Source organism: Typopeltis vanoorti, chromosome 11 (assembly GCF_054136105.1).
Source record: "Typopeltis vanoorti isolate ZY-2024b chromosome 11, IOZ_Tvanoo_1.0, whole genome shotgun sequence".
NCBI lineage: Eukaryota > Metazoa > Arthropoda > Arachnida > Uropygi > Thelyphonidae > Typopeltis > Typopeltis vanoorti.
In genome coordinates this window covers 47,819,816-47,891,904 of record NC_143559.1, presented here as the reverse complement: position 1 = coordinate 47,891,904, position 72,089 = coordinate 47,819,816, and the positions used below count along the sequence as shown (strand labels likewise).

The 72,089-nt window shown below is 34.6% G+C and overlaps 3 protein-coding genes across 3 annotated transcripts in view; 1 reads left to right on the top strand and 2 right to left on the bottom strand.

Annotated features, from left to right (window-relative positions):
- Window positions 1–2,008, top strand: part of LOC150101545 (cytochrome P450 2J4-like) — a 23,812-nt gene extending 21,804 nt beyond the window's left edge. Inside the window, exon 8 of the mRNA XM_090400645.1 lies at window positions 1,671–2,008. Coding sequence (XP_090256771.1) covers window positions 1,671–1,879 — 209 coding nt within the window. The 3' untranslated portion in view covers window positions 1,880–2,008. The remainder of the gene's footprint in view (window positions 1–1,670) is intronic.
- A 16,814-nt stretch (window positions 2,009–18,822) lies between these two features.
- LOC150101544 (vitamin D 25-hydroxylase-like) lies at window positions 18,823–36,976 on the bottom strand. Its single transcript, XM_090400834.1, has 8 exons — window positions 36,735–36,976; window positions 31,850–31,977; window positions 28,111–28,208; window positions 21,821–22,122; window positions 21,429–21,544; window positions 19,966–20,221; window positions 19,442–19,629; window positions 18,823–19,013 (listed from the first exon to the last, which is right to left on the bottom strand). Exons 1-8 carry the CDS (start codon window positions 36,962–36,964, stop codon window positions 18,823–18,825), a joined length of 1,509 nt encoding a protein of 502 aa, XP_090256960.1. The 5' UTR covers window positions 36,965–36,976.
- Window positions 36,977–59,789: 22,813 nt separating this feature from the next.
- Window positions 59,790–72,089, bottom strand: part of LOC150101543 (cytochrome P450 2J5-like) — a 16,905-nt gene continuing 4,605 nt past the window's right edge. Inside the window, exons 3-8 of the mRNA XM_090400771.1 lie at window positions 68,568–68,665; window positions 66,467–66,768; window positions 61,904–62,019; window positions 60,913–61,168; window positions 60,426–60,613; window positions 59,790–60,034 (exon numbers count right to left, since the gene is read on the bottom strand). Coding sequence (XP_090256897.1) covers window positions 59,844–60,034; window positions 60,426–60,613; window positions 60,913–61,168; window positions 61,904–62,019; window positions 66,467–66,768; window positions 68,568–68,665 — 1,151 coding nt within the window. The 3' untranslated portion in view covers window positions 59,790–59,843. The remainder of the gene's footprint in view (window positions 60,035–60,425; window positions 60,614–60,912; window positions 61,169–61,903; window positions 62,020–66,466; window positions 66,769–68,567; window positions 68,666–72,089) is intronic.

Below are 72,089 nucleotides of genomic sequence, written 5' to 3'. Positions count from 1 at the left end.
GTGTCATGGGCTTCCACTAGGTGCAAAAGATTGCAATCTGAAGGTAACACGTCCTGGCTCCAATGCATCTTGCAGTTGCATTGGTGGAATGTCTACTAAAACTGTGCATTGCAATTCATCTTAACAAATGTTTCATTAGGTTGAGAGGTACTGTTTTCGTTGAATGACAAAGTATGGTAACTCCATTCTTATATCCATCGACCACTCCCACACGATATGCAGCATTCGAATAGGTCTTCGAAACCCGATATTGTTTCACCGATATCAGCAGACCTGAACTGGGACAAAAATGTTCCGCACCAACTGAATTATAGAGTTGTCATCTGGCTCAATGTGTCTGTTGAGGGCATGTTGGGGTATTCATATTGTGTTCATATTGTCAGCGTGGAAAAAATGAAAAACAGAAATTCTTGCACCAAGCGATCTTTTCTTTTCCTCCAATGATGGCGTTCATGTGCCCCAGTGACCCGTATCTGATAACAGTGGAAAAATGTTTTTTTTTTTTTTTTCTGTATCCATTCACAGTCCGATATGAAACTTTAACACTATTAACATTTCACCTATTCTTGCCTATCTGTAAGACGGGCATTTCTCTTTTTTTTTGCATAACCTAAGGTTGACGCATCAAAGCAAACACCTTTTGCTAAGAAACCCGCTTTGCTGGATGTTGACTGTTGTGAGTGAACATCTTAGCACGACGGTAGCCTCTCTTATATACCCACCGACACATGTGACTCTAAGTTATAGCATAGAATTACTTAGGTCTATCACATTATTGTGATATGTCGTGATTCAAAACCGAGGGATAACAATACAGAAAAAAATATTACTTTGAACGAACGATTAGTTTGGTCTTTCTAGAAGATTCCATCTAGTTCATAACATGGAAATCAAAAAAGAGAAATACAAAATACACATCAGTAGAGAACAACAGGCTATAAATTGAGTAAATGTTGGACTGCTGACATTTGAAGGCGTTCTGGATCCCACAATATTGTTGGGCATGTCCAACTGAGAAGACACCATTAGAAAGATTATAGATAAGGTTTGTATTAACGTGAACCAGACTGAGGACAATCTGTTGATTCAATAATCCCTCTCTCGAGCTCATCATAGCATCTTAAAATGTTTTCTGATTTATCCAGATCCCAGATTTATCCTAGTAAGTTGTTATAAATCGTACTAGAATAGTTAACTGACCTTCAAATGAAGAGCCATGATAAAGATCCTTCGCATCTTAGACAAGGATTCGAACCCAGTTCTTTCTATCCGAAGGGCATCATCAAAACCGATTCAAGTACTTAGGATTTCGTTTTCAGAAAATAGATATTGTAATGTTACTATGCATCATCTATCGCTATTAATATTGCAAACGTATAGCATAGAGAATATGACAAACCAGAAATATGATAGATCAGATTATGAACACTAACTTTCCTCACGTGAACATGTTCACAATCTAATCTAGTCTATCTCTAGCATAAAATATAGTTATAACAACATACAATAGACACATTAAATATACAATTAAAGGATTCCATTTATTTAACAATTACCATAAAATGCATTTCAAGGAACTGTGGCATTTTATCTAACATTGTGTGATGAAATAAAAGCTATTTGAATGTAAGTTATGTACGTTTTAAAATATGTTTTTCTGTTCGATTCAGGTAAAAGAAACTGTCCCGGCGAATTGTTTGCAACGAAGACAATATTCCTTTTTATGACTGCAGTGATACAAAGATATGAAATAAAGCTTCCAGTAGGAAAGACAGTAAAGGACTTTGAAAAGATCATTGAAGGGGAATTAGTTTTAACATTTAAACCAAAGCCTTTTAAACTACGATTTATTACAAGGGATGATCTGGGAAGCAGTTAAATAGAAAATACAGAAATTGGTAACCTTTACTGTATAGTAAATTGAGAAGCTTATGTAGTAAATGGCTTTCATGCCTTTACATTTTGTAAAAATATTTCATAAATATAATAAATATGTTTCTAAAGTCGGCAGGGTGTTATTTTGTTTATATTGAGAGTATTCTTATTTTCCCGTGTACATTTTATAATTTACTTGTCTTTTTATTCTTTATCTGATTTCTTTGAGTAAGTCAGATTGGGAACAAAATTTATCATGACGAATACTAGAAACTGAATCCACATTATTTGAATAGCTGATACCACACTATACACTCTATACCTGATATTTACTGAACAGTCATTTGTTTATCCTGGTATGAGAAATAGTATTAACCGAGTATCTTGAAAACGTCTTTCAGACGAATATTTTAAATGAAAAAAAAATCTTATTTCTAAATAGAAAAGCGAACTTTGTTTATTGCATTAAAGATTTGTAATACATGGTTATATATATCAAAAAACTCAACATGAATCAGGAATGTCACAACAAGTTTTCCCACTAGACGGATAGTGTTATATACTTCACTTGAAATATGATATTTTTACACTTATTTATATCCTTATGTTATATAATATAAATACAGGATGGTCATAATTAAACTACTCCTATTCAGAGCCTTATGTAACTCGATCTAACAATTGGAATCCCACTAAAATTGGTAGAGAAACCAAGAATGGGAAGAAGGATTCCCGAAAACAAATTTAGTTCGAAAAGTCGTCAATTAAGGAACATGGTGCAACTGTAGCCCAAGAAGGAAAAAATTGCATAAAACGAGGTTTTAACACCTATGTTGCTGGCATCATAAGAGCTAGAAAGTAAATGGAAAGCTCCACAAACTCATTCGTATTGATAATCGTGTTTAAGACGCGCTTCACTTTATTTTATCGCGTTTTGGTTGTAAAGTTATTTTACCTTAACATGTGCAGTGCATCAGCCGCTCTTCATGAGTTTAGAACCAGTCAGAACTTGGATAAAGGGATCCTCTGTTAGTTAACGCAGTTAGATGGATGATTCAGAAGTTTGAAGAAACAAGATCTTTGGAAGTTCAACGTAGCCGAGAACGGAAACCAGTGTTTCCACAGGTAATTGAAGAAATCGCACAGCGATTGTCAACAGTAGTAATAATATGGCATATCAGTTGTCGCACCACTCTACGTGAGTACGACAATTGATATGCCATATTACTTATTATGGAAATTGTTTTCCGAAAAATTGTTACATTATATCAATACAAGATCAGCCGTGATTAGCAGCTGCTACACGATGATTATGATAAGCGATTGACATTTGCTCTGACGTTTCTGGTTAGATTGGAAGTCAGCGATGCTTGACCATGGAATTATATATAGAGTGGAGAGGAATGGAGTCGAAGTGAAATTGAATCGTTTAGCTGTAAGGCGGAGATACTCTCTCTCTCTCTCTCTCTCTCTCTCTCTCTCTCTCTCTCTCTCTCTCCTGGTGAGATACACGGCCGGAGAATTATAAAAGATTTATTAATAATAGATATTGCTCATAATTTTGAGAATTCTCTCACGCTATAATGATTTTTTTTCTGCTAATAATTGCCGTGGGAAATGAATAATGAATTAAACTGAAATTTAATTTGAAGCTTTGATTGCTTTATTCTAACATAGATACAAGTGTGCCCTCAAAGCATAAATATGACTCGGTTTGTATCTAGATTTTGTTGAAAAAAAGAAATTTGCAATCTAGCCTCAAATAGTCTTCCTATGTAGAGTTAAATTTGCATTTGTACACCCAAATGCAGATTGGATAATTCGTGCATGTAAGTTTCCATACTAATTATAGAAATATTGTATTAAATAAATTTCTTTTTTACGAGAAAACAATAATTAAAAATGATTTATAAAAATATTATCCTAGAAAAACTAATTATACACTACTTCTTAAGAAGTCGACGGACACTCCAATGAGAAAGAAATGTCATGCTATGTAACGAGTCACGTATTTTTAGCGGTATAAATTGGAGGAATATGATGCTCCCCAGTCAGTGAAACTGCGTCTGGATGAAATGACTCTGAGAAGGGAACTGACAGAATTTGAAAGAAGCGTTGTGATAGGATGATGCCATGTTGCAGACCTATCTGTTCCGCAAACTGTTCACAAATTTGGCCATTCCAGTTCAAGTGATCAGTGATACCATACTGAGATGGAAGTGGAGGGAGTCAAGTTCATTTGTTATCCGCAGTAGACGACCCACCATAATCACAGACCGTGACGTAGAGTGGTACGAAGAATAATATGTAACCATTCGTCGTCCGACCCTCTGAATGCAGAGTTAGGGCATGGGGAACACGAATCTGCGCAAAAACATTCACAACTGAGACTCAAAAGATGAGTTTCCATGGTAGGACCAGAATATGCAAGCCTCGCATTACTCGAAACAACATCCAGCGTCGTCTTCAGTTGTGCAAACAGTGTGTACAGTGGGACGTGGAAACATGGAACGCTGTGTTATGGAGCGAGGAATCACGCTATACCCTCTACTCAGCAGATGGAACGGTGTATGTTAATGACTGATTCCGATGTGATGGTATGGTCCTGTTTTGCCTTGTTTTGCCTCGGATCTCTGTTTGTGATGCCACAAACATTGAACTCCGAGAGGTATCTGGACATTCTGTAATTCAATGAGTCCTACTCTGTGACGTTTCTACGTAACTGACTATTGTCTCTTTCAGCAAGACAATGTATGTTGTCATTAGGCTGATGCTGCTCTAGTTGCGTGGTTTACATGAATGTCACAACAATTAACTGGCTTCCACAGCGTCCAGATCACAACGCTTTGGAACATGTATAGAATGAACTGGAGCGTCGGGTGAGGTCAAGAGACGATGAGCGAAAACAGCCCAAGCCCCATTATATGCCTACAGGAAGAATGTTGCTAAATTCCCATTGATTGTTATTGTATGATTGTGGAAAGTATGCCCCCGTAGCTCCAGTCATCGCCGCCAAAGGAGGTCCTACCACTTATTAAAGTGGGCCCCATCTGTTTGTTCTTCTGACTATAGTTTCCGAAGAATTTCTTTCCAAACAGTGTATTTTATCTGTCAAAGGTATCTAGCTATCGGAACGTGTTATCTGTCCTTCCAGTAAAAACACGTGTGCATTGGAAACTGTTAAGAATTCTGAAAACAGGATTATTATTGACATTTAAATTTCTGTAAGTTAGTCATAATTTTAAAAGGTTATAACATTAGTTTTAATTAATTTATTGGTTACTTTCATAAATATTTAGTTCTTCATTTCACTTTTGTCTTGTTATTTTTTTTTTTTTCGTTAATAAAACGTGAGACGTGAAAGAATTGAAAAATTAATGATTCATAAAAATAATATTAAAAAAATTAGCCTGTCTCCGTTAGGATTGTCAGAAAATTTCTTCTCGAATTCAATCGCTTATATAAAGCGAAAATTAATCAGAAGTATAATCAGGGGTAGCCTATGAGAGGCTCTCTAGAACCAGCTAAAAACAAAGCATGAAATTAAGTTTAAAAATATAGTTGCTAGAATTTTAAAAAGTATATAGTGCATAAAAACATAAGTATTGAATGAAAGATACGGAAAAAAAGTGGTTGTTGACGTTAATATCTGGTCATTAAAATGAAAAAATTAATGAAGATAAAAAAACAGAACTGGTCAATTTAACCTGTTACTTAGGACAGCCCGTCCTGATCTATTGTACCAAGCTATAACACTTGACAGCATGTATTGATGATGTTACTATTATAGCCAGCCATGTTAAGGATTTCTTTAACATAGAAACACCATACCAATAATATCAAACAGCCTCAGGAGACAAATTATCACATATAAAATAACAGGACTCTGGGGTGGAAAATGGAGAAGGCGAACCGACATCCCTATGTCTGAACACTTTAATGGCCCAGAAGCATGCGAAGAACTCAACAAAAACTGACTTTGTAATTTTTACCATTTTTTAATATTACATTTAATAACCAATGACAAGAATGATTTCTTGAAAGGTGGTTGAAAACCTGGAACAAATTAATTCAAAGTCATTGTTTAGAGACCAAGCATAGCATTGCATGGAAGTTTTCGTTAATTCCATTGGGAGCTTGTACTGGAACGGTCAAGTCCCTTCACTAAGTAAACTGTCGTTATGAAATTTTTTCAATGAAAAATCAAAAGAAAATATATTTTAAATCCAAAATATTTTTTCACTTCCCACACTGGAAGCATGGGGAAGGGGAATATCCTTTCTGTTCTATCCCAGACTATTAACTTGGCCTCAGTTATGGTTTAATGGGGGCTCATTATCTAACAGCTCTACTCAGCATATATAAGATCTAGGGTTAATTACCTTTTATTTTCAAATTAATCAACTTAAAAGTAATTTATTTTTTCTTTTGTATTGGGACGGTGGATAGATTGTTGTTAACCTTCGCTCGTAAAGAAATAAACTGATAAACAGATTATTTCATTGCAACATTGCCTCGTATACCGATAAAGCAAGTAAACACACATAATACACTGACCTCATAGTCTGTTTTATTTGGCCGTAGTAGTAAATATATGCTGGCTAACAGTTGCATCTTTATCCTCGTTGGTTCTGGCATGTTAGGCTTAATACTTGCTCCAGTGTCATTCGATGTATTTTTGGTGTTATTGTATTTCTGTGTCATTGAGCTGAGTGCTATTGAAAGGCAGTTTTGCTGTCGGTATAATTCACGTATAGGTGATTAAATAAATTAATTAGATTTAGAATGATTCAGCTTTTCCCACTAATCAATAAGAATACAATCACATACAAGTACAGAAAAGGACAAATCTGAGCGTCGATGTATCTAGTGAATGATTCAGTAACAAACAATTTTCCCAAGTTAAAACCATAGGGTATGGCCTTAAAAATCGTATTCGCGAATCATGTCATACACGCATGCTCAATGCGTGCGTGTATGACATGATTTAATCTCTGGTCATCTCATAGAACATTTTAGATCCTCTGGATAAACAGCATGAAAAATAACTGATTACTGTGCGCAACAGGAGCCTTGCTGCTGTATTTTATATCAGTTCCATTTGACAACTACAAATGTATTTAGAACATCAGCATATAATTATTTCAATTTAAACCTAATTAAAGAAATCTTTAAAAAATTATTCGAAATTTGCGAGGGTTGTAGTTTTCAATTTTGTTTAACAATTGTGAATTTGTTTTAAAAAATCGACTCGATTGCATTACAGAATCGAGTTTGAGGTTTCACTAAGAATTCAGATTTATGCAATACTTCAGCCATTTTATAATCTACAACCACAACAGTGAATCTGTGTTCGTGGCAGAGCGTAAAATGAAAGAAAAAATGTACATTTGCATAACTTTTTATGCATAGTTGGGAAACATTGTTTTATTGCTTAGACTATAAAATTGTATTACATTATAAAATGTAAGGCAGTTTTATAGCCTAAATATTTATTTTTAAGTCATATAGATAAATATTTTAAGTCTCACGTCTCCAATTACTATAACTCATGTATTTTCTAAAGGTCAAAACCCGATGATAGGGAGAAGCCCTACATATAATCTAGAAACAATGTGAAAAACCGACTGAAATTTCTGATTAAATGCCCAATTTCACTTTTCCTTAGTGCATTTTGTTGCTAAAAGTCCGCTCGGATGGACACACACACACACACACACACACACACACACACACACACACACACACACACACACACACACACACACACACACACACACACACACACACACACACACACACACACACACACACACACGCACGCACGCACGCACGCACGCACGCACGCACACACACACACACACACACACACACACACACACACACACACACACACACACACACACACACACACACACACACACACACACACACACACACACACAGAAAGGACCTTGTAATATTTACCAAAATAATAACAAATAAATATAAGCACATACCACTGATAGGCTGTTTTTCATAAGGACTATTTCATCTCCCAATCGTCGTTTATATATCGACGCACAAATTTGTAAGGGCCTCTGCTACTAATGATAAGTACACGACTAATATCAACTCAACTGCATCGCATTACTATTTTATTGGAAAAATAGAACAAAAATAAATCAACAAGAAAATAGATCGAGTACAAAAATCAGGTCGTATCGTAAACAACTGTGCAAAGTTTATAGCTATCTTGAATAGCAAGGACAACATGGAAGACAAACATGTTTAGATACATAAACAAGCGCATATAGCCAGATAGAAAAACAAAAATAAACTATGACAATTAATCGATAACAATAAGAAGCAAAACTATATGTCATTAGCTTAAAATTATTTTATTAATTTTAATAAATTAATTGTTGAATATATGAATTTCAATATCTTAAGTGGACCTTGAAAAGAAAACTGAAACGGCCACTATCAATTTCTATATAATCAAAGAAATTCAAGTTCAAAAATTCGAGAATAAAATCGATGTTATATCCAAACATGTATCTAAACGCACCACCTACCATACTTATTTTTGAATTCATTCACACTAACTGCACTCACCACATCCCATAGAAATCCAATCCAATCACGTACCCCACTGTGACAGAGAAATCTAGATCTCACCCCCTTTTTGATTGCATTCGTTCTCCCTTTCTAAGGAAGACATTTAGTCTTTTTCCCACCCTCCTTAAAATGAGAAATTCCATCAACTGAAATTCTGTATGACCCTTTCAGAATGTTGTAAGTCTCAATCATATCATCCTTCTTTCCACTGTTTGCCAGTGTCTTCAGTTTACTAATTCTCAATCTGTCTTCATAATCAGTATTTCACAATCCTGATATCATTTTCAAAACTCTCATTTGTACTCTCTCCAACAGATCAGAATCACAACGAAATCAAAAGCTACCAGACCTGATCATAATAGTTCTAGTGAGGTCTTATCAAGGCCTTCTAAAGAGGCAAAATGACTTTCTTTCTTTCTCAGGTTGACATCATGTTTATGATGTCAAAGCAATCCAAGAAATAATGTTTTAACTATACCAGTATTCTTTATTCTAAATTTAAAATTATGTGTGAACCATGGATTTTGGGATTTCCTTTGCAAACTTGGGGGAGAGAAATTCTTCTTAAAGAAAATATGGAATAAACTTAGTCATTCCATCCCAACACAGGATTAAACACGTGCGATGGGAGTTAAATAAAATCAGACCGGATCATTATACACCTTAAAAATATACCGCTGTTACTCTTTCATTTTTGTATTTGAATTTCTTCTTGTATGTTTAAAGATAGAAAGTTTTCAAATTAGAAGACTAATGCATTTTTAAGAAGTGCAATGCTATGGATTAATGTTAAGAAGAAATTACTATTTGATCAACCTTTCATGCGATGAAATATAATTTAGTTAATATAACTACTGAAGCTACTTGTAAGTTGGTGATAATTGGCGTCATTGTTCAGTATTCGTTTGAAAGGGTTTGAATAAAGTACACTGGGAATTCATCACAGCAGAGTTCCCCTACGTAGTTCAAGTCCTTCTCAATTAGTTTTTTTTTGTTTCCATTTTTTAAGAAACTGACACACTACCCTTCATCATCTGCATTTCAGCAAAGACCCTCTTTATTATAAAGAAGGCATAATTTATGACATTAAATGGTTTTCTATGGATCGGCTGGAAACAGCAACAACATAGTTCTTTCTTATGAAGATATAAATACCAGAAAAGTCGATAATTCTTCGATTTTTCTCCTGTTTATATCTTCATAAATTCTAATGTAATATAAAATGATCACAGTTGTTACCAATATGAAAAATAGCAAATTACTAAACATATGAACAGTTCTGCGAAGTGATCTTTTCGAACAAAAATATATTTCACTTGTATTCGTCTAGTGAAAAGGGAAATGACCTCCAATTATATTTCTAAGAGCAAATATTGCTCCTTGATATGTTAATCGATGTTCCTCCATACGTATGCTTGCATTCTGCATTTTGAAGTGAATGCCGCATCCCATACTGCTATAAATGCACTTTTCTTGGTAAGTTGTAATGTTGCACATAAACAAATGATTAAATTCAGCTTTTAATTCAAAGGAAATAAAATATTTCAGACTAAAGGAATCAAGACACAAAAACGTTTGGGAAGGATTGATGTTTTATACAAATTAATATATTCATATGGAAAAGCAATAATATAATATAAAAAAGTAAAAAAATAACTCAAAAAAGTAACAAAATTGTAAATGAAAATAACAAGAAATTCCGAAAATCTATAGTACACAAGGATAGCCATAATCGAAATATTAGAAGAAATAGCCAATAATACATGCATAGCCATTTCTGACATATTCATGAGTTATGCAGAGTAAAAACAAAAATAATTATAGAGGTTAGTCTTAGTTTGAGGCTAAACAAGAATTATGCTATATAATTGCCGGTAATGCGTTTCAATGTTGAATTTTACCCTTCTCTGCAGTTTAATGTAATACGTCCTTCCTTTTCCATATAATCATATGAATGGTTTTGCACGTTTTTCATTTTATACATTTTATATTGTCTTATAGACTCATGACTGTGTTTATTGATAAAGATATGTCAAAACATAATTTCTTAAAATTTCTTAAAAATTAATAACTTAAAACATGCATTAGACAAGTCATTATCTTTCCACTAAAGAGCTTTCAATAAGTGTGTTTACAGTCAGCATTGAAGTTAATGATAAAATTTAATTAGCTAATTTCCTAATTGAATTTGTAGTCTTGAGGGTTGATACGAATGAGGTCAGTTTATATATATAAACTGACCTCATTCTTAGGTTCTCACTCATTCCTCATTCTTAGATGATATATAATTAGATATATAACTAAGATTGCCTTTGGTCTTTTGTATTTGAAGAAGTCCGTTTCATCGTAGTTTGCTGCTTGTTGAACTAATTCATTTCGGTGTGTGAACGATTTTGAAAAGAACTTTACTGCTAAAGATTGAAGGAAAGAGTAGATATAAGTGATATTGGTGCCCCCCAATGAATTTTTGTGGAAGTGTGGCTCCAGGCAGGAGACGCATAAGTAGTTATTATCTCCTGCCTGGGGGGGATCATCAACCGGTAAAGAAGCAATTTGATTTTGGTGTCTAATTTGCTGTTCCTGTTGATTAGAAGGTAGAGCTGTGCGAATACTTTGGATGAGGCGTTGATATGTGGGCTGAAGGTCAATCTTCTATCCAGCAGTACACCGAGATATTTGGCTTCTGATTTACAGGGAATGTGATATTAAATAGGGAGACGTCTTCTTTATGAGACATTGAATTTTTAGTGAAAAACATGGCAGTACTCTTTTGAATATTCACTTGTATTCTTCAATTAGAGAACCGTTGCTCTAATTTTAGCAGGTTTTCTTGAAGTTTCTTGGTGACAAGATGAGGTTGAAGAGATCTGGCTAGTATTGCTGTATCGTCAGCGTAGAAGGCTACGATGGACGATATTGAATTGTGCGGGATGTCCGCCATGTATATCGAGAAGAGTATCGGTGTCAGCACTGATTCTTGAGGCACTCCTGCCAAGATTTTTGTCACTAGGTTGATATTGTGGCATTTAATTTGACTTGCATTTGCCTGCCACAAAGAAATAACTTTATGAGATGGACCAATTCCAATGGAATGCCAGCTAAAATGAGTTCGTATAGTAATCCAAAGTGCCCTCATTTGCAAATGCCTCTGCAATGTCAAAAAAAACTGCTCCGGTGTATTGATGCCAATTGTAGTTGGTGGCAATTACCTCAATCAGTCTATGGATCTAATAATTAAGGGGATACAAATCCCTTGTTGTTCAACTGCCAGTAAGGAAAACTCTAAGATCGAGAACTACAAATCTATGAGTTTCATATATACCGAAAAACTATCGGCGAATCCAACTGTAAATGACCACTTGGTAGTACAACACCAAGGCAACTCGAAGCAAAGATGGAGCAGGCTCCCTCACCATCCTTGATATTTTCTCATAATGTAAAAACACAGCCCCTAGGGGATGTAATACTGTAATTACATTATGAGGAGAGGTCACTACCCAGACCGGTTTCAACCTCTTTTGAGGTCTCATCAGTGAGTAGGTAGACCTGGAAGATAACAAGGTTTAAGTGAAAAGAACTTACCTACCTTTACTATATGAGTGCCATAAAGGTGTGTTTGTATATTATAAAATAAATTGAAAGTCTATGGATCTGTTTCGTAGTGTGAAACTGACGAAAGCCAAATTGTTCTTTTCGGAAGATATTTAACTCCTATACCTGTTTACAGAGACTTGAATTCCGGAGAGGATAACGTTTTCCCCAATTTTGCCCAAATTAGAAATCAGACTGATGGGACGAAAACTTTGAGGCAGCTGTAGATCCTTAGCAGGCTTATCAACAGGGACTACATCTGCTAATTTCCATGCAGAGGGAAAGTATTTGAATCTAAACATTGCATTTTATTATTGTAAGATGAACGATAGTCTTTTGTTTCAGCAGTTTAATAACTTTATTAGGAATGCCGTTAGGACCTGGAGCTTTTTTATTCTTTAAATTCTGAATAATGTCATACATTTCAGCTGGAGAAGTAGGTGTGAGTTGGCTGGTACAGGAAGCAGACAGTTTTAGCGCGTACCTAACGTGGCGGTGAATTTTATAAATATGATTGAAGTTTAAGTTTTCATGAAGGGCTGCTAAATTTTTAGCTATGGTTTCAGCTTTTTCAGCATCTGAGTGAACAATACCTAGATCAGATTTGAAAGGGGGAAGTGACTGGTTTTTGTTTTTAATATTTCTCAACACTTTTCAGATGGTTTGACTACTGGGTGATATGGAAGATAGCTTGTCTTCCCATAATTTATTTCTGTGGTCTTTAAGTGCATCTCTAACTGCGCTATTTAGTTTGTTGAGAAATTTTTTGTCTTGCGGTGCCCGTGTTTTATTGTATTTTTTTCTTGCTTTATTTGTTTCCCTGATTAAGTTCATGATATTTTCTGGTAATCGGTTAGGCTTAGAAGCAGTTGTATATGAGGTGATAGGCGATAAGGCTGCGTTGATTTGTTGAGTAAGTTTATTGACTGCATTTTCGACTTCCTTCTTGGAGTTTATACAAGGAACAGAGCCAGTGCAGTCTGGGAGCACTTTGGATAATTTTTTCCAAGATATGAAGGTGTGAACGGAAGGGGAAAATGCCTTCTCATTTCCTAGTTGGAGCAGAACAGGGTTGTGGTTAGAAGTCAATTCGTTTAGTGACTGCAGGTTGTACCGTAATTTAACATTCTGGAGGCCAACTATATCTACGACATCGGAGGAGCCAATCGGACTGTGATGAGTTGGTTCTCTAGAGCCAGTCACAGCTGCGCAGTTGGAACTTGAGTAGTTAAACAGGATGCGGCCATTCTTATTGGTAGAGGTACAGCTCCAGGCAAGATGCTTTGCATTAAATTCTCTGGCGATAATGATCGGCTCTTTAACTACGAGGATGGCGTCCAGATCTGAAGTCAGCAATGTTTTAATGGTGGATTGTAGGTTGCATAGATTTTTAGGTTTCCAGCTGAGTTTGTGATGACTTCAATACCTGTGATTTCAAGGTTAGTGATTGAAGGATTGGCTACTGAATGGTGATTAATATAGTTTTTGATAAGAATGGCGGTACCGCCACATCCACAGTCGAGTATAACATTTCCACAGAGCTGGTATATTTTGATTTTGGGATTATCAGCAGACCTCAAGTGCGTTTCGTTAATTAATAAAATTTCTGGATTACATCTAGCAGTGAATTCTTGGATTTATAGTACTTTGTTTTAAAGACTGTTTCCTTTCCACCCAATAATCTTTAGAGAATCTGGGGTGAGTGTTTTCCTATACATCCAAGAGTGCAGATAAAATGGAATCTGGTTCGTGTAAAAATCATTTTGTAGAATTTAATGAAATGTTAGAATTGCTGAAATCCTGCATCATATTTGGAAGAGAAGAAGTGATGACAGCTGATAGATTTGAATGTGATTTAGGCAGTTTCGGATTCTGAACTGTCTTTTTTTTGTGCGGGCCACGTCTGCATAAGATCTTGTTTGTTGTTGAAAGTTCATTTTCTTGGTAATCTCAGTTGGTGGAGGATGGGCACCTGTCGCCCTGTTCGTACTAGTGGGGGACTGAGGAGCTTGAGTTTCTGGAACTTGCATTTCGGATAACGAGGTGTATTGTCTGTTAGGTTCACTCTACCTGTTTTTTGGGGTGATGAATACACCCTCTGTAGTTAGCAGGGTGGCGACCGCCTCAATTAGCACACTTAGCCGGGGTGGTTTTCGGTTCGATGCAAGTTTTTGGCAGGTGGGTTTCACCACATTTTAAGCATTTGTACAGAGCTTTGAACAACTTCTAGGTATGGCCAAAGTTTTGCACGTGTGCCATTGCCCAGAAGATGCCCTTTTCCTCAGTGGTTCTGGCGTAATTTTGAGCACAGAGATTGATTTTAAATTATAGATATTTTTATAAATATTGTGTATCTCCACAAGAATTAAAGGCATAGGGGTTTTCTCTGATCTGTACATTCTGCTGACCTTTATAGGAGGTGGATCTTGTAAATTGAGATGTGTAGCTATTTCATCTGGGTTAATGTCTTTGGAGACACCTTGGAGCAAAACTTTCAATTTTTTTTCCCGAGGTAAGTGAAAAGGTATGGTATTGAATACGTCTGGCATCCATTTCCTTTGTTAATTTTCTGCAGTCTCTCACCATGGCGGGCTGAATTTTGATGCCCTCGTCTACATTTTTGGTCATAGAGTAGTTTATCTGTAGATTAGCCATGGTGGATTTTAAGACTGTACATCTCTGCTTTACCTTATGATGATCGGTGGCACATCTCATTGGGCGAAGAAGAGAAGTCTGAATTGGGAGCATCTTCATTCATCCTCATTTGGTGGCTCCAAGGTGTGTTTTTTTTCCTTATTGGGCATCTGGAGCTCTCCATGATCAGAGGGAACTGGAGCGGAGACTGCTAAATTTAGTTTTTCCTCCATTTGCGGAGTGTTTTCATTCTCATCATTATTACCGGATAAAGAATACAAATTGAGGAAGCCAGGCCATTCAAGCTCGAACTTTTAGAAGCTTTTTTAAGAAGGTGAGTACTAGTTCTTTATAGAGCGAGTCTAAGATGATGTCTGCGTCGACCTCACTCATGTAACCATACTAGTAATAGCTTTTGTGAGACAGCAAACATCTGAGTGCTTTAACTGCTGTTGGACTTAGCAGAACTTATCCTATGTTACATTTTACGTTCTACGTTTCCTTGAAATCTATCCGCATCTTACCGAGTTATTTCTAGAGTGGAATTTTGTAGACGGTAGAGCCTGAAGCTGATGTACAGCAACACGATCGTCTATTCCATCTTATCATGCATTTATATGATAATAGTCCTAGTACTTTCTCATAACAAGTTTCAATTGATTTCAGTGTTTCTCTTTTATAGTGGACTATTAGGCTTTAAATACTAATTACTTTATCTCCCAATTCACTGGCTGCTATTGATAACGATTTCTTCGAGCTGTTTTTGTGTCTCACTGAGTAATTCGATATGGCAATGTCATCATCCTCGCATACCACCTGCATCGAGATTCAATTCATTTTAAGCAAGGCATTTAAGCAGGACGTAAATCAGTTCATATTGAATCATGTGATTTCCCGATTCATGAGTTCAGACAGTATAATCTGTGTACCAAAACAGTACCATTTGGGTACCAAAACAAAACTATTTATTTTGCAATTGCTATGAGAAAAGATTTTTTCCTGAGCCTTTCAAATACATATCTGATTAAGCAAAAAAGTAATCAGTATGAGAAATAAGGTGCAATCAGTATGACTCGAAACAAAAAAGCAGTTAAAGCAATATCCAGAGATCAAGATATTTTCCGACGAAAGTACGAATGTAGAAAAAATTCGAGTGGGTCTTGGCGTTCCCCGATGTTGTTTTACCGGTAGTAGTGGAACAGCGTCTGACCTAATTAAACTCTGTCCAGGTAAACAAATTCCAGTTGTGGTGGAATACTCCACACTAACTGAACATTAAGATAGCAGCCACTACAGTGCGTTATGTATTGATACAGCATGAAGCTGTAGCCATACTGTTGTTCTGTTGCCAGCTTGGTAAAATGCAAAACCCCAATTCTCGCACCAAGCGATCTTTTCCCTTCCTTCAGTGTTGGCGTTTCTGTGCCCGAAGACCCGTATCTTATTCGAGCGATTCTGAGTTCTTTTCTTCTTCTTCTTCTGATGTATTCCGTTCAACGTAGGGTCAGATTTAGAATTTTGATGTCCGCTATTGACGTTTCACATTTTCTTGTTTGTCTGTGAGGGAAACAACTCATTATAAATCGAAAAATTCATTAGTTATTTTTTCCCGTACAATACTATATCAGTGATCTTTCCGATACGATAAAGTTAGTTGTTATTAAACAGAAACATCTCTATTAAATCGCATTATTTCTTTTGCAAAAAATAAATTAATTAATTAAAAAAAAAAGAAAGAAGATATGTCGTTCATCACAAGTAAATGTCGGAATGCAATCGCTCTTCTGAGCAATTGCTTCTTATGGCACGTTCCATAAAAATTGTTGTTTACCAAATATAACTCATTGATAGTACTCTTGTTATTATTAGCCAATTATTATGAATGCTTCTGTAAACTTAATAATAGGATAAGGTGGTCAATTTTATGTCTAAATACACTATCTGATCAAACGTATCGGGACACCTACTTGAAACTGTAAATCAGACTTTTCCTGTGATACATTTTCCAGTAGTGGACATTAATACAGGTGAGTCCAACCTTTGCTTCTATGACAACTCTAACTGTGCCGTGGAAACTTTCTACTAGGTGTCGGAACGTCTCTAGAGGAATGGCAGCCCATTCTTCCTGAGGAGCAGTTCGTGATGTGGGTCTGTTGGGGTCTAATTCATCCCAAAGATCTTCTGTGAGATTCAGGTCAGGGCTCTAGGCAGGCCAGTCCATTTCTGGAACGTTATTGTCCACAAAGCATTCCCTCACAGACCTTGCTTTATGGCAGGTAGCATTGTCATACTGATGCAGACAATAGTCATCACCGAATTGATCTTCTGTCGTAGACTGTACGCAACGGATCAAGTTGTCCTTGTACCCTTCCGCATTTAGACTTCTTTGTAGTTTTACGAGAGGACCAAGTCCATTCCATGAAAAACACCCCCACACTGTAACGCAAACTCCTCCAAATTTCACAGTTGGCACTGCACACGCTTGCAGGAATCGTTCTCCAGGCATTCGTCATACCCTGACCCTCCCATCGGACTGCCACATGGAAAAACGTGATTCATCACTCCAAATCACACTTTTCCAGTTGTCCAATGTCCAGTGGCGTCGCTCTTTACACCACTACAGGCGGCGCTTATCGTTCACAGTAGAAATGTTTGATTTATGGACAGCTGCTCGATCATGGAACCCCATTCCCCTTAACTCTCGACGCACGGTCATGTGCTGGCTGAACAGTTAATAGCATTACTGAACTCCCGGATGATTGTTTCACTCGATGTCTGGAAATTTCCACGAACCACCTTCAATGCTCCACGATTCCTGTCTGTCATTAAACGTGACCTACCGGACCGTGGGTTTGTTGTGCTTTTATGTTTCCACTTAACAATCACGTCACTAACTGTTGAACTGGGCAACTTGAAGAGGGATTGAAAATGTCTGACATTTCAACCCCCCTCTTCAACCTCAATAACTAGCCCACGTTCGAAGTCGCTGAGCTCACTTGACCTACCCATTCTTCTAGTACTTCTTATCACCGAATAATACGCAGCTCCGTGCCTCCTTTTATACCTGTAAGTGAGGTATAAAAGGAGTATTATACCTGTAAGTGAGGTATAATACCTGCGTATTATACGAATAATACGCAGCAACATATAGACGTCAGTTTACAAATTACAGAGTGGGGTGTTCGGATACTTTTGATCAGATAGTGTATATTATTGAATGTAAACTGAACGTGGCCAGCACATCTGCTTTCGGGATTCAGAATATTCATTGCAGAATATTTTCCTACAATGCACTATGCTACACCTGTCGACAAGATTCAATATCTTGTCGACAGATATTGAATCATAGATGCGATAAGTATTTGATCCAATATCTGATAATTTTTGCTCTTGAATTTGAGTCTCCAGTTTCAGACATCATACAATGGTGTTGAATTTTCGTAAACCAATTCATTCCTCTTCAGGCTTGCTCGAGATTTGTACAAAAGAATTAATACTTTCACTGTATAGTTTCTATACAATTTTATACTATTCTTACACTATTATTCATGGAAGAAAGCATGTATTTAGTCTATTTCCTATATAGAAAAATCTGTAGTCCAATTTTTCTCATTGTCATACACTCAGTTTTTTTTGAAAATAACGTAGAAGGTCATCGGTACTCAACCTCTTCACCAATTTCTCAATTCGTAAATGTGGAAATAACATCAAAACATCAGTATAGTTTAAACATTTAATTAGGTTTCAAGCAGATTATCTTTATTGAATTTTGAATTATGGACATTAATATTCGTATTAAAGATGTTGATTCTGGCTTTACACTGCATCACTCATGGAAGTTACAATAGCCGAATGAGGATGTAGAAAATGAAGTCAACAAAAAAAATACACAAAATATAATCATTACGGATTATTTTTATGTACATTTATATATGCAAATAATTGGTTTAAAAGTTATTATAAATGAAAACAACGTGTGATTTAATAACTAGTGTAAAAACAAATATGTAACTATCGATATTTGCACAATTGGCAATATGAAATCACACCTTTATTTCAATACAGTTGGATACATTTGCATATTCTCATGATTATGTTCTAATAATTACTTTATTTCTTGTATTACATGCATTTTTCTCTTGGAATAAAACATAATTTGAACGGTGTTGGTTTATATGTAAGGTCCATGTCAGCATCCTCGAAATCTGGTTGTGTCCCTTCCGGCACTCGAATTTCAAACATTTTAACGATGGATGTCAGAAACAAAAACACGACGATATTTGCGACATTTTCACCAGGACACTTTCTCTTACCTGAAGAAAGTAATGCAAACTGTATTTCATAAAATATTCAAAAAAAGTATGTTTCACAAAAAATTTGATTATCGTATAATTAGATGAAATTCTACGGAGAATATTTTTCAATACGTCACTCGATCAATTTATTAAAATCGACTGAATACGTTTCTCAGTTTTATTAATTTTCATAAATCTGATTGGTGGTCAACTTTATCCAGTTTGATAAAAAATTCGAAACATCAGTTCATCCTTTTTCGTCATAATGACGTCACAATGAGGCGTATTGCTTAAAACAAAAACTGCATTAATATTAACCTTAATTATATTAGAACTGCTTTTGGCAGGCTTATGTTATGCCAAACTGGAATATTTTCATTTATTTTTTTATTTTTGTAATTCATTCCTAATTAAAATAAATATATAAAATTATATTAGAAACATACCTTGTGTGAAAGGGATGAAATGTGTATTTTTCTCTACTGCTTTACCGTCAGTACTTAGAAACCTTTCTGGGTGAAATTCATATGGCTTTTCCCAATATTCCGTATCATGAAGTATTTTCCAAATATTAATGATAATTGTTGTGTCCTTTGGAATGTCATAACCGCAGGAAGTGATATCATGAAAAGTGCTGTAGGAAACAACAGTACATTTTACATTTCGTAAAAAAAATATTGAAAAACTCTTACATTTTTAAATTAAATTACTGATATTATTATATAGAATAAAGGCTTTATCTCGTTAAAAGATAAAATCAAGTTTCGTAATATTGAAACTTTTAAAGTAACGAAATGTGGAGTTTATGTTTAGTACAGTTTATTTTTAGGTCTACGTGCCGTTTTTAACAAGAACAACCTAATAGAAGAAGTTTTCTAATATAATATAAGTGATTTATATTTTATTCGTTTATATTTGGTTTATATTTTATTTGTTTTTTATTTTATTTTATTTATAAAATAGTACTCACTATCTGAAACCTCCTGTCGGAACTACTGGGGTCATTCGTAATACTTCCAATTGAGTGGCATGAGTAAAGGGCATGTCTTTGCGGTCTGCAAAATTCACTTCTCGATTTTTGCCTACCACATCGTGTATCTCCTTTAGAATTCTTTCCTGGACGTCGAGCCTTGTAGATAGAAACATAATGGTCCAGGATATATATGAAACGGTAGTGTCTGTTCCGCCCAATAACAAAGCTTGTGCGTTGGACACAGTTAAGTATTCTGAAAATAATATTAAATTATTAGCCTTTGAATTACTCTAATTTAATTATAATTTTAAATGGCTATAATTTTATTTTTAAATTTCACTTTACTGGTTATTTTTACAATAGCTCTTCATTTCCCTTTTATCTCTCTTATTCTAAAAATGTTATTAATGCTAGTTCTTTTTTTTTCGCTTATAAGGCATTTTAATCAGAATGATTTATAAACTTATGTCTCATAAATTTATCACAAAACGTTTCTATTGTATGTTTTCGCTTACATAAGCGCAAAAAATAATCAGAAATATAATCAGTAGTTATCTAGTTTCGGTTCTATAGAACTAGCTAGTTGAATTTATAAATGCTTTTCGGAGTCGTTTTTAAAGTTAAAAAAATATAAAACGCTAAAATCTGGTTGTTAAAAGTTAAAACAAAAATTGGTCATTAAAAAAGAGAAAGTTGATAAAGATAAAAAATAAAGACTTAGTTGTGAAATTTAAAAATGAGAACTGAATATTAAAAAAAATTAAAAATGTTCAATCTTAAAATAAAAAATTTAAATATATTAAATTAAATTAAAAATCAATTCGAAATAAAATAAATTAAAGAGGATTACGAACATTTTAATCTGGAGTATGCACTGGAGTATAAATCACAAAATGCACCATTTTGTGATTTATATAGCAAAATATAGCTTCTCTGTTCATTAGCACTTTCGTCGGTAGGATGTGGTAAAGTTATTTTATCTCAGCTGAATCAATCGACCGTGAGATGCGGTGATTGATTCATTCAATCCAATACCCTTGAAGGGTAATGGATGGCAATGCTGTAGCCAATGAAGTTCTGACTGAGGCTTGGCTATTGCTGTTACCCTCCTACCATGATCAGAGCTTTAATTGCTCAATAACACCTTATCCTACACTGTCCTCTACAGATAACGGGGAATATGAAAAGCATTCTAGCTTCGCCCCTTTAAGCCAGTCCTTATAAGGACTTTCGTCGGTATTATATATTATATATTATATATATATTTATATATAAGAAACATGAGTAAAAACAAATATAATTTGCTTTCATTTCAAGGGGAGAAATTTGATACAATGAACGTAATAAACTCAGTCTGTGAAGTGATCAATTAAGTCATTTCATAACTATAAATTCCGACAAATAATCTTTTATTTCTTATAAAGAAAAAAAAACAGAATTTCAATTTCAAGAATACCAACCGTTGGATAATTTAATTTCGTTGGTAATAGTTCTGTGTCCGGCTTCGTTTAAGAACTGTTCCAGAAATTTACTGGCTGCTTCAAATGCTGTAGCTTTAAGTGCCTTAAGTTGGTTCCTTTATAAAAGATATTTAAGAAGATAATAAAAATGTTAAAACTAATAATATTGACATTGTGTTAATTTGGTAAGGAAATCTTATGCATAATTTGTTAAGAAAGATACTTTTCTAAGCAGAATGCACTAAAATATTGATTACTATACCATTATATTCATAATGGTGAAGTGAGAATGTTTATTACTTTTAGGGTTATATTAAAGCAATATGTTTTACATTATTGAACTGAATATTTGTATAATTGAATTAATTATTAAATAGCTCATTTATACATACCAAAGCTCTTTGTTAAGTTGTACAACACATGGATCAAACTGTGTCGGCGCACCAATCTTAAAGAGATTGGAGAGCTTTAAGAGCATGGGCATGAAACCAAGAGGACTTCCCTGAATGCATATTTTTGTCATTGATGAAATACCTTCATCAAGAAACGATCGTTTTGGATCGTTATAGTTGAACCTCTCTCCACATATTGAGTACCAAACAATGTTATTCATAGTTTGGGACAAATATGCTTGAAAGTCAAGGGGTTGACCATTGTATTCTGCAATCTTTTCCGTCAAAGCTGATATTTCATCCTGCAAGAAAAAACAGGTGCAAAAGAACTTCTTAAAGTAATATACCATATACAGTACATAAAAAAAGAGGATTATTGTACTTCTAACAATAATACAAAAGTATTCAGAGTGACATAATTGGACAGCATATAAGTTTTTTTTTTTTTTTTTTTTGAATGTGAGTATCATTGATTTAAGATGTTGGCGTCCACAATTCATTCAGTATAATTTCCACATATAGATAATGTCCCAATGAAACAATCCCCTATATTGAAAGAAATTAAATAATTTATTAAATGATTTGACGTTTGATATTTTAAAATTAAACCACGTCAAGACTCATACCATTCTTACAAGATTTACCAGTGCACTTAATATTTCTTTGTTACTAAGAATATCACAACTTATATTTGTTTAACATTTTTTATCTTTTAAGGGAAATATTTAAAAAATTCTTAAATATTAAATACACCTTTAAATGTTTCATATCATAATAATACTAATTAAGTATAACAAGTTAATTTTATTTATGAAAACATTTGAACATGGAATATGGTGGAATAATTTATGGCGTTTTGCCTAGTGCTCATACATATGATTCGCGATTCTGATATTTGATATAAAATGTGATCTAATGAACTCAACAAATATTTTTACTGGCAGTGAATAGTCCTACTGGTATAGTCAACCGGTTTGGTTCTTGAATAGGCTCATAAAAACTAATTCAGTAGGTAAGTTAACCTTATTTCGAAACAACGGCGATACGCTAGGCTTACTGCCATCAGCATCGCCATTGTTTCATTGCATCAGTTATTGTTTTAGAAACTATCTATTATCACAATACGGTGGAAATGGAAAGCATGTCCTGTTCTCCAGAACAAAATGTGGGTCCAACCGCAGATCTACCGTACGAGGAACTCACCTTCAAACAGCTCCTGGCTATTTTTAAGCATATTGGAAATCTGCTACACACAAAATGGCCAGGTAAGGTAGTAGTTAATGAAATTCAAGAAGTTGATACGGACGACGCTCAACTTCTTGAACTACTCCAAGACAACGCTACTGAAAAAACAACACCGGCTGAAGATCATTCCCGTACTGACCACACTGATTTTCAGGAGGTTCGCGCAAGCAAAAAGCGCAAAACTGCGACCTCCGAATCACCAATTATAGATGTCATGGAAGAAGATGGCTCTGCCCCAGACTCACTTACCTCCGCAAGGGAAAAGATCCCCCCGATTATTCTGCGTGAGAAGAACAAATGGATGATACTAAAGAACATAATGAACAACTTAAAGATTTCATATAACAACGCTAAGAATATCACAGATGGTGTCAAAATTCACCCTAAAACTGTCACAGACTATCGTAGGTTAACAACAGAATTAAATTCCAGAGGAATTCAGTACCATACTTTTTCACTTGGTTCTGAAAAAAATCTCAAGGTAGTGATTAGAGGTGTACCTGAGGATGTCTCCACCGACGAAATCATTACAGACCTGCACTCAAGTGATTTACCACCAATCAAGGTCAGCAGGATGACCAGGAGGGACAAGACTCCAATGCCATTAGTGCTGATCGAGATCAGTCAAACCTATAAACACATATATGACTTGACAACCATCTGTGGATTGAAAATCTCGGTAGACCCGTTAAGGAAGAGAGCTTCTACTGGGCAATGCCATAGATGTCAAAAGTTTGGGCATGCCCAGAAAATGTGTAGGGCCGAATTTAAATGTTTGAAGTGTGGGGTTGGTCACCCAACGAACACCTGTTCTAAACCAAAATCTACCCCGGCCAAATGTGCCAATTGTGGCGGTCCTATCACATCCAACTACAGAGGATGCTTGTACAATCCACGTAACAGGAAATCTGAAGAGGGAACATTCTCTCCTTCCATCAGTTCACCTACATCTGCGGCTACTTCACAGCCTCCTAAAGTTCAGAATAAAGACTCAGAAGCCCATCTGCTGAAAACTGAGGTCCCTCCAAAAACGACTCTAAATTGGCAGTCCAGGACATATGCGGATGTGTAACCCGCCCTAAACAGACATCTCTAGAACAGTCACCATCACGCCCAAATTTGACAGCTATCATAACCGCGTCCCTGGCAAATATGCTATTAGATTTCAGCAGATCTAATCCTTCACAAAGTTCTATTAACAGATTTCTAAAAGACACTCAAGTCATCATTTCAGCGCTCACTAATGAACGGTAAAAAATTAAAACCAGAAGCCCTAGAGATAATAGCCTGGAATGCAAACGGCTTAAGAAATAAGATCCTAGAACTCCAAAATTTTGCCCACAGACATCGGCCAGATCTTCTACTAATAAATGAAACGCATCTAAGACCAGCAGACAGTCCCAAAATCTATGGATATCAGTCGTATAGAACTGACAGATCAACCCACAGAGGTGGAGGCACGGCAATTTTCATCAAGAATTTTATCTCTCATCACTCCATAAACATTCCTACCTCCAATCTCGAGGTCACTGGCATCGAGATTCTCACGAGCTCAGTAGGCAAATTAAAAATTTTTGCACCATACCATCCACCTCAAAAATCATTACTACCTTCTGATTTGAACGCCATATTTGATACTGGAGAGCCTACCATTGTGGCAGGTGATTTAAATGCCAAGCATTCTACCTGGAATAGCCACTCCACTAACAAAAATGGACAGATACTACAGAACTATGCTGATTTCAACAACCTTCACGTAATAGGCCATGCTGATCCCACCCATCACAACACCTATGGCAGGGCTGATGTATTGGACATAGCTATACTGCAGCACATCAGACTCCAATACAATTTAATGACAATCAATGATTTATCATCAGATCATAATCCAATACGGTTAAAATTAGGAAATCTTTAAAAATTATTCCCACCCCCTCACTCATTTATTCCTTGGGAAAGGCTCTCCAAGGTGCTTCCAAAATATATTGGTCCTGTTCCCATCATTAAATCAAAAGAGGAAATTGACATAGCTGTCAAAAATCTAACAGAACAGATTACAGCAGCCTGTGCAGCAGTTACTACCCCTGCAACCACCCACAAATCCAACCACCTGCCTGAAGATACTATGAATCTGATTAGGGAAAAAATAGGGCTAGAAAAAGATACCATAACACTAGGGCGCCACAAGATAAACGGATCTTAAATAGGTTAAACTCTGCAGCGAGAGATGCACTCGCAGCTCATAGAACTCAACTCTGGGAAGAAAAACTGACCTCCATCTCCACTGACAGCCACTCTGTATGGAATCTTATCCGAAAGATCAAGAACAAAAATGAACCTCTTCCCCCTTTGCAAACAGATTCAGGTCTCATCCACACTGATGCTGATAAAGCTGAGGCAATAGCTAATCACCTTGAAAATCAATGCAAACCCGCATACGATCACCTTGCCATTAGTCATATCTACAAGATACACCGTAATGTCAGATATTCGCTCAAGTCTGCTCCCACACATTCTACTCAAATTAAACCCACCTCACCTGCTGAAATATATGCTATTATTCAGAAATTCAAAAATAAAAAGGCTCCTGGACCCGACTGTATCTCCAACAAAGTTATAAAACTTCTACCTCGCAAAGCTATTGTTCATTTGGCAAACATAATCAACTCCATACTTCACTACAAGTATTTCCCTTCCTACTGGAAATTGGCGTACATTGTTCCAATTCATAAACCTGGAAAGGATCCCACTTTGCCACAGAATTACAGACCAATCAGTCTCATCTCTAATCTCGGAAAAATTGCTGAGAAGGTAATTCTTACTAGGCTTCAAGATTCTGTACTCCGGTTAAACATCCTGCCTGAGGAGCAGTTTGGCTTCAGACAGTTGCATAGTACCACACAACAAATACACAGATTGGTGGAACATATCATTACAGGTTTTAACTGGCGTCAATGCACTGGGGCTGTTTTCCTAGACTTAGCCAGTGCATTTGACAAGGTTTGGCATTATAGCTTGCTATACAAGCTTATATCATCCGGTGTTCTAATCGGAATCATTCAACTCATCAAGACGTACCTCTGCGATAGACGCATGCAAGTGAGATTAAGTGGAGTAGTGTCCTCACAGAAACACATCTTGGCTGGAGTTCCACAAGGGTCCTTACTAGCACCAATCCTATTCTCCTTATACCTGCATGATATACCACACAACCCATTATCTTCAATTAAAGCACTTTACGCTGATGACACAGCGATATTGGCCAGATCATTAAAGCCTCACTTAGCCATCAAGAAACTGCAAGAAAACCTACTGCAAATAGAACAATATTTTGCCAAATGGCGACCCCAGGTGAATCCTCAGAAGAGCGTAGCCGTCTTATTCTCTAGAAGATCAGTGCTTCCCAAAGAAGATATTCTCCTCCTTAACACAAAAATTCAGTGGAAAACAGAGATCAAGAGTCTCGGTGTAGTAATGGACAGTAAACTGACTTTCAACTCCCATATCAAGACTCTCTGTGCAAACACATCAAAAACCATAGCCCAGCTCTATCCGCTAATAAACAGAAACAGTAAACTGAGCACCAGAATCAAACTTCTCATATACAAACTGATGGTTCGTCCAATACTCACCTATGCCTCACCGGCCTGGAGCCATACTTCAAACTCAAATATCATTAAATTACAACGCATTCAGAACAAGTGTCTTAGAATGATCTTGGCGCTCCATGGTTCATCCGAACTGTCCATCTGCATCGCGACACGGAGGTCCCCTATATCTACACCTTCATGCAGACTATAGCAACCAAATTCTTTTCAAAAGCAACTGTGCATCCTAACAGACTGATCCAACTGGCCGCTGACTATGATGCAATGGACTATTCTAAGCACAAAAGACCTAAAGCCATCCTCAACCCCCCCCCTCACTGAGGATTAATCTCCTAGCCCACTCAGGGCTAGCAATATAGCTCATAAACTCTTTCTACTCACAGTCTCAATTAAGATAGCCGGGAATACGAAAAGCTTTTGCTTCACCCGTTAAGTCAGTAATGTTACTCGTTGTTACTAGTTAATTTTATTTATTTATTTATTTATTCATATGGAGTTTCCTCCCTTTTCTCCTCCGTCCCTATTGTAGCGAGTGGAGCCCTCTCATGGGGGGTTAAGTAGATTTTTATGGCTGTAGATTCGTGTGTGTGTTCACGGGGCCGGTTAGCCTGCTTGCGGGATGAAAAACCCCAGATAAACTAAGGGGGACCCTGCTGCCCACGCCCAAGACCGGCTAACTTGGCTATGGCTGAGGAAGATCCTTAAGCTCCTCACGTCGGTGACGGGAATCGAACCCAGGACACTCCTTCCCCAGGCATATGGTTGCGAAGCGCAAAGCCACTAGGCTAACCGCGCGGACATATTTTATTTATTGATTTAATGAGACCGGTGAAAAAGAAAAACAACGATAGCCTTTGGCTATATGATGACATAAAAGAACTCAGGTCGATTTTTGCATATTTCTCATACTTTCCACCTATCTCTTATTTCTCCTAATAGTATCAGGATTTCTTGCATCCCTATACTAACTGTTCTAGGCTGGTGATGAACACCCTTTAGTTTCTCACCTCTTAAATTTAAAATGAGAAATACTGAATGATCGAGATTTGAATTTACGTTAACTAAAGGTAAGAACGGTAAATACAGGATTACATCCTTTAGGTAACAACATTTTCGCATGCAGCCAAAGCTCAAGAAGAGAAGAAATTTTCAATGAATGGTGGAACTTCTCTTTGGTTTTGTTTAATCCTGAAGCTATGAGTTTATTGGAGATTCTCTTCACTTTTGATAGAATTCTAGACAAACGATATGAAAAAGATGAAGTAATAACCTTGTTAAAACTATAACAAATGTAAAATTTTGATATCACATACGCAAAAAGAAAAAAAAAATGGATTTTGTATTTTCTCATAGTACACGTACATTTTTTTTTCTTTGAAAATTACATATTACAGATAATCGCAGGGGGACATTAATCTATTTAAATAGACTACTTACTCGAACACGCTCATTTAATGTGGATGTCAACTTCATCAGACTGTAATTAAAAATCTTACGTTGATCATGCCAGGCTTGTCCATTGAACGATGCAACTCCTACATAAGGAAAAACAAATTCTATATTAATTTTATTCTTATTGCTATTGTTTTTACAGTAGATACTATTCTCAACATTTTTATCCATAGCGGAAGCATTAAAATAATTTTGCCTATATTTTTAGTAACTGAAAAATCACTAGCAGTAACTTGGCTTCACCACAATACCAAACGAAGACACTACAGTGAAAATTAAGCCAGCAAGAAACATTAATTTAAGGTATTAATTTTGTGTATTACTAATTTCTTTTTTTTGTTGTTGTTGTTGTACTGGGGTCGAAGCTTCGGCACATTTGTTGCTAATAATTGTCCCTAATGAAATAAACACAATCTCATTTAAAGTGAAACCACACTCAGTAAACACATAATATACGTACTTCATAGCCTTAGATTTCTTTTGGAGGTAATTACTACAAAACAAACACTGCCAACTAAGAGTTTGACGATTCTTGATTTTTTGCAACTGAATAGCATCAAACAGCTTCACGTATAGATGAGTACGACCAAATAATTCATCGTCTATCAGTGATTTATTGACGGCAATCGAAACTGCTAATCTCTCCTAAAAATATAATTCTCTTAATAGGAATTGGCACTAACTATAGTTTTTTTTTTTTCACATGATTCACCAAACTCTGCATTTTCGTAATGGTGATTGAGTATCATTAACTATGTTTTTTCTAACATGAATAAAAATATACTCTGGATATCATTCTTTAAGGAATTAAGGGGATATTAAATCCCACATTATTTCAAAGCCGAATAAGAAACTCAAAGATAGAAATCATCAAAGAGTTTCATGCCGAATATACAGAAAACTATAAAAGTTTCGGCGGATTGTAGCGTAAGCTAAAACACATGGTTCAGTACTAGGGCAACTCGTAGCAAAGGTATAGGTAGACCTAGATAATACTGAGTAATTTATTGGTGCACCTTTTTGACAACTCGTATAGAAAATTATTTAAGTTCTCTTCACTATAATCTCAATATTATCTAGGTGTCTACCTAGTCACTAATGAGACCTCAATAAAGGTCGAAACCGGTCTGGGTAGTGACCTTCCACCACAATGCATAACATTATACATCTCCTAGGAGATGTGTTTTACATTATGGGAAATTCTAAGAATAGTGAGCAGAACTTTAGCCACCTTTGCTACGAGTTGCCCTAGTATTGAATCATGTGTTTTAGCTTACGCTACAATCCGCCGAAACTTTTATAGTTTGCTATATATTCGGCATGAAACTCTTTGATGATTTCTATCTTTGAGTTTTTTCTTATTCGGCTTTGAAATAATGTGGGATATAATATCCCCTTAATTTAAATAATTTTACATCGCCGAAGTGAAGCCTTTCAGCTCTTTATTTCAGTAATGCTTTAAGGATTCTACATCTGGAAGCCTGTTTCGGTCCCATCTTTTCATTCAACCTTTTCTTAGGTTTTTCTTAACCAGTAGCAGAGCATAAGAGGCAAGGATAAGCTATGGATCATAATCGAAAATTAAACGTTCAAAATCTGTTGCTTTAAGCACTATGCAGTATTTGTATATTTAATCTAAATCGGAGTTGTATTTTTTTGTCTGTGCATGTAATACGTGTGTGTCACATATTTCTGTGTTTCTTTTTTTTTTCTCAGATTGTGTAGCCTGTTATCTCAACATCATTTCTCATTTTTATTTGTTTATTTTTTCTGGCTGCCATTTTCATGGTCGATATCCATCCACTTTCACACAATTGATAAGGTCTTGGCAGAACGAATAAATTTATGAATTTGGTAGGTTTTAAAATATTATTGATCATTATAAGTTTGAAATTTTGGTATATCAATGGCAACTACTTTCATATATGATATAGAAAATCCAAACCATTGTAAGCCAATGATTTTCTATATATTTTATTTTCAATCATGATTTCACTTGGAACTGCAGACAGTCCTTTAAAACCTGTGATATCGCCAGTTCTTGCGATGGTCATTTCATCGTCTGTAAATAAGACGATATCATGCTTCGTAATCCAGTTAAATGCTGGTTTCATTTTCCCCCCATTAATTTATTATTTCATCTGAATAGATATCAAATAAGAATGATGTCTTTGGGCATCCCTGAAGGACTCTGTTTATTTTTTTCCATTCTGTAACTGATTCAATGGTTCTTATATTAATTACTGCTCAGAGCAACTGATTTTGAACGTATATCTTCTTGATTGTGGTCCATAGATTATCCCCCATGACTTTTTATCCAAAATGTTTTCAGCATTATACTAATGTAATGCATATTTCTATGTTGAATTGGCAATGAACTGTTAATGCTTTACATTAGCAACATTAATGTAAAACCTGGGTTAAATTCATGATTGCTGTTTTTCGGAAACTATTTTGATGCATGTTGGCAGTTCGTGTTGAGGTTTTTACTAAGATGATGATAATTGACTGAATTTTTTTTCCCGAATTTACCCAAGTGTATGGGCAAAGATATGACCCCAGTTTAATGCATTGACGGCTTCTTCATTTAAAAAAATCTGTTTACTTTAAAAAGTATATTAAAAACCATACTCTAAAAAGTTCAGACATAATGATTAGTTTCGATATTACTTCACTGATTTATTAATATACCATTAAATGAGAGTTAATTAACATGGAATGGAAAATGTAGAAAAATAAATGGATGGGGCAATGATGGGTTCGACCATCGTACCCGAGTTTAGCTAATTTCTTCGCAAAACACTTAAAAAAATCAAATGCGCAACAGAGCTGGGCTCAAGCAACCGGTGGTGTGATTGTAATCTGCAGTGATGTGTTTGCTATTTGGCTACATGGTACAGATACGTTAAATACATTATAGCGCTTTCAAATATCCAACATCATAAAATCAACTACACAGTGGAAATTAATTAACTATCCTTTGTCTTTTTCTATTTATAGAAAGACTAAACGTACTGGAAGACATTTGTACACACAATCACACAATCATTCAATCAAACAGTAACCTTAAAACACTAACACACTAGAGATAGACCTTCCAGTGATAATGCTCTTACAAATACATTCCTTTCTCTAATATACAAGACCATAGCAAAACTGTTATTACTATCCCGTATATTCAGGGCACATCAAAGACATCCAGAGGGCTTAATAAATCTATGCTCTATGCCACATTTAAACCTTAAAGCTGCAACCTCCATTCATCTAAGAGAAGAAAAAAAAAAGATCTTCCTGCCTGTCCAAGTAACATGTACGGGACACACACTTCATAGTATACTATTTATACTTTTTGTTTTTATTATTGTCTTGTGTTGAAATCAAAATCGTCAAAATCATTAAAATATTCAACACATTCGTTGTAGAAGACGATGAACAAATTAATCTATTATAGCAAGAGACAAGAGTGTTATTTCAGATTTAAAACTGGATAATCGGAATTACCAGAATTTGTTTGCATTTTTTATATTTCATTTTATAAAGTCCTTGAAAGATGGACTGAAAAAATAATCTCTACCATTAAATGTCATAGATGGTTGCATTTAAGAAATATATAAATTTCCACAGTTACAATAAATTATTGCAAACTGACCAGTGGGATAATTTACTAAACCAAAATTTTATAAAGTTTTTTTGTTTTTGTTTTAAATTCTTTCTCTCTACTTACCAACTAAACCTGTGACTACATTAAAAAGTCGGTTTGGAGGTTTGGACAAGACTTCAGATTTATGTAATAATTCTTTAGCAGTATCATAATCTCCAACCACAACCGTGTATTTTTGTCCAAGATAAAGCCTAGAAAGGAAGAGAAAACTAAATGAAAATTTACGTGATCCCTTCAAAACGTTTTATCGTTGCAATGGCAAACATTCTTTGGATAGGCTATAAAATTAACAACATTATGCATTACCTTTTTACTTTAATAGTTTAATTTGTAATGTCATCAAGATAAATTCTTTATGGCATTCTTATTCAATGACTATAATTGATGATTTTCTAAAAGATCGAAACTAGATTAACAGGGAGAAGACCTTCATGTAGCTTAATAGGAATATCGAGAATCGATTGTACTTTCTGATTCTCTTTCCAATCCCACTTTTCCGTGGTGAATGTTGTTGCTAAGAATCAACTCTGATATTGAACGAACAAGAACAAGCTGATAGTTTGAGATTTAAGAGACTAAATTAAATTTTATTCTTCGTTTGAAACGTGCATTATGATAGGATATATAATAACCGATCTGGTTTGCCGAGTGAATAGCTCTTCGCTTTTCAACCAACGAGCTATGGATTTGAATGCTACCTAAGGCATAGGTAGCATTCGAACTGTATGTGAATGTTTTAAGTGGGAGCTGAAGTTGCTCGTTGATATGACACCATCAGCTAGTCTATTGGAGAGTTACTCCAACAGTCACGATGATCCAAACATTACTCCACCGACGGTATCATACAGGTATTTAATAGGGATAGGATTCATATTAAAAATGGTTTCCTGCTGTTTACCGTCAGGGGAGGCTCTAAAGTGAACCGTTGAAAGTGAGTTACTAGTTACTGGAACTATTTCAACCTTCCCTGGCAGTATTTAACCCTGTCGATATTATACCCGGGTAATATGCCGACACGTTTCCGAAGTAAAACGAAAACCACGGATTACAGTAAACATTTGTATTTATACTTTCTGAAAAAAAGTTTCCCTATGTATGCTAAATACATATTTAGAAAAACAAGATACAGATTCTCAAAGTTAACATTGTAGTTCATTGAAATTAAAATATCCTTATGAATAATTACGGCAAAAGTAATGTAATACGTAATTTTTTTTTTAAAAAAAACTTAAAATATTTGCATTTTTTCTTAAAATAATGAAAATATTTAATATTGTACATTTATTATATTATGATTTAAATATATATTAGTAGATGAAGTGGTAATATATATTTAAATTATAATATAATATATATAATATATTATATTAATATAAAACTAATCTACTAATATAAATATATATTAGTAGATGAAGTGGTAACTTGTAAGCTGACAGAAAAAGATAATCGGATTGAATCTATGGGAAACGACCCTGGAATGGAAAAGGGAAAACGAAAATGGAAACGACAAAATATAATACACATAGCAAACTGGAATGTAAGAGGAATAGCATATAAAGAAATAGAATTAGACCAGTTATTAAATGAAAGAAATTTTAAAATAGCAGTAATCACTGAAACAAAAAAGAAATTAAAAGGAACTATGAGAACTGAAAATTTTAATGTGATATACAGTGGAGTCGACAGAGACCAAAGAGCACAAGCAGGAGTGATGATTTGATTCATAACTCCCTTTCAAAGAGTTAAAAAATTATAAATTATGGAATGAAAGAATAATAGAAGCTAGAATAAAAATAGACAGAGGCTATTTAACAATAATTGGTTTATATGCCCCAGAAGAAGGAAGAAAACAGGATAATATTGATTTTTATAATCAGCTACAAAACATATATAATAAAATGAATAAAAATGATTACATAATTTTAGCAGGAGACTTAAATGCAAGAATTGGAAACACGAAAATTAATAATAATATAGGAATACATGGAGAACACACTCTAAACAGAAATGGTAAAAAATTGATTGACTTTGTAGTTTATAATAACCTAAAACTAATGAATTCCTTCTATAAACATAAGGACATACATAAATACACTTGGGCAGCAAGAGGATGGAAATCAATATTAGATTACTTCATATTAAATGAAAAGACATCAAAATTTTCACTAGATGTTAGAGTTCGCAGAGGATATGAAATAAGCAGTGACCACTTCCTTGTTAAAATAAAATTAAGATTACCACCTAAATGGCTACAAGTAACAAGAACAGAAAGAAAAATTGAAACATTTGTTTATAAAACTAGACTATTGAATGACACAAATGTACAATCGCTATATGAACAAAGAATTAACCAGTATCTAGATAAAATAAAACAAATTGAAGAAAGAGAAATAGAATGGCTTAATATAAAAACGATATAAATTTCAGCAGCAAATGAAAGCTTAGAAAAGACCACAAAATTCAATAAAAGGAAAAGAAAACTGAAGATCTGGGATGATACAATCAAAGAAATAATCAAAACGAAAAACGAAGCCTATCACAAATGGTTAAGCAGTAAAAGATTAGAAGATGAAATAGAATATAAAAGAATAAGAGCCATAGCTAAAAGAGAAGTCAGAAAAAGACATAGGGAATCATGGAATAAATTTGTTTCTAATTTAGAACATGATTTATATAAAATAAGACCCAATGTATATACGATTTTGAAACACCTAAATGCAGATACCAAAGAAAACATAAAATTAAACACTGAATTGAAATTAGAAGAATTTCTAAATTACTACACAGAACTGTGGACAGACAAATATTTTAAAAAAGACAACTGGCAAACAATTAACGAAAATGAAAAGGAAATAACTGAAGAAGAATTAGAAATCAGCCTGAAAGAAACAAGAAGCGGAAAATCACCTGGAGAAGATAAGCTAGGTTCAGAACTATATAAATACGCAGGAACAAGATTCAAAGGAAGACTCTTATTATTTTGAAATAAAATTTACTCAACTGGTATCCCCCCAATAGAATGGAAAAAAGCAATTGTGATTCCTATCTTTAAGAAAGGTAATAGAGATGACCCTAAAAACTATAGAGGTATCAGTATACTAAATTCATGTTACAAAATATACAGCAGAATCTTAAATAACAAACTAATGAAATATTCCGAAAACTTTATTCTAGAGGTACAAAATGGATTTAGAAAAGGACGATCATGTATAGACCCAGCCTTCTGCCTAAAAGTAATAATAGAGAAAAGAAGAGAATATAATTTAGAAACACATATTGCATTTTGAAAAAAGCATTTGACAAAGTTAAAAGAAACATATCATTTAACATATTAAAAGAACGACAACTACCAAATAATATCCTAAAAGCTGTCACAAGTATATATGAAAATAATCCAATACAAATAAGATTAAATCATGAGCTATCATACACAAGAGAGAAAAACCAAGGGGTCCGACAGGGATGTCCCCTCTCAGCAACTCTTTTTAATAACTACTTAAATGAAATAATAATAAAATGGAGTAAACATTTACATCAAGGAATTAAACTTTCACCTACAGTTAACTTAAACACTCTCCTCTTTGCAGACGATCAAATAATAATTACAAATTCTGAAGATAACTTACAGAAAGCTATTTTAAATCTAAATGAGATATCCAAAGATTATAGTATGATAATATCAACGGAAAAATCAAAAACTATGGCCTTTAAAGGACAAGATCCAGCAAGAACTAAAATAGTATTAGATAACAAACAAGATCTTAGAACAGGTGAATTCATTTAACTACCTAGGATGTATGATCACTTATGAAAATGAAAAAGATATAAACATAAAAATTGCAAAATATTTAAAAATAACAGGAGTAATTAACTCTATATTTAAACCAAACCTAGTTCAAAAACAAACCAGGGTAAATGTATACAATACATTAGCCCTACCGGTCTTAATGTATGGAAGCGAAATCTGGACAATAAAACAAAAAGACAAACAAAGATTAACAACAGCAGAAATGAAGTTTATGAGAAAAACTGCAAAGTATACCCTATTTGATCACAAAAGAAACGAAGATATAATGAAAGAATTAAACCAAGAACCAGTAATTGAAAAAATTAAAAAATATAAACATAGATGGATGGAACACGTTCAAAGAATGAAAACAGAAAGATTACCAATACAAGCCTTAAAGTACAAGCCATTAGGAAAAAGAAAACCAGGACGTCCTCTTAAACGATTCAACGATGACTTCTAAGGCCGGAACAGGCCATAGAAGTCATCTAGGCCTAATCCTTGAAACGTATGATGATGATGAGATGAAGTGGTAGATGAATTCTAACCCCGTGTGGTGGCCGGGATAACCGCACTGTAGCCCATGCATGTCGTAGTGGATGCTTTTCCCTGGAATATGAGCTGCTCTGATCAGTGGTGGTGATGGTGTTGGGGGGGGGCGTCACTGACTGGAACCAATGCTGAGTTGGATGATCTTTCGGCTACTCATAGGGAGTGGTCCGGGGGATCGTCTTAATTTTTAGAGAGGGCTTTACTTAAAACTTGCCCCACTGTAGTCCATGCATGTCGTACGAGGCGACTAAAATGGGCATCCCAGGGAGGGTAATGGATGGCAATGCTGTAGCCAATGAAGTTTTAACTGAGGCTTGGCTATTGCTGCTACCCTCCTGCCATGATCACTGCTATAAGCTGTATATTATCCCATCCATACATTTTCTTCTACAGATAACGGGAAATATGAAAAGCATTCTTGCTTCATCCATCTAGCCAAAATAAAAAATAAAAAAGATGGATTTGATTTTTAATGTAATTTCGTGCAATGCCTTGATTTGTATAAACATTACTTTCACAAAATTTGAAAAAAAAAGTGCTATTTTGCTTAGAATTGGCACGGATACTTCATGCGTTTTGGACAGTATTATATAAATAGGTCATACTTACGAGAATACTTTTCCGTATTTTTCCGAGAGTTTATCGAAATCTCGATGTAGAATCTTACTGAGAAAAGGCATATAACCCACAAAAGGTAATCCCCATGGGCCTCTTGGAAGGTTTTTGTAAGTCTTACGATTTAAAAAAGTATACAAGAACTTTATAACAATTACTAAAATTACACTTAAACATGCTGATAAGCACGTGTCACTAATAGGCAGTTTTTCATAAAAGGCCATTTTCAATTTCTAGTCATAAACTATTATGTTTCCGGACAAACTTGCTCGAGCCTCTGCTACTAATGACAAGCACACAGCTAATATTATCAAGTACGTCGCGATAATCTTTTATTGAAAAAAAAAAAAAACGAACGAAAATAATAAATCAGCAGTAAAATGAACAACCGAGTACAAAAATCATGTTCTTATCAGATGAAAAATTGTTTCGAGTTCAATGTTTCCATGTTGCAATGGGAATTGCAACATGGAAACATTGAACTCGAAAGTATTCGAAAGTAAACATAAATAAATAAAGTAATAAAAAATGGGCACAAGCATGCATTTCATTCAACTGTGTCATTTCCCTAATAGGAATGAGAATTCCTTGGATTTCTCCTGACAGTAAGAAAGTCACTAAAGAATTTGGCATCTAATCTCGTTATTAAACATATTCTATGTTCCATTCTGAAAACAGTGTTGATTTTTACCGATGAGTGGCATCACATCGGTATTAGATGCCCTTGTACTAAATTCAAATAGTTTTTCAGTTAAAATACAAAGTAACCTCTGCCATCATCCGAGTTCAGATATGCTCCTATTAATAGGACGTAAAGTTCACTTATTCTGTTATGATATTTTCACATTCAAAGCTGATGACATATCTTCAATAGGATGCACAATGATTGCCTTCCTTTCAATTCTGTTTGTATGGTTTGTTTTTGAACTGTATAATAGATGTAAAATGCCGTTAAGGGAAGAACAAATATTCGTTTTCAATCCAGGAATTGACCACTCATGGGATATTTTAGATCACGAAATAAAGAAAGCAGTCCAATATGAACAACCATCCAAAGTCTATGAAAGTGTTTACAGGTAAGTAGGTCAATTAAAAAATGTTCCTTAAAACGAAAGAGGGAATTAATGATTACTTTGATACTGATTTGATAATGATTACTTTGATACTGATTTGATAATGATTACTTTGATACTGATTTGATAATGATTACTTTGATACTGATTTGTTAATGATTACTTTGATAAAGGATTACTAAATTTGAAACTGCAGCTTGTTAGTTCGAGAATTAATATACTAACCACTCGGCCAACAAGGACGGAAAGTGTACTAACTAATGATTCCTATAGCAAAAACCAACAGGCGTATCATGAAATTCGCCATCTTTGTAGAGATTGGCTTGCATTTAATCACCTATACGCTATCTTCTCCCCTTCATACTATCGAACTCCTTTTTTATTTTTTGAATATATTATTATTATTAGCTGGTGATATATTTTCTTCTCACACACTACACCGTCTCACACTCCTGTCCATAATAGAAATTCAGTGTATCATCGATCTCATATTCTATTTATTCCGTGATAAATAATAATAGTTCCACTCTTTTCTATATTCGATAGTTTCTGATAACATTAGCATTATGCACTTGAAATACCTACTGCATCCTCGTAAGCTAAGACTCGGCAATCCCAAAAATAAGGGTTGCAATTTCTCCAGTTGACAATTAAAGGAAAAGCGCAGTGCCGGCTTATTCATCATCATCATCATCATCATGCGTATCAAAGATTTAGGCCTAGCGTGGCCTGTTTCGGCCTTAGAAGTTATCGTTGAATCGTTTAAGAGGACGTCCTGGTTTTCTTTTTCCTAATGGCTTGTAACTTAAGGCTTGTATTGGTAAACTTTCTGTTTTCACTCTTTGAACGTGTTCCATCCATTTATATTTATATTTTTTAATTTTTTCTATTACTGGTTCTTGGTTTAATTCTTTCATAATTTCTTCGTTTCTTTTGTGATCAAATAGGGTATACTTTGCAGTTTTTCTCATAAACTTCATTTCTGCTGTTGTTAATTTTTGTTTGTCTTTTTGTTTTATTGTCCAGATTTCGCTTCCATACATTAAGACTGGTAGGGCTAATGTATTGTATCGTTTTAGTCTGGTTTGTTTTTGAACTAGATTTGGTTTAAATATAGAGTTAATTACACCTGTTATTTTTAAATATTTTCAATTTTTACGTTCATATCTTTTTCATTTTCATATGTGATCATAAATCCTAGGTAGTTAAATGAATTCACCTGTTCTATCTTGTTATCCATTACTATTTTAGTTCTTGCTGGATCTTGTCCTTTAAAGGCCATAGTTTTGGATTTGTTTTGTTGATATTATCACACCACAATCTTTGGCTATCTCATTTAGATCTAAAATAGCTTTTTGTAAGTTATCTTGAGAATTTGTGATTAATATTTGGTGGTCGGCAAAGAGGAAGGTGTTTAGGTTTACTGAAGGGGAAAGTTTAATTCCTTGATGTAAATTTTTATTCCATTTTATTATTATTTCATTTAAGTAGATATTAAAGAGCGTTGCTGAGAGGGGACATCCTTTTCGGACCTTTTGGTTTATCTCTCTCGTATATGATAGCTCGTGATTTAATCTTATTTGTATTTGATTATTTTCATATATACTTGTGACAGCTTTTAGGATATTATTTGGTATTTGTCTTTCTTTTAATATGTTAAATAATATGTTTCTTTTAACTTTGTCAAATGCTTTTTCAAAGTCAATAAATGCAATATGTGTTTCTAAATTGTATTCTCTTCTTTTCTCTATTATTAATTTTTGGCAAAGGCCGGGTCTATACATGATCATCCTTTTCTAAATCCATTCTGTACTTGTAAACTAAAGTTTTCGGAATATCTTATTAGTTTGCTCTTTAAGATTCTGCTATATATTTTGTAACAAGAAATTAGTATACTGATACCTCTATAGTTTTTATGGTCATCTCTATTACCTTGTTTAAAGAAAAGAATCACAATTGCTTTTTTTCATTCTATTGAGGGATACCAGTTGAATAAATGTTATTTAAACATAATAAGAGTCTTTCTTTGAATCTTGTTCCTGCGTATTTATATAGTTCTGAACCTAGTTTATCTTCTCCAGGTGATTTTCCGTTTCTTGTTTCTTTCAGGCTGATTTTTAATTCTTCTTTAGTTATTTCTTTTTCATTTTCGTTAATTGTTTGCCAGTTGTATTTTTTAAAATATTGGTCTATCCACAATTCTATGTAGTAATTTAGAAATTCCTCTAATTTCAATCCAGTGTTTAATTTTATGTTTTTTTTTGTATCTGCATTTAAGTTTCAAAATCTTATATACATTGGGTCTTATTTTATATAAATCATGTTCTAAATTAGAAACAAATTTGTTCCATGATTCTCTGTGTTTTTCTGACTTCTCTTTTAGGTATGGCTCTTATTCTTTTATATTCTATTTCATCTTCTAATCTTTTGCTGCTTAACCATTTGTGACAGGCTTCTTTTTTTCGTTTTGATTATTTCTTTGATTGTATCATCCCAGATCTTTAGTTTTTTTTCCTTTTATTGAATTTTGTGGTCTTTTCTAAGCTTTCATTTGCTGCTGAAATATATTTCGTTTTTATATTAAGCCATTCTATTTCTCTTTCTTCATTTTGTTTTATTTTATCTAGATATTGGTTAATTTTTTGTTCATATAACCATTGTACATTTGTGTCATTCAATAGACATGTTTTATAAACAAATGTTTCAATTTTTCTTTCTGTTCTTGTTACCTGTAGCCATTTAGGTGGTAATCGTAATTTTATTTTAACAAGGAAGTGGTCACTGCTTATTTCATATCCTCTGTGAAGTCTAACATCTAGTGAAAATTTTGATGTCTTTTCATTTAATATGAAGTAATCTAATATTGATTTCCATCCTCTTGCTGTCCAAGTATATTTATGTATGTCTTTATGTTTATAGAAAGAATTCATTATTTTTAGGTTATTATAAACTAGAAAGTCAAACAATTTTTTACCATTCCTGTTTAGAGTATGTTCTCCATGTATTCCTATATTATTATTAATTTTCAGGTATCCAATTCTTGCATTTAAGTCTCCTGCAAAAATTACGTAAAAACATATATAAATTATTATATATGTTTTGTAGCTGATTCTAAAAATTATAATCCCACATTATTTAGCACATTATTATTATTCTTATTTCTATCCATACACCTACTACAAATACTTCCTGAACTTAAACTCGAGATGAGTCTGATTTAAGGAAGAACTACAGAAGTAGCAATTTCTCTCACTGCACATTCCTGCTATATATTTCCATCTAATCAAGCTTACGATCAAACGTATAAAGTCTCTCACAAACAATAACAGTGAAACTGCGACAAAAGTGAATCTCGCTCACAAATCAATCCATCAAAAAAGTCACAACATACAGACCAAGTCAGAATCTCTTCATAAAAACTCACTTTTACGTCCAATTTACTAACATCCGAGACATTAACATAAACGACGTCTACCATCACTTACAGTTTGCCAAACTAGAATCCTATTTCTGACAGAAACCCAGATCGCAGCCATATCTATTAATGTTCGCCTCCAGTGACTCAACTACACACTTCACGATTCTTTTCCCCACAAGGGAGGCACCTGTGCCTTTGTGAAATCCAACAGAGCCTGATAGAGAATGACTAATTTAGAATCCACTGCTTTTGACATTCTCTGGCTGAAGGTTTCCTTGCTCCATTTTTTAACATTCATTTGTTGCATTCACCGGTCTTCACTGACACTGACAACCACTCAGATCTCTTCATGTTCCTTTCCGTGGAACTCGACCACTGAAATCCAGCTATTCAAATAGTGAGGTCACCTTCCAGGGCATCCCTACTCCGACACCACCAATCAAGCAGGAGGAGAAACAGAAGACTTTGGTATACGTAATGTCCTAACACAAACTGTAGATCTACCGACTTGAATCCCAGATAGCATGTTCACTTTCCAAATACTATGGATCTCTTTCTGACCACTTCTCTTCACAGATACACTGTAGATGTCACCTATCCTCTCGGCAACTCAGACCACAATCTCCTTGTACGAGATTCATGCCTCATTCAATGCATGATCTACATTCACTTTCTAAGTCCTGGTTCAACCGAAAATGTGTCGAAGAAGTCAAAGAAACAAACTTCAGCTTAACACATGTGGCTCGCAAGAAGCACTTCAGCTTTATTACTTTGCCTATACCAAAGTACGCAACATTTGGATCAACTGATGACTGATTGATCAGTCATCAGTTGATCCAAATCCGATTTCATAAAGGCCACCAGCAGAAGACTCGCCTGCTGTCGAAATCGTAGCCGAGCATTCTGTTCGCTTGCTAAGAACGTCGGACGTAACTTCTGCACTCCTACACTTCCGTCTCTCTCTCTCTCTCTTATTCAAATTGCACCACTGTTACATTACCCAAAGATATAGCTGAGATCATTCGTTTCGCTGAACTCCTGCATAGATAATCAACGAAAATCACCTTCTAACATACCGGAATCCAATAACCGTATGCCCACTATAAATGTTAGAGAAAAAGACATTAGAAAACCTCTAAATGACTTGGATACTAAAAAGTCTTCTCGTCCTAATGGCATCTCTCCAATCGTTCTCAAACATTGTGCTTCAGAGCTAATACCGTCCTGCATCGTCTCTATAATTTATTATACATATCTGGTATTTGTCCCAATGTATTTAAGAAATTTAACAACCAAAAAATTCTAAAAAAAAGAATGATAGATGTCACCTTTCAAACTACCAGCCAATTGTCATCATCTCTATCCTCTCAAAAATAGTGGTAACAGTCTTCAATAACCAACCCCCCTCCTCGAATTAATCAGCGACCACCAGTACCGATTCTGCCATTAGAGATCGACAGCTGATCTTGTAGCTTACAGAATCCACCACTTGCCATGAAAAGGTTTTGAGAAACTTGAGCTGTCGCCCTTGACACTTCCAAAGTCATCGACCCTATGTAGCATCGAGACCTACTAAAGAACTTGTCATCTTATGGTCACCCTGGCACCATCTGTAATTGGGTAGCCAGCTTTCTCTCTGGGCCTTCTCAGCAAGTCATGGTAGATGGCTCCCTGTCTTCGAGGTTTACCACTAATGCGGGAGTGTTTCAAGGTTCTGTCCTATCAACTACTTTCTTTATCCTGTACATAAATGACCACTCACAATAACCAGTAATGACATCCACGGCTTTGCAGACGATGGTACTCTCCACTCATCCTATTTATTTGACAAACCATGCAGTAATCTGACAACCCAGGATAAAAGATCGTCTACAACTAGTACCTTAAACATTGATCTACATACTATCCTCGCCTGCGGTGAGGACAACCTTGTAATTTTCAATGCCACCAAAATAAAGTCTTGCATTTTCCTGCACAAAAGAGATCCCAGCCAACCCGCCCCATTCCCTGAGTAATACATAAATCACCAGACAAGATTAGATCTGATTGCTTGGACTAACGTTTACCTCCAGCCTCTCCTGGCATAAACACATCGCATGAATGGCTTTCTCAGTATCCAAGAAACTTGGCATTCTCTTTCGTACAAGAGCCTACTTTACACACAACCACCACCTATGCACTATATACAAATACCAAATCCGTCCATGTTAGAATACTGCTCACATGTTTGGAGTGGGGCACCTATAACTTCCCTTATAACTCTTGACACCATCCAGAAGCATGCAATTAGGCTAATAGATGATCCTGCCCTTACAGTATCACTTCCATCGTTATCTCACAACGCAGTGTTTTAGCAGTGTGTCGATTCTACAGGTACTGCAATGGTCAATGCTCCAGCGAATTGATAACCATCATTCTCCACTTGCTGTTGCACTTGTTAATATAAGAGCTGAATCTGTAATGTTAATTGAGGGGCGACTATTGCTATTTAAAAAAATTGACTTTCTCCTACTGTTAACATGAACATCACTCCTCTTATTGCTGAAATATCTTTTAACTCTACATCTTATTATTAATCATGAATATGTTTTGGTGTAGTTTCTAACTTTTAAAAACGTTAAGTATTTTACGGCCTTACTCAGCTCTATGGAGATCAACCAATGTAGATATGAATACCATATTTACCAAATCATTTCCAACAATTTACAAACAGGTCCCTGCCCTGTTTGTAAATAAATTATATATATATATATATATATATATATAGAAAGTATTCTACCTTGGGTATAATAAATGTTAAAAATACCAAGCTATTTTAAACCTGGTTTTACTCCATTTCCCAAGTAAGCAAACAGACGAACAAGTCAAGTTTGCGCCTACACGTATTGGAAGTCTAACTGACCCTCAAAGTAGGGCAAGGTTTAAAACCAGGTTTAAAATAGCTTGGAATCTTTAACATTTATTATACCTAAGGCAAAATACTTTCTACATTTATATCTCCTTCTGAGATTTTTATTTAATAAGGTTAAAACACCTTATGGTAACTTGTTCTGGTAAAATACTTATAAGCTCTGTATTACTAAAATCTTGGTATTTCTAGCCTGGCTACCACTGATGAGACCTCAATAAAGGTCGAAACCGGTCTGGGTAGTGGCCCCTTGCCGTTAATACAAAACATCATACATCCCCTCCAGGAGATGTGCTTTGCATTAAGGGTAAATATTAAGATTAGTGATCAGAGCTTATTCTACTTTTTACCAAGAGCTGCCTTGGTATTGCACTACTTTGAGGGTCAGTTAGACTTCCAATACGTGTATAAAAAAAAAAATAATAAAATAAATAAATAAAAATATATATACATATATATATATATATATATTTTTTTTTTAAGGTATTATTCCCCATACTCGCGGTTGTTTGGTTTTTGATGAATGCAAAGCAAACTTGGTGTAAGTTTAAACCGTCATTTTTGTAGGTGGAAATGGAAGATTTCTGAGGCTTTTATAAATTTTCTTGTAAACGAGTTACGGTCAATATACGGCATTATTTATTTCTTGTCAAACTACTTGATTGATAGCCTGTATTCGTTGTGTGAAGTTGAATCCTAATCTGTTCTATCTCCCCCCCCCCCCCCGCCCACATCTTTTACATGTTCTGACATGCGTATATTTCCAGACAGTACAGAGCAAATGTTACAAAATAAATGAATTTTATAAAATTGCAGGTTTCTTTATGGGTGGGTATGGTAACTTTCGGTCGATGTAAGAGCCTAGAAACCCTGATCTTTGGGATAGAAGCGACTTGGACTTTGGAATCACGAAGCAACGTTGCAACTCTCGCCGTAACATTCTTTATGTAGGGTAAGGAGAATGTCTTTTTGAAATCTTGTTTATTTTTAATACCCATTGAGGGAGTGAGTATGTCTCACTAACCGGAATTCTTCATTGTTTTTTTTTCTTCTTTTGTAATAGATGGCGGTGTGAAGCGGCATGTAAGAATCTTCCAGTTTTGGTTGGTTTTCTGTATACTGAAAAGATCAAATTTTATTTTAATCAAATACTTCAAGGAGAATGTCAAGGAAATGTAGTTTTCTGTAATCTTTCAGTTCTAGAGTTATTTAATATTTGAATTCATGCTGTTCAGATAATCTTTAAATTGGTCTCTAAATCATCATAATAAATAATATCATAAACATAACGCAGTCAAGTGTTTTGGTTTTTATATTTTTCAATAGCATTTCCATTTCTAATTTTCGATTAGATAAGACTGATGGCAGATGGAGCTCATGGCAAGTCCTCATTTTTTGTGACCAATATTTAACCTGAAATGTGAAGAATATGTTTTCCATGTAATGTCTAAATAGCATCACTGAATCAAGAGGAAATATTTATGAAGTCCATCACTATAATCGTTCGATGTCTGAAGTTTCTATTTCTAAATCTTTAACTTAGTTGCATAAGTATCACAAAAAATTGAACGCGTACACAGTTATTCTGTAGAAAATCATAGAAAAATGTCTAATAAAAATAAATTATCTTCATGAGTATCTTGCTGATTTTGTACATCTATGAAACTCACATTTGTATATGAGTATATTTTCCCCTTTACCTTTAATAAATGGTATTCCCCTGGAATGCACGACTATATATATATGTATATATATATATATATATTGAAACTACTTGTACTGTGACTGAACCCCACCCCCATCTCTAAGTATGCTTACTGGTTCTTCTGATTCTTAATCGCAATACTTGGGCTCTACTGTTGATATGAAGATATTAACTGTCATCTTTTTAATTCTTTTTGCGATGTACTACTGCGAAAGCAGTAAAACTGGGACGAATGTGATAAAATCAGATCAAGTATATATCTGTGTTGTTTATATTTCACATGACCCGTTGATAAGAAAATATGGACTTTTCACTTACAATATTTCTACGATATGGAGCCAAAAACAGTACTGAAGTTCGATACCCTCCCTCAGTTCACGAGCTATGAGATATGCGGTAGACTCTACATGTGCTCTTTTATTTAAATGCATCTAGTCGAACGGCATATCTCATAGTGCATGTAGTGAATGAGGGGGGGTCTACACTATTTACCTGTAACAATGATGTTGACGTTGGACGTTTATTGCTGAGCATTGTTTTCGTGTATACGGAGTTGGTAGAGCATAAATCTAAGCCTACGACACTGTGAGCAGTTTGTTTCGTTTCCATAAGTGTGCTCCAAGCAATGGTGTCATCAATTGCCTTAATCAAGAGGTTTCGACGTGCCGAGAGCGTCCCGCCGCATAAAGGGCATTCGGGGAGACCACAAACTTTTAACACAAATGAGAATCACGGGAGTGTCCTGTAGCAAGTGTTACAGGACATTGTAACAGGACGCTGTTCGGCGTTGACTGCGTTTCTCCAAAACGCAGTCAACGCCCAACAGCGGTAACACTTGAGATACCGAGGCAGTTACTACAGAGAATACTTACAGAGTTAGGTACTTTTTTTGTACGTCATTCAGGTGGGTCAGTGTTTAACAGCGACGGATTACGCTGCACAGTAGGAATATTGTGCATGAGTGCTGACCAATGTTTAAGAAGATCCCTCCGTAATGTGTGGTTCTCGGACGAAGTGCATTTCCATTTAAGTGGTCATGTAAACAGACGACCTATAGTTTTCTTGGTTTCTCAAGACCTGAATTTGTCCAAGGGAAACCTCTTCACAGCGAATAGATCGCTGCATGGTGTGTGGTTTCCAGCCGTGGCATAATTGGGTCCCACTTCCCTGAAGAGGATGGTGTAACCCTGACCTTGATTAACGAACTCTATATCGAGAATGTGTTGATTCCGTTCGCCCAGGATTTGCATAGAATGTGTCGTAAAAAAAATTCCATTTTTTTGCGCAGATATTTCAACAGAAAGGAGCAACCTGTCCTAAATCACTTGGTTCTAAAGCCTATTTATCAGAACACATCTCCTGTATGCTCATTAAGAGGTTCACAGAATTCATGTATCCTACACGTTCTCCTAATCTCACATCCCTTGATGCCTTCGTTTGGGGTATGTTGAAGAAATGGGTATTCAACCATGACCCGCCTTCAAACCTTGATAAGTAAGGGATAAAAGTATACGATATGTCCAGCAGATGTCCAAACCGTTTTCTGCAGGATGACAGAGAAACTTTGCATGCGCTACGAATCCAACCTGTCTTGAAAGACAAGGTTCCCATTTCGAGCACGGAATCTACTATCGTCAATGCTTTATTATTTTACGATTTAAGATTACACCCATAATTGTGGATGTACATATTATTTAGATGTAATTTACATATATTATTTCGTTGTTAATAAACCGGTTTATTCCATAACATATATCGTTGTAGTTATTCAGTACTGTGTTTTTTCGCCATTGTATATTAAGGAGTTTAAAATTGTTTGCGGGAGTGAGTCATTAAATCAAACATTTTCCTGTTACTCGTAGAATTGTTCATGTTGTTCAAAATTTCCGTGCTTGCCAGATATCACATTTATCACAATATTTTTTTCTAGAATAAGTATCATAAAATGTCATTCGTGACGACTTGTTTTTTTTTTTTTTTTGTTTAAATAGGCAATCCTGGTTTCATTGCTAGTAAAGTTTTGCAAATACCATGTGTGGAAGAGAACATTCCACATACCATGAAACAGACACTTGTTAATATTTTGTAAATCTCATTTTCAAAATTTGTTCAAAAAGCAACTAGCTCTAACAAGTGGTTACTCATCTTTATCTGTATTCATTTGCCTCCCACCCAACTACTCAAAGGTAGAACTATCAAAAATGGAAAATTAGATTAATTTCACACCAATACTGTGGACTATATCGAGTCGCTATCAGTTTTCATGATCTCTTATATAAATTGATGTATAATTACTAGGTGTTTAAAAATGTATATAAACACTAGCGGCCCCCCTCATCCCCCCCGGGCGTCTACGGCGCCCAATCCCCCGAGTTCCGGGCTTGGTCGACAATGAATTTGATTGTTGTAATCCTGAAGCTATAACAATAACAATAAGCAATAACAAATTATTGTCTCATGAAGGCAAACACATTGTTGGACGTTTCAAAACAATGAAGGGACACAAAATGTGGTAAAAACATTTCAAATTTCGGCTTATCTTTTTATATATATAGAATAGATTTAAGAATTTCTTGTATTGAAATGTAAACATAATTTATTATAATTCTTTAATTTATAGTGGCATTTTTTATTTTTAACAATTATTGATCATTACATTATAAGCTTTCAAACATTGTTTGAGAAGTGACGTGATGAAATAACAGATAAATTATATCAAGTTTTTGTCAAATATTTTGCAGACTACTTGACTGAGTTTTTTTTTTTTTCTATTGTTGTTCACAGATGGGGCAGATGCCTGAGAAAGAAGGTCCTCCTTTACATTGACTCATAGACGTCTTCCCCACCTCATGGATCCAGCGTATATTCGGTCAATTCCCTAAGTGGGAAAATTAGCCTTCAGATTATCGTTATATTAAATTCAGTTCGCATCTCATAAAATGATTTAAGAGATCATCAAAAAATACATTATATGTCAACTAGAAACTCACCAATTACTTACAAGCAATACAGGTGCTGTCATTCGTGATTCACTCCGGCTCTTCTGGAAAACATATTTTATTTAAAGGAAAATCTCTTGTAGTAGCTCGTAATATTTTAAGAAATTGTGATTGGCATAGGCTAGTCGGTTGCCGGTATAGAATTCTATTAACCACGCTCCACCATTCTGCGATTTCCAATTGGACTGCCAGTTCGTTCCCTAAGTGCCATGTGGATGATTTCCCTCTCCTGATTTCTCTACCGGTTCCGGTATACACAAGAACTTTTATACTTTATGCCCAAGCTATTCCTTCTATGCAACAATGCCCTTCCTTCACTAATCTGAAATGTTTCCATGAGTTTGCTATTTACACTACACTCCATTCTTCTTTATTTAACTGACTTGTAGTGCTCAAGAAATCCAAGCTTTAAGATCTTTCGTACCTGACGCTTTACACATTTGTTTTCCTATCATTCTCCAGTGAGGGGAAGATAACCTATTGAACTCCAGCGATAACCAAACACAGTCCTGTCTTATTTCTCCTAAAAAAGATATCACTTCACTTTCCTCTTACCTTTGATAATATCCTGATCTGGAGGCAAGATCGGATTTCTCTTTTTTTTTTGATCGGAAGTTTCATAAATAATTTCGATTTTTGCAAAAAAGTAATCCCGGAAACAGTTGAATGCTCAGTATGAACCAGAAACAAAAATAAGTAGACAATGATTCAGAGATCCTCGAGACAAAACTTCACATGACACACTTCAAAAGGCGAAGATCGTTTTTGAAGGCAGTAGGAGGGTGCAACACAGAAAGCGCTACCTGATTGACATCGTTTTAGTAAATTAGAATTTCCCAACTACAACCGAGCTATAACAGAAGCAACGCTAGCTCGTGAGAGATGCCCTTAAAGCACATAGAAGTCAAATTTGGGAAGAAAGATTGACTTCTATCTCTCCTGACAATCAACCCATTTGGAATCTAATCAGAAAGATCAAAAACAAAAACAAATTTCTTTCCCCCCTCTCCAAACAGTCTGGGCCTCATCCTCACCGATGCAGATAAAGCCGAAGCAATAGCAGAAAATTTAGACAAGCAATGTAAAACCTCATCTAGACTTCAATCACCACATCTACAAGATCCATCGACATGTCAGATCTTCATTAAAATCTTCTGTAACCTGCTTCGATCAAAATGCACCCACTTCACCAGCAGAAATATATGATATAATCAAGAAATTAAAAAAACAAAAAGGCTCCTTGACCTGATGGCATCACTGACAAGATGATTCAGCTGCTGCCTCGTATAACTACAGTACATCTGACCAACATAATTAATTCCATTCTCCGTTTCAAACATTTCCCTTCCTGTTGGAAGGTGGCGGGTATAATTCCAATCCAAGAGACCGGAAAACACCTGCACCGGCCTCAAAATTATCGGCCAATTAGCCTCATCTCAAATTTGGATAAAATCGCAGAAAAAGCTATTCTTACTTATTTATTCTCAGTTATTCTCCAAGCTTCCGTACACAAGTTAAATATTCTTCCTAAAGAGCAGTTTGCGTTTCGTCAATTCCAATGGTATTCTAGTTGAGATCAGTTTATGCAGTAATCTGAAATGCCATATTTTATCAAATGCACTGGCTATGTCAAGGAAAACAGCCCTAGTGTATTGATGCCAATTGTATCCAATGGAGATGTATTCGACTAGTCTATGTATCTGTTGTGTGGTACTATGGAATTGACGAAACGCAAACCATTTTTCTATCATACCTTTTATTTGACAGTCGTATGCAAATCAAGATCAACAGCACAGTATCAGCACAGAAACATTTCTTGGCTGGAGTCCCACAAGGATTCTTACTAGCACCGATTCTGTTTTCCGTATACATGTCTGATATCCCACACAATCTATTATCATCTATCATGGCCTCTTCTACACGGATGATACAGAAATAATAGCCAGATCTCTACAGCCACATCTTTCCATCAAAAAATTGCAAGAAAACCTACTACTAATAGAAAAATGGTTATCCAAATGGAGACTGCAAGTGAATAGTCATACTATTCACCAGAAATCGATGCTTCCTAAAGGGGACATCTTCCTGCTTAACACAAAAATCCCATGGCAGACAGAAGTCAAATACCTTCGTGTACTACCTGACAGAAGGCTAACTTTCAGCTGTCAAAGGCTCTCTGTGTAAAGCATCAAAAGCCATTTCTTAACTCTATCCTCTAATCAACAGGAACAGTATAACTAAACACCAGAGTTGTATACCAGGCACTAGTGACCAGATCAAGATCAAGATAAGATAAGGAATCGGGACGTGATTGGTTGTTCCTTTGATGACGTCATTGTGTGTGACATCATGAGTTTGTAATGTTTGGAATTTCCCTGGGGGCATATGTGTCAGTGCCTTCAATTCTTGTGTTTTGGTTAGCGTATGGGATTATGAGTGATGGTAGAGATAAGGATTCGTGTTGTGGATGGTGGAGCACTTCTGACCAGATCAAGATCAAGATAAGATAAGGAATCATGTCGTGGGTGTGTGTTGTTATCAGATGTAGATAAGTGACATCATTTGTTAGTTGTAAATAAGTGATGTTATTGTTTTGAATGGAAAAGGGAGATATATTAGTGGAAAAGGAATGGTGTCGTGATTGGTGGGACACTTGTGACCAGATCAAGATCAAGATAAGATAAGGAAACGTGACGTGAATGTTTGTTGTTATCAGATGAAGATAAGTGACCTCCACAAGCATGGCAAGAACCTTTGAAAAACAGTGCAAATTTAACAATAAGAAGATTAAGGAACAAAAAAAATTCAATTTATTTATCTTCTTTATGTTAGATTTAGTAAAGACAATTTGTAAATAATATTTCATTCAAATAAAATGTGTAAATTTAATTGAACAAATTGGGTGTCGTTGATGTGTTATACAAATTTAAGTAAGACCATAACTTTTTTTCCTTGTGAAATTTCATGCCACATACTAACCAGAGACTTTTTTTGACTCAGTGAATTAAAATCTTATTTGTTCATGCAAGCCCTCAAATATTTCATGAAACTGTGTCAACTCTTGGAAGCAAAAGGGATGATTAAATTAATAGCCAGAATTTTAGTGGAGAAGATTTCACCTGAAAAGTCACAATTCTGTTAGAATTTTGTTATTTTAAAGAGACATTAGATATTTAACCAACATATTACTAAAACTCTTTAAGCGATTTCTGTAGAAAAAAGGTATCGTAGTGTGCAAATAAAATCAAGGGAATCAACATGCATATATCAAACAATACTCTTCATTGGAAGAGACAATAAAAAAACTAAAACATTAACAAAACTTAATAGCTTGACCCATTCTTCATTTAAATGATACTAATTGATGAAAACAATATTTGCATGAATTTCAAAATTGAAAACGATGATGAATTTCTTATTTGCTGTGCACATAAATATTTATTTGAGGGTAAACATTTTTTTTCTTTCTTTTTTTCTTTGTGAGCTAATTTTCATTTCAAAAAAGAATAAATAATTATTTATCTGTATTGGAAAGAATATCTAATATAATAATTGTGTTAAAAAAAAAATATATATATAAATATCTCTGCTGCGAATAAATGTTGGGCTGAGAGGACAACACTCAATTGGGACTAACAGAAATGAGTTTTACATAATTGAACTATGTAAAACTCATAGTTCAACTTGTTTTGAAATGTCTCATGGAGAAAATTCACGTGAATTGTACATAAGTGAGAAATCATACACTATGAACATCAGCGCAAATGTGAAATCACAAGAATAAGAAACAAAAATGCTGTCTTTTTCACTTTATTTAATTTCTGTATGTTAAATTCCGTAAATACACTTTGCTAATAATATTACAGTCAAATAATAGGTAACATAGAATTTAATAAAGCATATATATTATAGTGCTAATATTCATTTGAAATAAGTTCAAGTTTCCTAGCTACACAAAATGTAAACAAACAAGCCATCTACTTGAAAACAATAAGTGTATAAAATTCTTAATCAGGGATGAATAATTTTAGGATATGTGTCATAAGAATTTTACATTAGAAAAACAGTCATACTTCCCCGAACTGATAATGCTGTGCAAAACATCGAAGGGAGAATATGAGTCATTAAAAAGGTGACGTTCGGATTGTCATGTGCGAAGTATTATCAAACCCTCAAGTAAGACCAGGAGAATTTCAATCCCCCAGTGAGAAAAGTTCACAAGTAGACACAACAATTACTGATCACTGGCGATATATTAGTCAGCAAAAGACAGTTTGAGGTTACACTGACCACCTTGAGAATAAAAACATAGTATGACCCAATGCGAAGGAATTAATAGTATACCAAACGGACAGAAAATCTAAGGAACAAAAGTCAAATAGCTTCTCAGGTTATTACAGAAATTTCGTTCTTTCAAGATTGTGTTTTTGTGTGTGTTTGTTCTGCTGTGGATAAAAATTGAACTATGATGAAACATGATGACAATTATGGATGTATGTCACCTTGGAAATATTCCAAGATATCTTATCTCAAAAACATCGCCCACAATTCCATAGGCAAACCAAAATACCATGTGATATCACAGAGAAACATGTGTTCCCCATAAAGTTCCAAACACATAATGTCACGATTCTTATCTCTAAATAAAACCCACAAATCTCTTAGCGAACCAAACACACCATGTGATGTCCCTGACAGACGAGGGCCCCAGCGAAATTCCGAACATTCCAAACTATAATAACACGCATCCACGTCACGATTCCTTATCTTATCTTGATCTTGATTTGGTTAAAAGTGTCCCACCAATCACGACACGATTCCTTATCCACATCTTCCTTTGCATTCAAAACAATAATGTCACTTATTTGCACCTAACAAATGACGTGACTTATTTGCAACCAACAAATGACATTACTTATCTTCATCTGATAACAACAAACATTCACGTCATGATTCCTTATCTTATCTTGATCTTGATCTGGTCAAGATCAAGATAAGATAAGACAAGTGTCCCACCAATCACGACACGGTTGCTTATCCACTAATATATCTCCCTTTTCCATTCAAAACAATAACGTCACTTATTTACAACTAACAAATCACGTCACTTATCTACATCTGATAACAACACACACCCACGACATGATTCCTTATCTTATCTTGATCTTGATCTGGTCAGAAGTGCCCCACCAATCACAACACTAATCCTTATCTCTACCATCAGCCATAATCCAATACGCGAACCAAAACACAAGAACTGATGTCACTGACACATATGCCCCCCAGGAAATTCCAAACATTACAAACTCATGATGTCACACACAATGACGTCATCAAAGAAAAAACCAATCACGTCACGATTCCTTATCTTATCTTGATCTTGATCTGGTCAGTAGTGCCTGTTATACTACTCACCAGAATCAAAATACTTATATATAAACTGATAGTTTGTTCTATACTCACTTATGCTTCTCTGACTTGAAGGCATACTGTAGATACTAATATTCTCAAATTACAACGAGCGCAAAATAAATGTCTACGAATGATGCTAAATGCTCCATGGTTTGTCAGAAATGTGCAACTCCATCGGGACACAGATGTCCCCTATGTTTACACTTTCCTGCTAACTATAGCAACAAAGTTCTTTTCAAAAGCATCTGTACACCCCAACAAACGGGTCCAACTAGCTGCAAATTACGAAGCAACGGATTAATTCAAACATAAAAGACCAAAAACCATCTTAAATTCCAATTCTGATGTTTAATCTCCACACCTGCTCAGGGTGAGCAATTGGCTCATACATTTTCCACTCACTATTTCCCTATCAGATATCAGGGAGTATTAAAAGCATTTTGCTTCACATTTTATGTCAATATGTTAATTGTTAATCGTTAATAGTTTCATATAGTGACATAAGAACTGTTCACGGTCACCACCACTAGTACTTTCTTACTAGATCTAGTACTTTTTATAAATATTTAGTGTTCTAGCACGTTCACCAACAGATTTAGTACTTTATTCCTTCCAAATGATAATAATAATTTTAAAATAACAACTTAAGAGTTGGACATATGAGTTTAATATTTTTATTTTCTTCCACCTCTCCATATGCCTCCCCCCGCCGATCACATACTCACGCAATTCGACTGGTATATTATTAGCCAATGAAAATGGTACGTTATTAGCCAATGAAAATATATTCGTCGCTATTCAAACATTTCTCGCGCATTATAAGATCATTACAACAGTGAAAACAGTCGAACAATTAAATATTTTAAAATGAGCACAGAGTAATTTGGACCCCATTGAAAAGATAAATCCAGCCGACAAGGGTGAGATTTTAGACGTAGAAAATGTATATCTGGGGGGGGGGGTATGAAGAAATTCATAGACAATGGCGAGTATTCAAGACTGTAGAAGCATTGATAAAACCAGATCGAGTATACATATTCGTTATTTGTATTTTACATAACCTGATAATAGTAGTAGTATGCAAACGTTTATCTTTGAATCTTTAAATTAAACTATCACCGCTACACTTACAGGCAGCACTCTAAAAAATTTGTATTTAGAATTGATACTATATTTTATGGATTTCATATTGAAAAGAAATGTTTTGTCTTTGCTTTCCTATGAATTTTTATGGCATCTTATGCAATTTAATGTTTAATGTTTAGAATTTTTTTTCATCATAAGCACAATTTTCATAAAATTTTAAAACATAACAATTTTTTAATTAAAATTTAAAACGAAATTTATTTTAATAAGAGCGTGTGTAGCTCAGTGGATATGGCGTTTGCACCCCATGGCGCTTGACCACACGAAGGAGGATTTCTTGGTTTCGAATCTAGTCGGCCGCTGGAAGAAATTTTTCTAAGCCTTTTTCCGACTGGTTCCCGAGTTAGTGGATCTCTGGCACGGGAAAGCGAGTTTTTTCTCAGAATCTCGGGTTTTTCGTCCCGTAAACGCAAGAAAATCGACTGCAGAACCCATATTATTTTAGACATTAAATACGAGTGTTAGGGTTAGGGAACACGAGATGGCGACAGTTGTGAGCAGTCTCTCTTCACTGCGTGCCACTTAATTAGTGATAGCCTTGTGCCAGCTATCTCTGATTGGGACCAGTAGAGATTGAACTGCCCATTCAGTCTCCAAATTTTAGATAGGGCTATACCGCCTCGCCTACTCCCTATATACGGGAATAATAAGGCGTTAGCTGATTTTTTTTTTTTGCTGATTTAGCTTAACATCAAATTTTGTAGAAATAGTTTTGTGATATAGCAACTTATAGATCACCCACGTTAGAAGCTTTTCTAAATATTTGGTTGAGAGCACGAAACTTTTGAGGTTACCAAAAATCAGAGCAAGTTGATCGTGCCAATCTATACTGAAAACTATAATCTTATTTATATAGGTAAAGGTACTTATTTATATAGATAAAGGAACTCCAGTACAGATCTCTTTGTGTATGGCAAACTTCTTTTGTTTAGACAAAAGGAATGATACCGAGAAATCAGCTCTTAGAATTTTCAGGAAGGATTAAAACTGATTTCCACTCCTGCTCTGTATATGTCATAGTAGTCTTTCAGACACAAGTAATTAAGGTTGTAATTTATTACATACAATTTCTAAATGTGCAAATTAGGTATTTGGGTATTTCGTGCAGTTTTTATTGCCACTGTACATAATCTGCTTACTGGTGGAATGCTGATGATCACACACTTTAACATGCTAACACTAAGTAATTCTGATCATATTCTGCACTACTTAAGGGAGAATATGGGGTGGATCTGATGATAAGCATGATCATCAGACCATGTGCGCGGTACATGACTTATCGCTAGTAACGTTCATCCTTATTTTATAACAAAACAATGATGAGAGCAACAAGAATGCCATTGGCATTGACGAACCATAAGTGTCAGCCACAGACCACTATCGGAAATTCAAACACCATAAGGCATGAGTTTCTTTTCACCATAAACGTTGCACCGTTTTGGCATCGTTTGCTTAATTGCTCTTCAACGAATAGACTGAAGTTCGAATTTTTCCGTAGGCATGGCTGTTTGTGATTGCCTTTAGGTGGCAGATGAATTTCATTGCCTAGTGTGAGACGGCTGCACTACTACTTATTGGAGTTAAAAGGTATCGTGGTTTGGTCTCTGAAGTATATTTTCCTGGTTATATAAATAATAATAATACAACATTATTTGAAAACCCTTGTTTAGTGGGTGGACGTCACACACACACACACACACACACACACACACACACACACACACACACACACACACACACACACACACACACACACACACACACACACACACACACACACACACACACACACACACACACACACACACACACACACACACACACACACACACACACACACAATCTTCTGAAATCTACTTCTGAACTTCCTAGACACACAAGACTATCTCTCCGCTCTATCCGTCTCCTCATTCCTCGTTTGTACGGCCTGCTTAAGATCCACAAGGCTGACACCACTTTAAGACCTATTGTGGAAGGTATTGACTCACCTACGTACAATATGTCTAAATATCTTGCAGCTTCTTTAAATATCTTATTGGCAATTCCTCCTCCTTCATCAAAAACTCTGAAGATTTCATCTCAAAAATAAAAAAATTTAAATCTCATCGACTCTGACAGAATGGTGAGAAATACGAATGTACCTACACATGAAGTTCTGACTCTTCTTAAGGACAAAGTTTCTAAGAAAATATTTGCTCTTCTAACTCACTGCATCAATTCCGGCTATTTCTGCTACGAAGATAAAATATATAAACAAACAAGCGGGTTAGCTATGGGCAGCCCTCTATCTCCAGTCTTAGCTAATATTTGTTTAGAAGATTTTGAAGATAGAGCTATTTCTATAGCTACTTTAAAACCTAAACTGTGGTTACGCTACATTAATGAAGTCTTCCTTGTCTGGGAACATGGTTTAGAGAAACTTCCTAAACAATTTAAATAATCCCCATCAGAACATTAAATTCACATCAGAACTAGAGATTAACGGCGTTCTCCCCTTCTTGGATCTAAAGATCAGTAGATTACCCGACTGTATTAAATTTCAATTTTTCGAAAAACCACCCACACTGATAGATATTTGCATGCCTCTTCTCATCACTTCCCTCCTCAGAAACTGGGCATCATCTCCACCCTTACTCATCAAGCAAGATGTCTCACTTCCATAGAAGGAGACCTTCAAACAGAGCTTGACGTCCTGAAAAACACCTTCTTAAATAATGGATATTCATCTCGTAACATCACTAAACGTTTGAGACCACACCAACAACCTCGACAAGAAGATGAATCCAACCCTATCACTCACATACAGTTACCAATTATCAGCTCTCTAACTCCAAAACTATCTAGGATTATGAAGAAATTCAACATAAAGACCGACTATACTACTCTGCCAAAACTTCGTTTTTTCTGAGTCGACCAAAAAACAACCAACTGCATTTTCCTGGTGTTTATAAAGTTATGTGTGACTGTGGTCGACCTTATTTTGGCCAGACAGATAAATCTATTTCACTATGTCTTGAGGAACATAGATGTGACATCCCTTACAGTAGAACACGAGCGAGCGCCCTTTCCAGTCATGTTCTCTTCTCCGCAAACTCTAACCTCGAAGAACGTCAACACCAAGTTGATTGGGACCGCACAACCAATTTATATATATGCAAGGATGAATTTGAAAGACGAATTATAGAATCCAAAGAAATAGTTCTGGACCCTTCACACTTGAACAACAATCTAAGCTACAATTTGCCTGATTCCCCTAGCCCAGTAATCCAATACTTGCGGTCTAAAATTAGCTGTCACACACATTCCACTCATGCCAACAGTAGCACACGGTGACCTATTCAAATATGACTGTTACTATTCTGTTTCTTTTTATTAAGCTGGAAAGTCCATGTTTTTTACCTTGTTATTTTTATAAGTCTTATGTTATTTCTTACTCACCTGAAGAAGTCGGAACTCCGATGAAACTAGTCTGATTTATTAAAGTGTTTTGTTTTTATATATACATATATATATATATATATATATATATATATATATATATATATATATATATATATATCCTTGGTTTTAATCCTTTTCCCAAGTAAGCAAAACAAAGTTTTCTGCATGAAATATATTCACGTCTCCTCTACTTGTATATAGAGGCTAATGATTTCTTATCACTTGCCTTAGTATGCATCCCATAATTCAAAGCACCCCCCCCTTCCCATTATGTATTGCATTATACACGCCTAAAAGGGGGGGTGCTTTGCATTATGGGATAGTGATAACAAGGCTAGTGATAAGAAGTCATTAGCCTCTATATACAAGTAGATTAGACGTGAATATATTTCATGGGCAAAACTTTGTTTTGCTTACTAGGGAAAAGGATTAATACCAAGGATAAAATTTCCTGGTATCTTTAACGTATATTACACCCCAGGTAAAAAACTTTCTAATATATATATATATATATATTTATATATCTATAAAGTACTGATTAGGTTTCCAACAAGTTATCTTCGTTGTATTTTAAATTCTATGCAACTGCATTAACTATCATTAAAAAGAGAGATGGATGTTGGTTTTACATTGCTGTATTCACCGCTATATGTATGACTCCACAGAACTGCAATGACGTAGCCACGTCATTCCAGCTATGTTAGACGCTAGATGGCGCACTCACCAATCAACAGTACATTGGATAGAGTTTAAAGTTTCATTCATCGAATGTGGACTTTATTACAGTGGATTAGTTTTGTGTACATTTGTGTGTGTATGTAATTTATGATGTCCAAAACTGACTTTTTATTATTTCATAACTAGAGGATCCTTGATAAAGCAAATATATAATTCAATTAATATCTACACAGTTAACTATATTAAATCATGATTTTTTTTAAATACGATTTGATATCTGCGTTTCCACGATTTTATTCTAACAACTGCTTTTTTTTCTTGTGCTACGTACATCTTTCTCTAGGAATAAAACATAATTTGAAAGGTTTTGGCTTGTATGAAATGCCCATCTCAGCATCCTCGAAATCCGGTTGCATCCCTTCCGGCACTCGAATTTCAAACATTTTAACGATGGATGCCATGAACAAAAATACCATGATATTTGCAATGATTTCACCAGGACACTTCCTCTTGCCTGAAGAAAAAGAAGAAAACTGCATTTAATTAAATAATAAAAAGAAGTAGATAGTACAAAAATAAGTTAATTATTCTATAAGTCTACAGACAAGATCGCTGTGTTCATTGTATCAATTATTAATTTCATAATTGATACAATGAACTGATTAATTTCATCGTTTGTATTAATTTGTGATAAATTAGAATCAGTTTCCTGAACTTGATCCACTGTTATAAAAATTAAAGCAGCAGACAAAATGATGACGACCATTCGTCCACTTGCTTATGCGTCATCATCACGTCAATGAAGCGCCTTTCTTAAATTTTTTCAAGCTAACGTTATGTCAAACTGAAGTATATACATTAATTGTTTTATTCTTCCACGATTATTTAAATTCCTCGATACCTACCTAGTGTGAAAGGGATGAAATGTTTATTTTTCTTTATTGCTTTACCATCCGCACTTAGAAACCTATCTGGAAGAAATTCATTTGGTTTGTGCCAATATTTCGGATCATGAAATATTTGCCAAAGATTGATGATAATTGTCGTATTCTTTGGGATATCATAATTGCCAAGATTGATATCCTCAAAAGTACTGTAGAAAGAAACAACACATTTTAGATTTTGTATAAAGTAATTTAAAAATTACATTAAATTACAGAATAAATTCTTTATCTCCCAAATGTTAAAACACAGACTAAAATATAAATAGTATTGAGATATCTCAAGTAAAGAACGGCTTTGCACACTAATAATAATATTAATGTATTAAATGCGTCCTTTCATGAAAGAATACACTCATTAAATTACTTCTAAAAATCTCCATATTCATATTAGCCAATTATAATTATAATTTATTTGCTAATTATAATTTATTTGTGAAATAGTACTCACTATCGGAAACCACCTGTAGGAACTACTGGTATCATTCTTAATACTTCCAGCTGAGTTGCGTGAGTAAAGGGCATGTCTTTGCGGTCTGCAAAATTCACCTCTCGGTTTGTACCGACCACCTCATGTATTTCCTTTAAAATTCTTTCCTGGATATCGAGTCTTGTAGCAAGTAACAGTAGTATCCAGGATATGTATGAAAACGTGGTATCTGTTCCTCCCAATAAAAAAGCTTGTGCATTGGAAACTGCTAAGTATTCTGAAAACAGATTTAATTATTAATATTTGAATGAATGAACTTGAATCATAACATTAAATTCTATAATTGCAGTTTTGAATTTATTTTATCGGTTATTTTCATAAAACGTTTTAGTTATTGATTTCTGTTTTGCTTGTCTTATTCTGCAAATGTTATTAAAGTTTTTTTTTCGTTGATAAAACACGAAAAAAGTATCGAAATACAAATGCTCACACACCATTTTGTTATTTATATATGAAAATATGGATTTCCAGTTGCATTAACATTTGTTCCCTTGGAGGGTAATGGATGGCAATGCTGTAGCCAATGAAGTTCTAACTGAGGCTCGGCTATTGCTGTTACCCTCCTGCCATGATCAGAGCTTTAAATGCTCAATAACACCTTATCCATACACTGTCCTTTACAGATAACGGGGAAGATGAAAAGCATTCTTGCTTCGCCCCTTTAAGCCAGTCCTTATAAGGACTATAAAGACTATTTGTTGACATTTTTTGATAGTGGGAAAAGATGCAATGTTTACATTTTATATTTAATCGAATGTTATTTCAAGGGAAATTTTGTTTGCTTGTGATTGTGTAAAACATTAGTAAGAGAAAACTTCCTACAGTGAACTTAATAAACTCAATTTTATTATAAAATGGCCCATCGCGTTATTTCAAAAATGTGATTTCTAATAAATAATTCTGTATCTATTAAGAGCACAGAAATGTAATTTCAGTTTTCAGAAACACGAACCTTTAGACAATTTAACTTCGTCGGTGATAGTTCTCAGTTTAGCTTCATTTAAAAACTGTTCCAGAAATTTTTTGGCTGCTTCAAAAGTTGTAGCCTTAAGTGTCTTAACGTGGTTCCTGTTATAAAAAGAAATTGAATATATATATATATATACACACATACAATAAACATCTTGTGTGACATTGCATCTTATAATTTTACAGAGTTCAGCACTAAGTGCCAATTCCTAAATTGGAGGATTTCAATTAAAATTTTTAATAATACTTTTTTGCCTTTATATCATGTATTTACAACACATGTTCTTCTAATATTAACAATGAATATTATAAAAAAATGTTTGTATAATTTTTTATTTTTTATTTTATTTTTATTTTTTAAAGTTTGAGAAATAGTGATTATGCATACAAATTTCTGCATTTGCTTATAAGGATTACTTATAGATGAGCGAGGCAAGTTAATCCCACCTACTTCGAAGCTTGGGTTAGCTTTTATGAGGAGAGTGGGATTTAGTCTTCACTATTAGTGTCAATGGTTTCTTAACTTTGTTGGTATATTTTCCAGAGTTCGTTTTTTAATGTTCTGTAGTTATCTACGTGTTTTAACTTTCTTGGTAGCTTGTTGAATTGCGTGGGTATCTGATGTGATCTCACAAAAGAACCGTATGAGTTGTTGAAGGGTGTGGAGATGTAGAGAGTTGTTGTAGGTCGTGTTATACGATATGTGTCTCTGTTGTTTCGATAGGTGATGCTGAAGTAATTCCTTGTTAATGTCATGTAGTGTTTCAGGTTTTAATGCTCAGAATTCTGTGTATCGCCATGTGCTTGTCGGATATTGGTTGTTGCGTGTAATGTGTCCAGATCACTGTTGACACGATTTTCCTGTGTAGTGTTTCTAATTTTGTTAGGTGGCTGTTTGATGTATTTGCATAGACTGTTATTCCGTATCTGAATAGGGATTCGGAGATACTGTGATATAGGAGTTTTTTTTTATGTTGGGTGGAATAATGTCTTTAACTTAGAAGAGTTTTGCTGCGATGATCCGGAATTTGGTGTGTAGGTATTTTATGTGTTTTGTCCATTTAAGGTGGGAATCTATATAGAGACCGAGGTATTTTGCGTGTGTTACAGGTTTGATTTCGGAACATTGGCAGGTATTTTTGTTGTTAATGCAGCGGTATGTGTGACAATGTATCGTCAGACATACCGCTTATATTAGTGATGCGGCGCGTATGATTCTTGGGTTGTATATTATCAACATCTGTGTTTTGGTGCCGTTGATTAGAATTGCGTTTTGGTGGAAGTATGTTGTGATTTTGCTTAGGTCTTGTTGTGCTTTGTAGAGAACTGTTAATGCCTGTGTGGATTGCTAGTAGTGCAGTGTCATCTGCGTATGTATTGAAATATTTGACTTCTTATGGATATGTTATGAACATCGTTAATGTATATGTTGAATAGAGTGGGTGATAATATGGCACCTTGAGGTACACCGTGTTTTACTTGTATATTCCGACTGTGACATGTACCTATTTTTGTTACTTTTGTTCTGTTTGAGAGGTAGTTCTTGAACCATGTATGCAGTGTTCCTCTTATACCTATTGAGTATAGTTTGGTGAATAGTATGTCATGTTCAAGTGTGTCAAATGCTTTGGTTAGGTCCAGCAGTATAAGGACGGTGTACTTGTTTTTGTCGAGAGCTTTGTTTATTGTGACGGCGATGTCTTCTAATAAAGTAATGGTACTTTTTGTTTTCTGAAAGCCGTATTGGTTTTCTGAGATAATGTTGTACTTCTATAAATAGTTCTGTAGTCTGGTGTGTGTGTTATTTTTTCTAGAATTTTTGAGATGACTGGTAGTATAGCTATTGGTCTTTAGTTCTGAGTATCGTTTCTTTTGCCGTGTTTGTATATTGGCGTAATTACTGCAGTTTTTAGTTGTTGTGGAATAATGCCTGTGTCGAATATTATGTTCACGAGTTTCAAAAGTATTGGATTTATTTGTTCTAAGTGTGTTTTAAGGTCTGTGAGTCATATTTTGTCTATTCCTGGAGTGGTCTTTGGTTTTAGTTGTAGGATTGCTTCTTTCAGTTCCTGTTTTGTTATGGGTGGAAAATACATCGTTTGTTGTTGACTTTGTGTCGGTAGTTTGTTGTTGATCATTGGTAGTTTGTCTTATTTGAGTTGTGTGATGTTGTTTGTGAAAGCATGGTTGAATGAGTCTGCTAGTTCCTCTTGGTTTGTGTCCTGACCGAAGCTTTTTGCAATAAAATCTTGTTCTGAAGTTTTCCTTTTTCGGGTTACTAATTCGTTGAGTGTAGCCCATGTTTGCTTAATGTTGTCGTGATATTCCATGAATTTTTGGAAGTAGTATCTTTTTGCCCTACGAATTTTTGTTGTTAGTTTATTTCTTGTGTTTTTGTATAAGGTTTGTAAATGTGTGTTACTGGGTGACGTTTTAAGTTTTTTCCATAGATTTTCTTTTACAGTAATAGTATTTAGTATGCCGTCATTTATTCATGGATTGTTTTCTGTTTGTCTCCTCGTTTGTGTAGGTTTTGTTGCTTTTTTGTATATTTCTGTGAACTTTAGTTGAAAATTCTCGTATAATGTTACAGGATCGTTTATTTTAAGTAGGGAATTCCAGTATTTTCCACTTGGTTATCGACAAGCTCTTTAGTATGATCCAGTTTTGTGGACTTTTGTAGTGGTGGAAGGGGGGGGGGTGTAGGAAACGTAATAAAACGAAGTTGAGACAAAGTAGTGATCGGCAATTTTTACGTTTATTACTGATGATGTATATGTATGTATGGATGGGAGCTCTTATGTTGATATGATCAATGCATGATTGTGTTAGTGAGTTATTGAGTATTTCTTCTCTTGTTGGAGAGTTAATGGTAGGATTTATGTTGTACTGACTTAGTATATCAAGATACGTGTTAGTGGTTGAAGAAGTGTGGTCAAGAGTATTTATACTAATGTCTCCTATTAGGATGAGCCTGTGTGTTGTATGCAGTTCGATGCCGCTTACTCATGTTTCTAACTCATGAAGAAAACTGAGTGGATTATTATCTGGGGGTCTGTATATTGTGTTTATTGTGTATTTGATACTATTCTGGCTATTTGTGAGTTCCAAAATTAGTGTTTCCGCATGTTCGAAGTGAGTTTGTTTTTCTGTCACATTGTGTTTTTCTTTGTTAAATGCCACAATTCCACCTCCTCTTTTGTTTGGTCTGCATAAGTTGTAGGTTTGATAATTATTTATGTTGCATGCGTAAATTTCTGTGTCGTTTATTGCAACTTCGGTTAGTATTAGTGCATCTATGTTTATCATGGTATAATTGAGTATCAATGTAAGCCAGTGTTTTTTTTATACTTCTTATGTTTGTGAATAAGAATAATAATAATTATTATTATAATAAATAAATAAATAAATAATATTGAAATTATTTAAATATGCAAAAAAAATTGCAAATCTTTCACTTGGAATATATGCATAATATATTTTAATTTTCTGCGAAAGATAATTTCCTTAATATTCCTGAAAAAATATGCACTAAACGTCCATTGACATGAATATAAAAGTGATGTCAAAATGTTAAAATATTGTGAGGGAGCAGATGGAAATGGATAATTAGGATCGGATTTTGATGTAATCACACTTTAACAATATAATTTGAAGTCGAAAACTAGCCGGAGCCGAATTATTTTCCTTAAATTTTGGCTGACATTTATCTTATTTATTCCTAAATAATTCATAATTTTCCTTTATAAATTAAAGCACAAATATGGTGAAGTTGCGGTCAGTTGGTGGATCGTGAGTGGTGAAAGCAGAGTTGTAGAGCAGATGCCCTCCCTCCATGAGTCTTTGGACTCCCTGGAGGTGAAAGAAAAAATAATAATGTCCTTGAATGCTTTATATATCTATGCTTTCGTCCATATCTATATGACAGCCACGTATGCATGACTTCACAAATATTCAATTTACTTTTAAATTAAAAACAAAAATCTTCGTCTTTTAATCAACCTGTAAATTAAGCTAAGTTTATAATAGAACAAGATAACATTTTCGAATAAACGATAATTTAATTAAAATAATGATAGCATAATAAATCGAAAAGTGAAATCACTTCAGTATTCAAAAGAACATTTTGGTAATAAGTCTATGATTTATTGAGAATAAAAATTTTTAATTTTTTGAATCTTTTTATCCATTTGTGCACTTTTTCTTGAGTGTGCATATACTATACATACATACACACCATTTAGTGAGTTTGAATGGTATTAAAAAATGACACTGAGATGCCGAAAATTATATTTTCATATACTCTTGATTAAATGTCGAAATGTTTTTTATTTTCTTTCTATATTTAGCTATAAAATATGACTGGATCAATGATATTCTCAATACAATGAATACTGTGGTATTAACGTACAGAAAAAAACATACCAGGTTCTATAATATTGCACTTGTAATTGAGGAAGCAAATATGCTTATTTATTAGTTTTAGTTTATTTATTACCATTACTACTACCTTAAGTAATTAAAACATGATTCATTTATTACTTACCAGAGTTCCTTGTTAATTTGGGTAATACCTCTATTAAATTTGATAGGTTCACCAATCTGAAAGAGTCTAGAGAGCTTTACTAGGGTAGGCATGAAAGCAAAACTACTTCCCTGAATGCATATTTGTGACATTGATAAAACGCCTTCATCAAGAAACGATCGTTTTGGATCGTTATAATCGAACCTCTCTCCACACATCGAGTACCAGGTAATGTTATTTATTGTTTGGGACAGATGCGTTTGAAAGGCGATTGGTTGGCCATTGTATTCGGCAAGCTTTTCAAGTAAATATAAAATTTCATCCTGCAAGAAAAAAAATCTCATGAAAAGAAATTATTTTACTTATTGGACCAACACAATCAATATAACCTAAAAAGTTTTTTTTTTCAAAAGTGTTTATTTTATTTCATTACCAAAACTAATATTAAAATATTAAGAGAGAGAGAGAAAGAGAGACGGAGAGAGAATTAATAATTTGGCTGCATACCACCCCTCTGTTTTCTATGTAAAGTTGCTGTTAATTTTAGATGACGTCATGGACAATTCATGGTCGAAGGAAGCAAATCGACCGTGAGATACGGTGATTAATACCCTTGGAGGGTAATGGATGGCAATGCTGTAGCCAATGAAGTTCTAACTGAGGCTCGGCTATTGCTGTTACCTTCTTGCCATGATCAGAGCTTTAATAGCTCAATAACACCTTATCCCTACACTGTCCTCTACAGATAACAGGGAAGATGAAAAGCATTCTTGCTTCACCCCTTTAAGCCAGTCCTTATAAGGACTATAAAGACGATTCATTCAATATAATTTCAGTGTGAAAATAATGTTACATCGAATTAGTTTCTGGAATCAAATAGATAAATACTTGGTTAAACGATTTGACGTTATTCTTTCAACATACATAATATTTTTACAAGAGTTACTAATATAATTTATATTTTTATTATAAAGAATAAAGTATCTTATAATTATTGATAATTAAAAATGTAGAAATGTAAAAATAGGCGGTTAATGGTTTTTTATGAAACTGTTACAAATAAAGTATAAACGAGTCAATTTTTTTATTTTTAATTTATTATAATTTCGAAAGTTATAATTACTCATCATACATGATAGATTTGGGATTCTGTCAGAGAAAGAGAAAAACGATCAATACAGAAAAGTTTTATGCAGTTGAAGTTATGAAGGAGAAATTTCATCAACTGATAGGAATCTTTAGAAAGTTTAGCTTGAATCTTATTTGCTGACCTTGTCAGAGAGATTATTCCCGACAAACATTAGTATAAGGGTGAAAGAATATCCTCATGTAATCAATAATTCTATTTTTTTAATTATAATAAATCTAAAAATGAAATTTTAATGCAAAATATTAATTCTCTTGAGAAGAATAAATGCGTTTTGTATTTTGTCAAAGGTGCTAATCCAATAAGAAGCAACATAGTAATAAACAACAAAATAATAGAGCAAGTAAATCCATTCAAATATTTAGGATACACAATGTCATATGAAAATGAAACTGACATAGAACAGAAGCTGTCAAACTTTTTAAAAGTAACAGGCATTATAAATAAATTTTTCAAACCCAATTATGTATCAAAACACGCACGAATAACAATCTATAATACAGTAGCTAAACCTACCTTACTTTATGGCAGTGAGATATGGTAAGGTGAGATATAGACAATCAAAAAGTATATGAAAGAAGAATTGAATCATCCGAAATGAAATTTCTGCGCAGAACTGAAGGAGTCACAATAATGGACAAAACAAAAAGCAGCGAAATACGAGAGAAACTTGGAATTACAAATTGCCTAAATGAAACAGTTATTTGCTATAGAACAAAATGGAAAGAACTCGTACTGAGAATGTATTGAAGCAGATTACCTAAACAAATTCTGAATTACCACCCAAAAGGTATCCGATGCAGAGGAAGGCACTTTAGTAGATGGAATTGAGTCTGGAACAGGCCACTTGGCCTATAAGCCTGACAAGGAAAAAGAAGAAGTATTTTGTCAAAGATACGTGCATATCTAATTTTTTTTAAAAACCTGCATATTACAGATAATCTCAGGTGGAGTGTATTATAATAAGTTGCTTACCTGAGCACGTTCGTTCAATGTAGATCCCACCTTCATCAGACTACAATTAAAAATCCTACGTTGATCATGCCAAGCTTGTCCATTGAATGATGCCACTCCTACATAAGGAAAAATAAATGGCTGTTGTCAGTAGTTTCCCAAATTTTTTCAAATGGAAGAAACCCTAAAATATTTTTTTGTACATCCCGAAGAACCTTTTCTATCTCGGCACCATCACCTGCAGGTATGGAACATAGACCTTTTGATATATCGCTATCTACCTGCAAGGCGATTCCGTAATAAGCTGAAACGAACATGGCACAATTAAACAGAACTTTAAATACGAACTTACCTGCATAAAACTAAGAGACATTTGCCAGCACACTTAAATAACTCTCGTTTATCCAATTCTAACTACGGAATAAATTTCAAAACTAACTATTACATAAATTTTTATTTACATTGCTATACTGAGCGGAATGGCAATACTGAGAATTGTTTGATTCTCGATTTGTAGGCTTGTGCAGTATAGTTTATTTTTATCGAAAATAATATTCAAATCGAAACTTCAATAGAGAAAAATTTACGATCCACTGAGTGAAGCGATGAAAACTGTTTTCAGATTAATCACTACAAAAAGATTCTTTTTGTTTGTTTGTTTTATACTTGGGCGCATGGTATAGCTTTTACTAACCTTTGTGAGTAATAAAATAAGCTGATATACAAATAATTTATCTTCAGTACTTTTTTGTATACAGAGAAAACAGTTAAAGACATACTGTTCTTGATTCCTTTTCTATTTCTGAATGGAAAAGTGATAGAAAAGAAAAGTAACTGAACAACATCACTCGACAAATAATTTCGCCTAGTAATCTCACTGAAAACTGATGTGAAGATTTGTGTGTGTGTGTGTGTGTGTGTGTGTGTGTGTGTGTGTGTGTGTGTGTGTGTGTGTGTGTGTGTGTGTGTGTGTGTGTGTGTGTGTGTGTGTGTGTGTGTGTGTGTGTGTGTGTGTGTGTGTGTGTGTGTGTGTGTGTGTGTGTGTTTAATGGCAACGAGGGTTCATCATGTCCAAATCTTTCATTTCTTTCAATTGACATTGTACATGAACATTGTACTCTAAAAAGAAGAATGTACAGCCCTTGCCGATAGTGTTCATAGGATTAATCTATCCGATTTTTATTCTTTTTTCTTCTGTAATTTTAATGGCATTTTACTTCCGGTCTTGGTAGAACTTTACAAACTCTTAATTTTGCATGACTAAAGTTAAATATGCTCTTGAAAAATACTATTTTTCATACCTGTTATTTTTAGAAAGTATAAAATATTGGTAGCAATATCAATTTATTTTATATATGATACAGACCATCCAAAGTAATTCCAAAGTAATTTGTTCTAAAATTTTAGTTTGAATCATGATTAGTCTTCGGAATGAAGATAGTCATTCAAAACCACATTTTTTTAAATATTTCTTTTGAAACGTTTTAAACATATGTAAGTAAAACGTTGATCTTTGATGTTCATCTTCATTGATTATGATTATATGATCACCAGCAATGGTTTAGTTCCACAATGCAGTTTATCTGCCAATTTATTTATTCTATTTCTTTGCTATTTCATCTGCATACACCTGTTCATATTTAATACGAGTAGTAACATTGGACTTCCTTTGCCAATTCCTCTGGTTCTTGGTTTTCATTCGGCAACTACTTCATTGGTTCCTAAAACTGTATCATGTTTTGGTACATGATACTGAGAACAAGTTATTTGCAATGTTTAACTTCTTGACATGATCCGTATCCTGTTTTTATGGCCCTGCGATTGTGATGTACAAATAAAAAATCTGGTTACAGGTTTAATACACCATGCTGTTTTATTAGAATTTTAATGTAAAAGTAGGAAAATAGGTAATTAACCTTTTTGGAAGCTGTTTTGTTCTTCACGAAGTTTGCAGCCTTACTTTCTGCTCAATTACCTAACAATTTAATATTATGCGATACCAATTTGGAACTGTCTTTAGCCCGTTTTTTATAATACATTTAAAGGCGTCTCTGCTATTTATATTATTGACTTATAAGTGATTAAAGAAATTAATAATACTATTTATAGAATTATTTAGCCATTCTCTCTGACCAATAAGGAATAAATCACATGCAAATACAGAAAGAGACATATCTGATCGTCGAAGTTTCCGATTAAACATTCACTAACAAACATGTTAATAGCTGCCCCTTCTACACACACACACACACACACATACACGTGGCCATCTCACAGAACATACATAATCTCGATAAGAATAACATAAACATAAACACAAACTAATTATTGTGCGCAAAGTGTGTCTCCAATTTCCATGGAAGCACGGCAATATATCAGTTTCATTGGATAACGGACGAAGGAAAATATTTATACAGAGAGAGGCTGATTATTATATTGAACTTAAACATTTGAAATTTTAATCAAAAGAAATGTTCATATTAATGTATTAATTTTGTTTATATTTAATACGAAAGAAAATCTCTCATTTTTTCCCAACACACACACACACACACACACACACACACACACACACACACACACACACACACACACACACACACTTCTCCTGAAATTCGATATAACCCTTTCAGAAGTTTGTAAGTCTCAATCATATCACCTCTTTTTCTCCTGTTTGTTGTGTCAGCTGTCTACAAATTCTCAATCTGTCTTCATATTCAGTATTCCACAATCCTGTTATCATTTTAACAATCTCCTTTTCATTCTTTCCACTCTATCAGAATCACCAAGGAAATCAGGAGATTGACTTGCGCACAATATTCCAAGTGAGGTCTTATCAGGGCCTTCTAATGAGAAAAATGACTGTTTTATCTTACAAGTCAAGGTTCGTTTCAGCATAACAATTATCCGCTGAGTTGTATTTGCAATTTTTGCTATATGACACATAAACTTTACTTCAATATCCTATCTACTAAATTCTAAAATCCCCAGAATGATCAGTTTCTTCCAGCATAATCCCACCAATATAATACGACAATCGATATCAATCACACCGAAATTCATTACTTTAAATTTACCAACATTGAACTGATAGCCGTTTTCACATTGCCGTAATTCTATCCTATTCAAAACATTTTCTCACATCCTCAGCCTCACACTATCTGCATTCAGTAGAGTTATTCTTTAATAGTCATTCTTTCTTTTACACGAATCATAACAACAGAATTATTTTGGATTGTACTTAGTTTGCAAAGCCAGTTTCTTTTCATACACAGATTTAGTTGCATTGAAACAATTGCAAGCCTGCAACTTATAATTTTCATAACTTATATTTTTATGCACATGGTATTCCTATTATTTCTTCATTTTCTTATGAACTATTGCATAATAAGCTTACACATCCATTACACTTCTGCTCTATTTATTCTTCTAACTCTACGCACAAATTCGACATTCCATCATTTAAATAGCGTTAAATGCATCGCATGCATTGTGGAGATTCTACCCAACCAACAACTGATACCATAGCACAGAACCCAACCT

Coding starts and splice junctions, on each gene's coding strand:
- LOC150101544 (XM_090400834.1), bottom strand. CDS start 36,964: ATGGCCTTTTATGAAAAACTGCCTATTAGTGACACGTGCTTATCAGCA. Junction 28,209..31,849: donor TGTAGTCACAGGTTTAGTTG/GTAAGTAGAGAG, acceptor TTCCTTATGTAG/GAGTTGCATCGTTCAATGGA. Junction 22,123..28,110: donor CATTAAATGAGCGTGTTCGA/GTAAGTAGTCTA, acceptor TTTTTCTTGCAG/GATGAAATATCAGCTTTGAC.